The sequence below is a fragment of the Anomaloglossus baeobatrachus genome, chromosome 2, assembly GCF_048569485.1.
Source record: "Anomaloglossus baeobatrachus isolate aAnoBae1 chromosome 2, aAnoBae1.hap1, whole genome shotgun sequence".
NCBI lineage: Eukaryota > Metazoa > Chordata > Amphibia > Anura > Aromobatidae > Anomaloglossus > Anomaloglossus baeobatrachus.
In genome coordinates, this window is record NC_134354.1 from 357,283,020 (window position 1) to 357,355,108 (window position 72,089).

The 72,089-nt window shown below is 44.8% G+C and overlaps 7 non-coding genes across 7 annotated transcripts; all 7 read right to left on the minus strand.

Annotated features, from left to right (window-relative positions):
• Window positions 1-25,131: 25,131 nt before the first annotated feature.
• TRNAV-UAC (transfer RNA valine (anticodon UAC)) lies at window positions 25,132-25,204 on the minus strand. Its single transcript has one exon. It is a non-coding gene; the product is annotated as a tRNA-Val (tRNA).
• A 3,279-nt stretch (window positions 25,205-28,483) lies between these two features.
• TRNAV-UAC (transfer RNA valine (anticodon UAC)) lies at window positions 28,484-28,556 on the minus strand. The gene has a single exon. It is a non-coding gene; the product is annotated as a tRNA-Val (tRNA).
• Window positions 28,557-29,720: 1,164 nt separating this feature from the next.
• On the minus strand, window positions 29,721-29,793 carry TRNAV-UAC (transfer RNA valine (anticodon UAC)). The gene has a single exon. It is a non-coding gene; the product is annotated as a tRNA-Val (tRNA).
• Window positions 29,794-33,229: 3,436 nt separating this feature from the next.
• On the minus strand, window positions 33,230-33,302 carry TRNAV-UAC (transfer RNA valine (anticodon UAC)). Its single transcript has one exon. It is a non-coding gene; the product is annotated as a tRNA-Val (tRNA).
• A 2,397-nt stretch (window positions 33,303-35,699) lies between these two features.
• Window positions 35,700-35,772, minus strand: TRNAV-AAC (transfer RNA valine (anticodon AAC)). Its single transcript has one exon. It is a non-coding gene; the product is annotated as a tRNA-Val (tRNA).
• Window positions 35,773-36,932: 1,160 nt separating this feature from the next.
• TRNAV-AAC (transfer RNA valine (anticodon AAC)) lies at window positions 36,933-37,005 on the minus strand. The gene has a single exon. It is a non-coding gene; the product is annotated as a tRNA-Val (tRNA).
• A 32,963-nt stretch (window positions 37,006-69,968) lies between these two features.
• On the minus strand, window positions 69,969-70,041 carry TRNAV-CAC (transfer RNA valine (anticodon CAC)). Its single transcript has one exon. It is a non-coding gene; the product is annotated as a tRNA-Val (tRNA).
• Window positions 70,042-72,089: the final 2,048 nt, after the last annotated feature.

The window sequence follows — 72,089 nt, forward strand, 5'->3', positions numbered from 1 at the left end:
CACATCCCTGTACCCAGACGGTGACTTCGGCAGATGTTCCACCATCTCTGCAGCTCCGCCAGTCTCCAGTCCCTGGCTCCGCTTGGTGATCCGTTCCATCGCTCAGCAGGTTCCGGATCCCACCTGACCTTACCACCTGGTCTCGGACTCTGAGCCTCGTCACCCGAACTACCGTCCAGAACTCCATCCACCATTCCTGCTCCCCTACGGACTGTCGGACTACCACCTGTGCTTCGGCTGCCGTGCACCCAGACCCTCTGGCAGGGTGACCTGCCTGACTGCCATCTCTAGGGAAACCGGTGTACGGTCCAGAGGGTCCACCACCCGGATGTAACAGATATACCCCTTGTCCCCTGCTGAAACACGGGCCATGTCCGCCTATATCACCGAGAGCCTGGCTAAGGGGTTCATTCGGAGATCTTCGTCCCCTGCCGGAGCAGGTTTTTTCTTTGTCAAGAAGAAGGAGGGTGATCTGCGCCCTTGCATTGACTATCGGGGATTAAACCAGATCACCGTAAAAAAACAAATACCCTCTGCCACTCATCCCCGAACTATTCGATCGGCTCCGAGGAGCTCGTGTATTCACCAAGTTGGACCTCCGTGGGGCTTATAACCTGGTTCGCATTCGCTCTGGAGACGAATGGAAGACCGCATTCAACACTCGGGATGAGCACTACGAGTATTGTGTCATGCCCTTTGGTCTGTGTAATGCTCCAGCAGTCTTCCAAGAATTGGTGAACGACGTGTTCAGAGATCTCCTCTATGTCTGTGTCGTGGTATATCTGGATGACATCCTGGTCTTCTCTCCGGACCTACAGACCCACAGAGAGAACGTGCAGCTAGTACTCCAAAGGCTTAGAGAGAACCGTCTGTACGCCAAGTACGAGAAGTGCATCTTTGAAAAGTCGTCCCTTCCCTTCCTGGGTTATGTCATCTCGGACACTGGTCTGCAGATGGACCCACAAAAAGTGTCTTCCATCCTCAACTGGCCTCCTCCATCCGGACTGAAGGCTATCCAACGCTTCCTTGGCTTTGCAAACTATTATCGTCAATTCATCCCGCACTTCTCTGCCCTGACTGCGCCTCTCTCTGCCTTGACTAAGAAGGGAGCTAATCCTAAGGACTGGCCACCGGTGGCCGATGTCGCGTTCTGCTCTTTGAAACAGGCGTTTGCTTCTTCCCAAGTTCTCCATCGCCCTGAATTGAACCGACAGTTCACCTTAGAGGTGGATGCCTCCTCCTCAGGGGCCGGAGCAGTGTTGATGCAGAAATCCTGCTCCGGAAAGATGGTTACATGCGGATTCTTCTCCAAGAGCTTCTCGGCACCCGAACGCAACTACACCATCGGTGATCGGGAGCTACTGGCCGTCAAGCTGGCCTTGGAGGAATGGCGCTACCTCTTGGAGGGAGCTGTATACCCTGTGATCATCTACACGGACCACAAGAATCTGGAGTACCTGCGGTCAGCCCAAAGACTGAACCCACGACAAGCCCGCTGGTCCTTGTTTTTCGCTCGTTTTGATTTCCAACTCCATTTTCGGCCCGCGGACAAGAACTTGCGGGCAGACGCCTTGTCTAGGTCTTTCGTGCCCGTAGAGCTGGAGGAGGAGACGCTCCAGTCCATCATCAGCCCCAGTAAAGTCATTTTGTTGGCTCCTGTCGCTCTGACTCAGATACCCCCTGGGAAAACCTATGTCTCAGATACTGACAGACAGAGAGTCCTGCAATGGGGCCATGCCTCAAAGATCGCTGGTCACGCTGGTCAGAAGAAGACTTGGAACACGATTGTCCGCCACTATTGGTGGCCGTCTCTCCGTAAAGACGTCGCAACCTTCGTCTCAGCCTGTTCGTCCTGTGCCCGGAACAAGACACCCAAGCACCTACCATATGGACGTCTTCTGCCTCTGCCCATCCCTTCCGTTCCGTGGCAACATATTGCAATGGACTTCATTACGGACTTACCCTCATCCTCCGGACACACAGTCATATGGGTTGTGGTGGACCGTTTCTCAAAAATGGCTCACTTCATTCCCATGGCCGGGCTGCCCTCTGCCCAGGAACTAGCTGACTCCTTCATACAACACATATTCCGATTGCATGGCTTTCCCGCACACATTGTGTCCGACAGAGGAACTCAGTTTACCTCGCACTTCTGGAAGGCTCTCTGTAAACATCTGGGAGTATCCTTGGACTTTTCTTCGGCTTACCATCCTCAGTCGAATGGCCAAGTGCAACGGGTCAATCAGATCCTGACCTCCTTCCTGCGCCACTACGTTAATGCCCATCACGATGACTGGTCCACGCTTCTTCCTTGGGCTGAGTTCTCCCACAACCACCACATCAGCGAGTCCACTTCCTGCTCTCCCTTCCAAGTCGTTTACGGACTTCAGCCTTCTGTCCCATTGCCAGTATCCTCTTCTTCCGATGTCCCCGCAGCAGATGCACTGGCCCAGGACTTCTCAGCCATATGGAGCTCTGTCAAGAATTCCCTAGAGCGTGCTTCTTTGCGGATGAAGAGACATGCGGACAAACGGCGCCTGGATCCCCCGTGTTTCTCCCCTGGTGATCTGGTCTGGCTTGCCTCCAAATATGTCCGATTGAAGTTGCCATCGTACAAGTTGGGTCCTCGTTACATCGGGCCGTTTAAAGTCATCAGCAAGATTAATGCAGTCTCCTACAAGCTGCAGCTCCCGGCCACGATGCGGATACCCAACTCCTTCCATGTCTCCTTGCTCAAGCCTGTCGTCCTTGGTCCCTTCTCCGCTGCTGCCAGTCCTGCTGCTCCTCTTATCGCTGACGATGACATCTATGCGGTAAGGGATATCGTGGCCATGAAGACCGTACGAGGTCGGCAGTATTTCTTGGTGGACTGGGCGGGTTATGGTCCCGAGGATAGGTCCTGGGAGCCCCGGGAGAATGTGGGTACTACTCTGATTCGTGCCTTTCTGTCCCGGTTGCGGGGAGGGGGGCCTGGGGGGGGTACTGTCACGGTCCCCGGGTCCCGACGTCGTTCCTCACTCACCGCTCCGGTCCCCGGGCCTCCTGCCTCCCATCACACGTCCTCCTCGGCACCGCTCCCTGCTCTCGCCTCCGGCACCCGGGCGTCGCGCATGCGCATTAGGGCGCGCGCGGTCACTGACCTCCTCTTTAAGGCCCAGCACTCCCTAAACAGGATATTGCATCAGCCAGGGTCAGGTATATTAGGAGCTTCCTGCCTGGAGGGCGTCACCTGTTCTACGTGTTTAGCAAGCTAGGGTTCAGGTCCCCGTATTGCTTTGCCTTGTGCTTTGCCCTGTATTAACCCTGTCTGTCTCGCAGAGCCTGCCCTGCCACGCCAGCCGCTCCGAACCAAGTCCATCCCTGGACCCTGACGGTGACTTCGGCGGATGTTCCACCACCTCTGCAGCTCCGCCAGTCTCCAGTCCCTGGCTCCGTTCGGTGACCCGTCCCATCGCTCAGCAGGTTCCGGATCCCGCCTGACCCTACAACCCGGCCTCGGACCCTGAGCTTCGTCACCCGGACTACCGTCCAGAACTCCGTGTGCTCAGCGACATCCACCTTTCCTGCTCCTCTACGGACTGTCTGGCTACCAATAGTGCTTCGGCTGCCGTGCATCAGGACCCTCTGGCGGGGTGACCGGCCTGGCTGCCTCCTCAGAGGGAATCGGTGTACGGTCCAGTGTTTCCACCACCCGGACGTAACATGTACCTAGTGGCATCCTAAACGTGGCTATTGGACTTTTGTCTAGTCCCACTAGTGCAAAGATATTTGCAGCACCTCTGCCTGCATTGCACACTCAAACTCATTGTTACTAAGCCATTATACTAGCAAACACTCAGTGAACCTAGTGGCATCCTAAACGTGGCTTTTGGACTTTTGTCTAGTCCCACTAATGCAAAGATATTTGCAGCACGTCTGCCTGCATTGCACACTCAAACTCATTATAACTAAGCCATTATACTAGCAAACACTCAGTGTACCTAGTGGCATCCTAAACGTGGCTATTGGACTTTTGTATAGTCCCACTAGTGCAAAGATATTTGCAGCACGTCTGCCTGCATTGCACACTCAAACTCATTGTTACTAAGCCATTATACTAGCAAACACTCAGTGAACCTAGTGGCATCCTAAACGTGGCTATTGGACTTTTGTCTAGTCCCACTAGTGCAAAGATATTTGCAGCACGTCTGCCTGCATTGCACACTCAAACTCATTATAACTAAGCCATTATACTAGCAAACACTCAGTGTACCTATTGGCATCCTAAACGTGGCTATTGGACTTTTGTATAGTCCCACTAGTGCAAAGATATTTGCAGCACCTCTGCCTGCATTGCACACTCCAACTCATTATAACTAAGCCATTATACTAGCAAACACTCAGTGTACCTAGTGGCATCCTAAACGTGGCTATTGGACTTTGCTATAGTCTCACTAGTGCAAAGATATTTGCAGCATGTCTGCCTGCATTGCACACTCAAACTCATTGTTACTAAGCCATTATACTAGCAAACACTCAGTGAACCTAGTGGCATCCTAAACGTGGCTATTTAACTTTTGTCTAGTCCCACTAGTGCAAAGATATTTGCAGCCCGTCTGCCTGCATTGCACACTCAAACTCATTGTTACTAAGCCATTATACTAGCAAACACTCAGTGAACCTAGTGGCATCCTAAACGTGGCTATTGGACTTTTGTCTAGTCCCAATAGTGCAAAGATATTTGCAGCACGTCTGCCTGCATTGCACACTCAAACTCATTATAACTAAACCATTATACTAGCAAACACTCAGTGTACCTAGTGGGATCCTAAACGTGGCTATTGGAATTTTGTATAGTCCCACTAGTGCAAAGATATTTGCAGCACGTCGGCCTGCATTGCACACTCAAACTCATTGTTACTAAGCCATTATACTAGCAAACACTTAGTGAACCTAGTGGCATCCTAAACGTGGCTATTGGACTTTTGTCTAGTCCCACTAGTGCAAAGATATTTGCAGCACGTCTGGCTGCATTGCACACTCAAACTCATTATAACTAAGCCATTATACTAGCAAACACTCAGTGTACCTAGTGGCATCCTAAACATGGCTATTGGACTTTGCTATAGTCCCACTAGTGCAAAGATATATGCAGCACCTCTGCCTGCATTGCACACTCCAACTCATTATAACTAAGCCATTATACTAGCAAACACTCAGTGTACTTAGTGGCATCCTAAACGTGGCGATTGGACTTTGCTAAAGTCCCACTAGTGCAAAGATATTTGCAGCACGTCTGCCTGCATTGCACACTCAAACTCATTGTTAATAAGCCATTATACTAGCAAACACTCAGTGTACCTAGTGGCATACAAGAAGTGGCTGTTGTACTCCATTAGTGCCCACTGGTGCAAATCTATGTGCAGCACCTCTGCATGACACCCTCCTGCTCTGTTTTTAATAAGCTATAATGATAGCAAAAAATACTGCCATTTAGTGGCATCATAGAACTGGCTGTTGTATTCTATTAGTGCCCCACTGGTGCCAAGCTATTTCTAGCACCTCTGCAAGACACCCTCCTGCTCTGTTTTTAATAAGCTATAATGATAGCAAAAAATACTGCCATTTAGTGGCATCATAGAACTGGCTGTTGTATTCCATTAGTGCCCCACTGGTGCCAAGCTATTTCTAGCACCTCTGCATGACACCCTCCTGCTCTGTTTTTAATAAGCTATAATGATAGCAAAAAATACTGCCATTTAGTGGCATCATAGAACTGGCTGTTGTATTCCATTAGTGCCCCACTGGTGCCAAGCTATTTCTAGCACCTCTGCATGCCACCCTCCTGCTCTGTTTTTAATAAGCTATAATGATAGCAAAAAATACTGCCATTTAGTGGCATCATAGAACTGGCTGTTGTATTCCATTAGTGCCCCACTGGTGCCAAGCTATTTCTAGCACCTCTGCATGACACCCTCCTGCTCTGTTTTTAATAAGCTATAATGATAGCAAAAAATACTGCCATTTAGTGGCATCATAGAACTGGCTGTTGTATTCCATTAGTGCCCCACTGGTGCCAAGCTATTTCTAGCACCTCTGCATGACACCCTCCTGCACATTTAGCTATGCTAATTTGATAGCAAACTCAGGGAATTCCATGCTGCATTTGATCATTAGGAGGGATAGAAAGTGAGGCTTCTTTTACTGTCCTGGTACCCACAGAACACGGCCACTGTACCCATCTGTCCACTTTTGCCACGCTATTTAATTTGCACAAAGAGCTGACTCTTTTTCTGCCTTCCTAAAATTGTCTGGAATACTAAGTTAGTGTTCCTTTGCTGCCAAGCAAGGTACAACACATGTGCATTCTACACTCCTTTCCATTTCTGGAATGCAATTATTAACTGCAGGTAGTCCAGGCAATCTGTGACGAAGGTGCAGGCATGGATATAATGTAGCCTGCATCCAATGATGGTTCTCTCGATGTCTGACAGCTCAACAATACCTTCTGTTTCCACTTCCAAAACAAGTGATGACCTGCCAATCACACTCCCTGTTGCGGGTTAAGGAGTGGAAGTTCAGTGTGAAAAACCATGTGTGACTGCTGTCCCCACAGTCACAGAGGATGAAGAGCATGCAGATGCACTTGATGGGGCAGGCGGTGGTTGCACAGGCACGCTAGGCCGCATTCTAGCACAGTGAAATTCACATTGCGACTTATGCTTCATTTTAAGTCGTGTACAGGGTGGGCTCCCCAGTATGCAGCAAAACCAGGCAAAAGGAAAAGGACTCTAGGCAGTTGGGTTGATAAATGATTGTTTAACTTTGCCAAAACAAACAATAAACCATGCATACAATTAAAATAATTGAACAATCTATTCTGTTGCCTACTACCTGCTAATCCCTCTGTGTAGCAGTAATTGTGTGTTTGTGCGTGTGTGTGTGTGTGTGTGTGTGTGCGAACACGACTTACCAGTGGCGCATCACAAGAGCTTCCAAGTTATCTACCTAAACATAGACAAAACACATGACCCCCCCTGAATACCCTTGTTAGCTGAAGCCTCACAGATAATGCAGATGATAACAGTGTGAATGCAAACCACACAGCTCTGCAACACAGTCATGGAAATCTTGAAAAGCAACAGTCAATGCAAACATGTGTTGCTGTCCCTCTATGATTTAAACTGTACGTGACAATTTGACAGTGCAGAGGCAGCAAGTCTTATTGTCTATATAGTCGGCCTACCCAGAACAGATATGTGTTTTGCTAATAAAACAAAGTGTTGCGTGCCCGCATTATTGTCTGGGCACAGCCTACTGTACCCGGGTACTGTGATGTCCAGTTGCCAGAAATACAGACTTTACGCTCCTCTCACGGTAAACAGTAAAGACAGCACCGTAAGAATGTTGGTGTGTGGCACAGGATGCTGCTCACTGACGTTACAGTGCTCATCATCAAAGTACAACACAACTCCCCTCACAATTGAACGAAGTGTTTCTGCGGTGGCTCCTTGCTGTAACACACACCTTTAGCTTTTCCTTCTGTTCATAGACAGCATCTCCAAGTCCACCCCCGAAGAGCAATTTTCTATTGCTATAGTGACCAAAGGCAGATCTAAAAAAACAGCAGCCCCTTGTGTGTAGTCTGCAACAATGCATGCAATGAACGGCAAATAAGCATATTGCGTTGACAGTTGCTAAAGCTGAGCAATACACCTTCACGCTGTCAATTCATATCCATGTGATACTTCATGGAGGAAGTACTCAAAAGTGTGAGTTTTTGCCTTCTACTTACAGATTGTTGACAAATCTTACAGATTACATGACTTTGGTGATCCTTTGCGATGTCCAAAAATTCACAGGCTAGGAAAGGCTTATAGCCCATGCGACCTGCATAGCCAACACGACATCTGCTCAGAGTCAAAGTTGTGGTCCAGGATTCAGTTGTTGACGTGCTTCCAGTACTTTGTCTCTGGCCAGGAAGACGCAACGTAACCTCGTCGTCAGTAGCATCCTCCTCCACCTCCTCTGCTGACCTCATCGACTGGCTGACTTTGGTTTGACAGTAAGTGTTGTCTCCAACCTCATCAATAACCCTGTGTGTTTTCATTCCCCTCGTCCTGAGTCCGCTACCGCAACACGTTAGATTATCTGCTACACACGCAAGCTTCAAACTGAATCTGAAAACTCATCTGTTCAGAAATGACTATAACCTTCAATGACACCACCACCATACGTACTTGACGCTCAACCTAAACAACTCCTACTGTCTCCTCCCAAAAATCCTTTAGAATGTAATCCCGCAAGGGCAGGGCCCTCTTCCCTCTGTACCAGTCTGTCTATAGTTACTTGTATATGTATTCTGTATGTAACCCCCTTCTCATGTACAGCACCATGGAATCAATGGTGCTCTATAAATCAATAATAATAAAAATAATAATAACTTCCTTGTCTGTACTCATTGCAGCTTTGGAGCAGACCTCTGATTCCCAGGCTATAGTGCGACTGAACAGCTATGCAAACTCAACCATCTCTGTCACCCCATACTCAGCAGGGCTGGTGGAAACTTGAGAGCTGTTAGGAAGCAAGTGCGATTGGATTGACACCACAGAGGAATGGAGTATTTGGGATCTTGAAATTGGGGTGGAGGAGAGGCCACTTTATGGAGCAATTCAGATCCATTGAAGCAGCTGCTGATTTGGCCTCATCTACATTTGTTAGCGATGGTCGTGTCCATGAAAAAAGGGATCATATCAGATTATCCATGGGAAGAAGTACACCTGTTCTTTTTGATGTTATTTGTTTTTACAAAACGGTGACGCCTTAAACGCAAGCAGCCTGCTGCGGTTTCAGTTGCGCCCAGGCATCAGCTGCCATTTAGGCCTGTGCCTCGGGTTGTCCAGCTGGCTGCTTTCTCCTCCACGTCTAAGTGTGGACAGGCAGCTAGTGCGCATGCGTGTGCCGATTTACCCCAGCCGCAGCCTAACTCCAGTGTTTCGCCTAGTGAGTATGCTCAGCCTGACTGTGCCATTCCTGAGGCTAAGTCTTCATTTCGGGCTACAGCGCATGCTCCCACACTTAGTGCGAAAAGCCTCTTTGCACAGGTACTTGCACTCCGTGCCGGGTCTAAGTCCTGTGTTGTGCATAGACACCATGCTAAAGCTGATAGTCTTTTTTCAGAGACTGTATTTCATGCAACTGACCATGGTCAGGCACTTACTGCATCAGAAACTAGGTCCGGTAATAAACTCTTTGGCCCTGCCCCTGATGTAGGGGGCCCATTTAGACCACAGGGCATCAGGTGTCCTGACGATGTGGCCAGGCCACTCCCAAATGGCTTGCAGAGGCCCGCCCCTATGACTTGTCACCTCATTATTGATGGTCAGACGATGACTGGTGAGGTGTTTGGGTCATGACAGCCATGAGGTCATCATTGAAGTTGCGGTTCCAAATAGGATGCTAGTTATGCCACTCATGACGTATCACTCTGCTTTTGTCTCCAGGAGGTGCATTGTGGTCCACCCTGGTTTGGGGCGGACCCAGGTTATAGAAGGGGCTGGAGACAACAAGGAGGTGCGCAGTCTTCTATTATGCTCCGAAAGAGCACACCTCCATGTGTTGAACCCATTGTGGCTTTAGGCCAGAGGTAGGCAGGGATAGGGCGTCGATGCAGGCCGCCACCACAGTTGGTAACGCAGAACGGTTAAGACCAGCTCCTGTCCTACAAGTCCTGCTTGTGCAGCCCAGTGGCATTAACAGGCCTGCTGCTGCTGATGCGCCTGCTGTTCACAGGTGTGGCCCCAATGCACACGGTCAGCGTACTGAATGGCCCCTGTGATGTTAACAGGGAGTTCCTGGGCTGGGTGGGCGTGTGGACCCTGTGACGCTAACAGGGCTCCCAGTCTCAAGATCCGAGTGGCGTCTAACTTGGTTCAGGCTACTATTAGTTTCATAGCCACACAGATCTGTATCCTCCACCGAACCTTCCAGTTGCCAACCTCTCCTTTTCCATCTGGGAGCACGGTGGACACTGACTGCTGATGGGGATATATACCTTTCTCTTTCTTTTCTTATTAATTTTCGTTATATAGCGGTAACATAGTATATACCACCTTATCCAAATCTGCCAGTCCCACCGTAACAGATGGTGTTTCTTTATCAAATGTTACTTTTGTTTAACCACCAAACCCACGGACCAAAACTTTTTTCCCCTTTCCAACACACCTGTTCCCCTTTTCACCCACATCTGTCCTTTTTCAACTCATTTTGTATATGACCAAAAGTGCAACTCTGCAGGGACACCGTACTCAATGGCATCTCAGCACAACAGCCAGCCCTCGGTCCCTCAGATGTGGACAAGTAAAAGACCATTTCCTCCAATCCATGACAAACCGTTGAGATTCACTCTGTGCAGCACTGGTGTTTAGTGGAAAAGCAGATCGAAGATTGCGTAACACCTTCTGAAGATACTCCTGTACACGTGCGTCCCTTTATATGGCAGGAATTATTTCGCCAAATTTTGTCTTGTACCGGGGATATAACAGTGTGGCAACCCAGTAGTTAGCATTACTTCGAATTCGTACAATCCGAGGGTCATGTTGTAGGTAGTGCAGCAAGAAGACGCTCATGTGTCTTGTGCATCCAGGAGGACCAAGTCCTTGGTGTGTTGGTGGCAGAGAGGTGAAAATCGTGCCTCCTTCCTCTGCCCTCTCCCCCCAACCTCGCACAACCGAAATGTGAGCAAGCTCTCACTCATCTGCTGAGTCTTCCATGCCCATCGCAAGTTCGTCCTCCATTTCTTCATGGCTCCTGCACCTTCCTCAACAATTTTTGCTGATACTATGCGCCCTTGTTAATCCCTATCCCCCACCATAACTGCTGCCTAGGTGCCGCTTACCGTATGGACCTTGTAGATCTTATTATCCCTTCTGCATATGACTCCTCCTGTACTTCCTCACCTTCCTCTTGGACCAATACCTGACTCCGAATAATGCTTACAGTGTGCTCCATCATGTAGATGACCAGAATTGTCACGCTGAGAATGGCATTGCCAGTGCTAAACATGTCCGTCGACATTTGGAAATTGTGTAGAAGGGTGCATAGGTCCTTGATCTGACACCACTCCAGCAGCGTGATCTGCACCACCTCTGGATCAAGTTAGCCCAGGGTATACGTCATACCGTATTTCAGCAGGGCTCTGCGGTGCTGCCACACACGCTGCAACATGTGCAGATTCTAATTCCTGCGTGTCGGAACATCGCATTTCCGGCGTTTAACCGCCAGACCCTAAGACTTCCGGAGCGATGAAAGTTGTTGAGCTGCTGGGTGCGAAGGATGAAAGTGAGCACATAGCAGCGTGCCCGCTGCACAAGGCCATGTAGGCCAGGATGGTATTTTAAAAATTGCTGGACAACCAGGTTCAACACGTGAGCCATACAAGACACGTGTGTCACATTGCCCTGAAGAAGGGTCGCAGACTGGTTTGCATCATTGTCGCACCCGACCTTCCCTGACTGCTGGTTGACTGTAGACAACCATTGATGAAACTCGGTCTCACTCTCCAGAGCTAACCATCCACAATTCCTCAGCGGTGTCTCACATTTTCCCTACATTTCAAAGTAAACATTTGACCGCCTGATGGCCTTGAGCTCTGTTGCCAGCATAGTAAGGAGGTGTGTGGGATTCCTTGGGCGCAGTTACAAGGAAGGGTGGCCTGACCACACAGGGTTTGGGCCGAGGTGGAGGACCCACACGAGGTTGAGGAGGCAGAAGCAGTGGAGGAACTTGTACATACAGAGGAAGAATTGACACACAAGTCGTGGGGACGGCAAGACTTGTACAGCAAACCCTTCTCCATCTCTCACCATAGTTACCCAGTGCCCAGTCAGCAACATGTAACTCCCCTGTCCATGCTTACTGGTCCAAGTATCTGTGTTGAAATGCACCCTGTCACACACAGAGTTTCTCAAGGAATCGGTGAGGTTGTGTGCGACCTCCTGTGGTAGCGCGGGCACGCCTTTCTTGGAGAAGGAGTGACGACTGGCCATCGGCTCTTGGGGCACTGCAATGGGCATAAGGTCTCGAAAATCCTCGGTCTCAAAAGGGTGTAAAGGCAGCCTTTCTGTTGCCAACAAGTTGCAGATGATGAAACTCAACCTCTTAGGCATGTCATGCCCTTCGAAAATCATGTAAAACATAGCGAGGGGACTCCAACCACAGTCTCCCTCGTTGCCACTAATTGGGCCACACACACCCCACTTGACTGGCATCAGTTGACCCCCCCTTTTGAAAAAGAAAAAGATGCTTTGCATGAAGCACTCTCAAAAATACGCGTGCCTTTCCCGTCCCCTGGCTGACCCAGGGGAAGAAAAGTCCTCTGAGAGCCATGACTTGTTCATCTTGGTTCTTTTAGAAACACAGCGAGGGGACTCCAACCACAGTCTCTCTCGTTGCCACTAATTGGGCCACACACACCCCACTTGACTGGCATCAGTTGACCCCCATATTGAAAAAGAAAAAGATGCTTTGCATGAAGCACTCTCAAAAATACGCGTGCCTTTCCCGTCCCCTGGCTGACCCAGGGGAAGAAAAGTCCTCTAGAGCCATGACTTGTTCATCTTGGTTCTTTTAGAAACACAGCGAGGGGACTCCAACCACAGTCTCCCTCGTTGTTACTAATTGGGCCACACACACCCCACTTGACTGGCATCAGTTTACCCCCCCCTTTTGAAAAAGAAAAAGATGCTTTGCATGAAGCACTCTCAAAAATACGCGTGCCTTTCCCGTCCCCTGGCTGACCCAGGGGAAGAAAAGTCCTCTGAGAGCCATGACTTGTTCATCTTGGTTCTTTTAGAAACACAGCGAGGGGACTCCAACCACAGTCTCCCTCGTTGCCACTAATTGGGCCACACACACACCCCACTTGACTGGCATCAGTTGACCCCCCTTTTGAAAAAGATGCTTTGCATGAAGCACTCTCAAAGATACGCGTGCCTTTCGCCTCCCCTGGCAGACCCAGGGGAAGAAAAGTCCTCTGAGAGCCATGTCCACATTGTCAGTGGACAGACACGTGTGCTTATCTGCCAGCAGACCCCCAGCAGCACTGAAGACAGGTTCCGAGAGAACGCTGGCTGCAGGACACGACAAGATCCCCAAGGCGTACGTGGCGAGCTCAGGCAATTTATCCAGATTGGAAGCCTAAAATGAGCAGGGCTCAAGTTGCACAATAATGGCATCGATGTTTCCTTGCATATACTCATATATCTGTGTGTCCTCCTCTTTTTCCTTGTCCTGCTCTTTTGTTTTCGCATGAGTATATGTCCTTGTCACTTTCCCATGTGTTTGTGTTGTGTTGTGAGTTGTTTGTCACCTTTTGGACACCTTTGAGGGTGTTTTCTAGGTGTTTTTATGTGTTTGTGAATGCCTGCCATTGTTTCCTTTTTGGTTCGAGTTCGGTTCGCCGAACGTTCGACGAACCGAACTCGAACGGGACCTCCATTCGGCGAACCGACCTCGAGCCGAACCGACCTCGAGCCGAACCGGGTCCGGGACTGTTGTATTCCATTAGTGCCCCACTGGTGCCAAGCTATTTCTAGCACCTCTGCATGACACCCTCCTGCTCTGTTTTTAATAAGCTATAATGATAGCAAAAAATACTGCCATTTAGTGGCATCATAGAACTGGCTGTTGTATTCTATTAGTGCCCCACTGGTGCCAAGCTATTTCTAGCACCTCTGCATGACACCCTCCTGCTCTGTTTTTAATAAGCTATAATGATAGCAAAATATACTGCCATTTAGTGGCATCATAGAACTGGCTGTTGTATTCCATTAGTGCCCCACTGGTGCCAAGCTATTTCTAGCACCTCTTCATGACACCCTCCTGCTCTGTTTTTAATAAGCTATAATGATAGCAAAAAATACTGCCATTTAGTGGCATCATAGAACTGGCTGTTGTATTCCATTAGTGCCCCACTGGTGCCAAGCTATTTCTAGCACCTCTGCATGACACCCTCCTGCACATTTAGCTATGCTAATTTTATAGCAAACTCAGGGAATTCCTTGCTGCATTTGATCATTAGGAGAGATAGAAAGTGAGGCTTCTTTTACTGTCCTGGTACCCACAGAACACGGCCACTGTACCCATCTGTCCACTTTTGCCATGCTATTTAATTTGCACAAAGAGCTGACTCTTTTTCTGCCTTCCTAAAATTGTCTGGATTACTAAGTTAGTGTTCCTTTGCTGCCAAGCAATGTACAACACATGTGCATTCTACACTCCTTTCCATTTCTGGAATGCAATTATTAACTGCAGGTAGTCCAGGCAATCTGTGACGAAGGTGCAGGCATGGATATAATGTAGCCTGCATCCAATGATGGTTCTCTCGATGTCTGACAGCTCAACAATATCTTCTGTTTCCACTTCCAAAACAAGTGATGACCTGCCAATCACACTCCCTGTTGCGGGTTAAGGAGTGGAAGTTCAGTGTGAAAAACCATGTGTGACTGCTGTCCCCACAGTCACAGAGGATGAAGAGCATGCAGATGCACTTGATGGGGCAGGCGGTGGTTGCACAGGCACGCTAGGCCGCATTGTAGCACAGTGAAATTCACATTGCGACTTATGCTACATTTTAAGTCATGTACAGGGTGGGCTCCACAGTATGCAGCAAAACCAGGCAAAAGGAAAAGGACTCTAGGCAGTTGGGTTGATAAATGTTTGTTTAACTTTACCAAAACAAACAATAAGAACCATGCATACAATTAAAATAATTGAACAATCTATTCTTTTGCCTACTACCTGCTAATCCCTCTGTGTAGCAGTAATTGTGTGTTTGTGCGTGTGTGTGTGTGTGTGCGAACACGACTTACCAGTGGCGCATCACAAGAGCTTCCAAGTTATCTACCTAAACATAGACAAAACACATGACCCCCCCTGAATACCCTTGTTAGCTGAAGCCTCACAGATAATGCAGATGATAACAGTGTGAATGCAAACCACACAGCTCTGCAACACAGTCATGGAAATCTTGAAAAGCAACAGTCAATGCAAACATGTGTTGCTGTCCCTCTATGATTTAAACTGTACGTGACAATTTGACAGTGCAGAGGCAGCAAGTCTTATTGTCTATATAGTCGGCCCACCCAGAACAGATATGTGTTTTGCTAATAAAACAAAGTGATGCGTGCCCGCATTATTGTCTGGGCACAGCCTACCGTACCCGGGTACTGTGATGTCCAGTTGCCAGAAATACAGACTTTACGCTCCTCTCACGGTAAACAGTATACAGAAAAAACAGCTGTGGAAAAACAAGCGCAATAGGGTCTTACCCCAATATGTAACGGGTGGGGAAGGGGGAGTAAACCTACTCACCAATTGTAGTTGTGAGAAGCCACAACTACTATAATCGCATATATCAACCGATCCAGGGCTGCAGCCACCAATATGGTAGATAACAGAAAGCACAAGAGAGAGGTGTTCAATGCCGCGCCAATAGATCACTTCAGAAGATGTTCAGATCAGTGTCACTTTATTGTCATTCAGGTCGACGCGTTTCTGGAGCATCTGCCCCCTTCATCAGGACCACCAGAAATAGAAATAACATCCAATCCGAATGGATGTTATTTCTATTTCTGGTGGTCCTGATGAAGGGGGCAGATGCTCCAGAAACGCGTCGACCTGAATGACAATAAAGTGACACTGATCTGAACATCTTCTGAAGTGATCTATTGGCGCGGCATTGAACACCTCTCTCTTGTGCTTTCTGGTAAACAGTATAGACAGCACCATAAGAATGTTGGTCTGTGGCACAGGATGCTGCTCACTGACGTTACAGTGCTCATCATCAAAGTACAACACAACTCCCCTCACAATTGAACGAAGTGTTTCTGCGGTGGCTCCTTGCTGTAACACACACCTTTAGCTTTTCCTTCTGTTCATAGACAGCATCTCCAAGTCCACCCCCGAAGAGCAATTTTCTATTGCTATAGTGACCAAAGGCAGATCCAAAAAAACAGCAGCCCCTTGTGTGTAGTCTGCAACAATGCATGCAATGAACGGCAAATAAGCATATTGCGTTGACAGTTGCTAAAGCTGAGCAATACACCTTCACGCTGTCAATTCATATCCATGTGATACTTCATGGAGGAAGTACTCAAAAGTGAGAGTTTTTGCCTTCTACTTACAGATTGTTGACAAATCTTACAGATTACATGACTTTGGTGATCCCTTGCGATGTCCAAAAATTCACAGGCTAGGAAAGGCTTAAAGCCCATGCGACCTGCATAGCCAACACGACATCTGCTCAGAGTCAAAGTTGTGGTCCAGGATTCAGTTGTTGACGTGCTTCCAGTACTTTGTCTCTGGCCAGGAAGACGCAACGTAACCTCGTCGTCAGTAGCATCCTCCTCCACCTCCTCTGCTGACCTCATCGACTGGCTGACTTTGGTTTGACAGTAAGTGTTGTCTCCAACCTCATCAATAACCCTGTGTGTTTTCATTCCCCTCGTCCTGAGTCCTCCGAGACAACCTCTTCCTGCCCTGACCGAATAGTAAAGTTGTCCTTCCAATCAGGTATCTGTGCTCCTCATCATGTTCCCCATTGTCTCCACCAGGAGGATTTAATTTTTGGAAATGAGGGTGTAGATTAGTCACAGCACCTTCTTCATCGGGGCCTGGATCCCAGTCACAAAGCTTCAGGCTATCTGCGCAGATCATTTCCCCTGTCTCATGGAACTCGCTACCTCAACACATTAGATTATATGCTACACACGCAAGCTTCAAACTGAATCTGAAAACTCATCTGTTCAGAAATGACTATAACCTTCAATGACACCACCACCATACGTACTTGACGCTCAACCTAAACAACTCCTACTGTCTCCTCCCAAAAATCCTTTAGAATGTAATCCCGCAAGGGCAGGGCCCTCTTCCCTCTGTACCAGTCTGTCTATAGTTACTTGTATATGTATTCTGTATGTAACCCCCTTCTCATGTACAGCACCATGGAATCAATGGTGCTCTATAAATCAATAATAATAAAAATAATAATAACTTCCTTGTCTGTACTCATTGCAGCTTTGGAGCAGACCTCTGATTCCCAGGCTATAGTGCGACTGAACAGCTATGCAAACTCAACCATCTCTGTCACCCCATACTCAGCAGGGCTGGTGGAAACTTGAGAGCTGTTAGGAAGCAAGTGCGATTGGATTGACACCACAGAGGAATGGAGTATTTGGGATCTTGAAATTGGGGTGGAGGAGAGGCCACTTTATGGAGCAATTCAGATCCATTGAAGCAGCTGCTGATTTGGCCTCATCTACATTTGTTAGCGATGGTCGTGTCCATGAAAAAAGGGATCATATCAGATTATCCATGGGAAGAAGTACACCTGTTCTTTTTGATGTTATTTGTTTTTACAAAACGGTGACGCCTTAAACGCAAGCAGCTTGCTGCGGTTTCAGTTGCGCCCAGGCATCAGCTGCCATTTAGGCCTGTGCCTCGGGTTGTCCAGCTGGCTGCCTTCTCCTCCACGTCTAAGTGTGGAGAGGCAGCTAGTGCGCATGCGTGTGCCGATTTACCCCAGCCGCAGCCTAACTCCAGTGTTTCGCCTAGTGAGTATGCTCAGCCTGACTGTGCCATTCCTGAGGCTAAGTCTTCATTTCGGGCTACAGCGCATGCTCCCACACTTAGTGCAAAAAGCCTCTTTGCACAGGTACTTGCACTCCGTGCCGGGTCTAAGTCCTGTGTTGTGCATAGACACCATGCTAAAGCTGATAGTCTTTTTTCAGAGACTGTATTTCATGCAACTTACCATGGTCAGGCACTTACTGCATCAGAAACTAGGTCCGGAAATGAACTTCTTGGCCCTGCCCCTGATGTGGGGGGCCCATTTAGACCACAGGGCATCAGGTGTCCTGACGATGTGGCCAGGCCACTCCCAAATGGCTTGCAGAGGCCCGCCCCTATGACTTGTCACCTCATTATTGATGGTCAGACGATGACTGGTGAGGTGTTTGGGTCATGACAGCCATGAGGTCATCATTGAAGTTGCGGTTCCAAATAGGACGCTAGTTATGCCACTCATGATGTATCACTCTGCTTTTGTCTCCAGGAGGTGCATTGTGGTCCACCCTGGTTTGGGGTGGACCCAGGTTATAGAAGGGGCTGGAGACAACAAGGAGGTGCGCAGTCTTCTATTATGCTCCGAAAGAGCACACCTCCATGTGTTCAACCCATTGCGGCTTTAGGCCAGAGGTAGGCAGGGATAGGGCGTCGATGCAGGCCGCCACCACAGTTGGTAACGCAGAACGGTTAAGACCAGCTCCTGTCCTACAAGTCCTGCTTGTGCAGCCCAGTGGCATTAACAGGCCTGCTGCTGCTGATGCGCCTGCTGTTCACAGGTGTGGCCCCAATGCACACGGTCAGCGCACTGAATGGCCCCTGTGATGTTAACAGGGAGTTCCTGGGCTGGGTGGGCGTGTGGACCCTGTGACGCTAACAGGGCTCCCAGTCTCAAGATCCGAGTGGCGTCTAACTTGGTTCAGGCTACTATTAGTTTCATAGCCACACAGCTCTGTATCCTCCACCGAACCTTCCAGTTGCCAACCTCTCCTTTTCCATCTGGGAGCACGGTGGACACTGACTGCTGATGGGGATATATACTTTTCTCTTTCTTTTCTTATTAATTTTCGTCATATAGCGGTAACATAGTATATACCACCTTATCCAAATCTGCCAGTCCCACTATAACAGATGGTGTTTCTTCATCAAATGTTACTTTTGCTTAACCACCAAACCCACGGACCAAAAATTTTTTCCCCTTTCCAACACACCTGTTCCCCTTTTCACCCGCATCTGTCCTTTTTCAACTCATTTTGTATATGACCAAAAGTGCAACTCTGCAGGGACACCGTACTCAATGGCATCTCAGCACAACAGCCAGCCCTCGGTCCCTCAGATGTGGACAAGTAAAAGACCATTTCCTCCTATCCATGACAAACCGTTGAGATTCACTCTGTGCAGCACTGGTGTTTAGTGGAAAAGCAGATCGAAGATTGCGTAACACCTTCTGAAGATACTCCTGTACACGTGCGTCCCTTTATATGGCAGGAATTATTTCGCCAAATTTTGTCTTGTACCGGGGATCTAACAGTGTGGCAACCCAGTAGTTAGCATTACTTCGAATTCGTACAATCCGAGGGTCATGTTGTAGGTAGTGCAGCAAGAAGACGCTCATGTGTCTTGTGCATCCAGGAGGACCAAGTCCTTGGTGTGTTGGTGGCAGAGAGGTGAGAATCGTGCCTCCTTCCTCTGCCCTCTCCCCCCAACCTCGCACAACCGAAATGTGAGCAAGCTCTCACTCATCTGCTGAGTCTTCCATGCCCATCGCAAGTTCGTCCTCCATTTCTTCATGGCTCCTGCACCTTCCTCAACAATTTTTGCTGATACTATGCGCCCTTGTTAATCCCTATCCCCCACCATAACTGCTGCCTAGGTGCCGCTTACCGTATGGACCTTGTAGATCTTATTATCCCTTCTGCATATGACTCCTCCTGTCCTTCCTCACCTTCCTCTTGGACCAATACCTGACTCCGTATAATGCTTACAGTGTGCTCCATCATGTAGATGACCAGAATTGTCACGCTGAGAATGGCATTGCCAGTGCTAAACATCTTCGTCGACATTTGGAAATTGTGTAGAAGGGTGCATAGGTCCTTTATCTGACACCACTCCAGCAGCGTGATCTGCACCACCTCTGGATCAAGTTAGCCCAGGGTATACGTCATACCGTATTTCAGCAGGGCTCTGCGGTGCTGCCACACACGCTGCAACATGTGCAGATTCCAATTCCTGCGTGTCGGAACATCGCATTTCCGGCGTTTAACCGCCAGACCCTAAGACTTCCGGAGCGATGAAAGTTGTTGAGCTGCTGGGTGCGAAGGATGAAAGTGAGCACATAGCAGCGTGCCCGCTGCACAAGGCCATGTAGGCCGGGATGGTATTTTAAAAATTGCTGGACAACCAGGTTCAACACGTGAGCCATACAAGGCACGTGTGTCACATTGCCCTGAAGAAGGGTCGCAGACTGGTTTGCATCATTGTCGCACCCGACCTTTCCTGACTGCTGGTTGACTGTAGACAACCATTGATGAAACTCGGTCTCACTCTCCAGAGCTAACCATCCACAATTCCTCAGCGGTGTCTCACATTTCCCCTACATTTCAAAGTAAACATTTGACCGCCTGATGGCCTTGAGCTCTGCTGCCAGCATAGTAAGGAGGTGTGTGGGATTCCTTGGGCGCAGTTACAAGGAAGGGTGGCCTGACCACACAGGGTTTGGGCCGAGGTGGAGGACCCACACGAGGTTGAGGAGGCAGAAGCAGTGGAGGAACTTGTACATACAGAGGAAGGATTGACACACAAGTCGTGGGGACGGCAAGACTTGTACAGCAAACCCTTCTCCATCTCTCACCATAGTTACCCAGTGCCCAGTCAGCAACATGTAACTCCCCTGTCCATGCTTACTGGTCCAAGTATCTGTGTTGAAATGCACCCTGTCACACACAGAGTTTCTCAAGGAATCGGTGAGGTTGTGTGCGACCTCCTGTGGTAGCGCGGGCATGCCTTTCTTGGAGAAGGAGTGACGACTGGCCATCGGCTCTTGGGGCACTGCAATGGGCATAAGGTCTCGAAAATCCTCGGTCTCAAAAGGGTGTAAAGGCAGCCTTTCTGTTGCCAACAAGTTGCAGATGATGAAACTCAACCTCTTAGGCATGTCATGCCCTTCGAAAATCATGTAAAACATAGCGAGGGGACTCCAACCACAGTCTCCCTTGTTGCCACTAATTGGGCCACACACACCCCACTTGACTGGCATCAGTTGACCCCCCCTTTTGAAAAAGAAAAAGATGCTTTGCATGAAGCACTCTCAAAAATACGCGTGCCTTTCCCGTCCCCTGGCTGACCCAGGGGAAGAAAAGTCCTCTGAGAGCCATGACTTGTTCATCTTGGTGCTTTTAGAAACACAGCGAGGAGACTCCAACCACAGTCTCTCTCGTTGCCACTAATTGGGCCACACACACCCCACTTGACTGGCATCAGTTGACCCCCATATTGAAAAAGAAAAAGATGCTTTGCATGAAGCACTCTCAAAAATACGCGTGCCTTTCCCGTCCCCTGGCTGACCCAGGGGAAGAAAAGTCCTCTGAGAGCCATGACTTGTTCATCTTGGTTCTTTTAGAAACACAGCGAGGGGACTCCAACCACAGTCTCCCTCGGTGCCACTAATTGGGCCACACACACCCCACTTGACTGGCATCAGTTGACCCCCCTTTTGAAAAAGAAAAAGATGCTTTGCATGAAGCACTCTCAAAAATACGCGTGTCTTTCGCCTCCCCTGGCAGACCCAGGGGAAGAAAAGTCCTCTGAGAGCCATGTCCACATTGTCAGTGGACAGACACGTGTGCTTATCTGCCAGCAGACCCCCAGCAGCACTGAAGACAGATTCCGAGAGAACGCTGGCTGCAGGACACGACAAGATCCCCAAGGCGTACGTGGCGAGCTCAAGCAATTTATCCAGATTGGAAGCCTAAAATGAGCAGGGCTCAAGTTGCACAATAATGGCATCGATGTTTCCTTGCATATACTCATATATCTGTGTGTCCTCCTCTTTTTCCTTGTTCTGCTCTTTTGTTTTCGCATGAGTATATGTCCTTGTCACTTTCCCATGTGTTTGTGTTGTGAGTTATTTGTCACCTTTTGGACACCTTTGAGGGTGTTTTCTAGGTGTTTTTATGTGTTTTTGAACGCCTGCCATTGTTTCCTATGCGGTTCGTCGAACCGAACTCGAACGGGACCTGCATTCGCCGAACCGACCTCGAGCCGAACTGGGACCAGTTCGCTCATCTCTACCCAGGACCTTCTGCGGGTTAAGCAGACATGATGACCACTACACTATGAAACCTGACGAAAAGTTACTGTGTATTGGCTAGCAGAGCAGAATTGTGACTGACGGGGCCTTTTTATTGCTGAAGGAAAGTATTTTTGGTTAATGAAACATTTACAATTTTTATTACATATTTTACCAGTTTTATTCCTACAAAGGGATTTTGCTAAAATGGAAGTTTACATTGAATGTGTTACTTTTTTCTCCATAGTTTGGTCTTTTGCTTTTATTTTTATGGGAACTATATATTTTGAAACAAACAGGATTTTTATAATATGGGATTATGTTTTCTGCTAAAATGGTCAATAAAAAAGAAACCCAAAATCGTAGTTCTCTTGGTGATGGAAGAAAAAATGTATTGTCATTTGGCAATGAAACCAAGAATTTCACATATTACAAGTCGATAGGAAATTACTTCAACACCAAAAATGGATTGGTTTAACTGGGGTTGAACCCAGGACCTTCAGCGTATGAAGCAAACGTGATGACCTCTACACTATGAAACCTTTGAAATCCTGCAAAGTAATGGTAATTAGAGACGAGTTTTCACCGCCAGGGGAAAAAAAACAAATTCGTAGCTCTGTTGGTGATAGAAGCCAAAACATCCCGTCATTCGGCAACAAAGCCAAGAACTTCATATATTGCAGGTTGATAGGGTTTTATTTCAACACCACGAACAGATAGGTTTTACTGGGGATTGAACCCAAGACCTTCTGCGTGTAAAGCAAACGTGATTTCCACTACACTATGAAACCTTTGAAAGGCTGCAAAGTAATGGCAATTAGAGACGAGTTTTGACCGCCAGGGAAAAAAATAACAAATTTGTAGCTCTGTTGGTGATGGAAGCCAAAACATCCCATCATTCGGCAACAAAGCCAAGAACTTCATATATTGTAGTTTTATTGGGTATTATTTCAACACCAAGAACAGATTGGTTTTACTGGGGATTGCACGCAGGACCTTCTGCATGTGAAGCAGACGTGATGACCACTACACTATGAAACCTTCGAAATCCTGCAAAGTAGAGGCAATTAGAGACGAGTTTTGACCGCCAGGGGAAAAAAAACAAATTCGTAGTTCTGTTGGTGATGGAAGCTAAAACATCCCGTTATTCGGCAACAAAGCCAAGAACTTTATATATTGCAGGTTGATAGGATATAATTTCAACACCAAGAACACATGGGTTTCATTGGGGATTGAACCCAAGACCTTCTGCGTGTAAAGCAGACGTGATGACCACTACTCTATGAAACCTGATGGAAAGTTACTGTGTATTGGCTAGCAGAGCAGAATTGTGACTGACGGGGCCTTTTTATTGCTGAAGGAAAGTATTTTTGGTTAATGAAACATTTACAATTTTTATTACATATTTTACCAGTTTTATTCCTACAAGGGATTTTGCTTAACCCTTTCACGACCGGCCGATTTTTCGCTTTCCGTTTTTTTTTTTCGCCATTCTTTTTCTGAGAGACGTAACTTTTTTATTTTTTAGTCAATATGGTCATGTGAGGGCTCATTTTTTGCGGAACGAGCTGTACTTTTAAATGAAACCATCAGTTTTACCATATTGTGTACTAGAAAATGGCAAAAAAATTCCAAATGCTGAAAAATTGCAAAAAAAGTGCGATAGCACTATGGTTTTTGAGATATTTTATTCACTGTGTTCACTATATGGTAAAACTGATGTGTGGGTGTGATGCCTCAGGTCAGTGCGAGTTCGTAGACACCAAACATGTATAGGTTTACTTTTATATAAGGGGTTAAAAAAAAATCGGAAGTTTGTCCGAAAAAAGTGGCGCACGTTTTACGCCATATTCCGTGACCCGTAGCGTTCTCATTTTTCGGGATCTTAGGCTCAATGACGGCTTATTTTTTGCGTCTCGAGCTGACGTTTTTAACGGTACCATTTTTGCGCAGATGCTACGTTTTGATCGCCTCTTATTGCATTTTGCGCAAAAGTTGTGGCGACAAAAAAACGTCGTTTTGGCGTTTGGAATTTTTTTGCCGCTACGCCGTTTACTGATCAGATTAATTGATTTTATATTTTGATAGATCGGGCGTTTTTGAACGCGGCGATACCAAATGTGTGTATATTTTTTATTTTTTTAACCCTTTAATTTTCAATGGGGCGAATGGGGGGTGATTTGAACTTTTAGGTTTTTTTGTTTTTTTTTTATTTTTTAAAACTTATTTTTTTACTTTTTTTTTTTATTTTACTAGTCCCCCTAGGGGGCTATTGCGATCAGCATTCCGATCGCTCTGCAGTATCTGCTGATCACAGCTGGAAGGCTGTAAACAGCAGATACGCTGTCTTTCTCTTTTGCTGTGCCCCGGGCACAGCGAAAGTGAAACCAATTCATGTGTAGTACAGGAGTCATCACATGACCCTGTACTACCATGACAACTATCGGGAGTCACGTGATCGCGTCACGTGACTTCCGGTTTCGGCGGTAAGTAAAAACTTTACCGCGATTGCGCTTATAATGGCGCTGTCATGTATTGACAGCGCCATATAAGGGGTTAATCGGCACGAGCAGATAACGATTCTGCTCGTGCCTAGCAGGCACACATCTCAGCTGTGAAAATCAGCTGAGATGTGTGCCGATCGCGGCATGCTGCCGCCGGAGGACCGCGGGCAGTAAGATTATGTCATTTAGGACGTAATTTTACGGCCCGCGGTCGTTAAGGGGTTAAATTGAAGTTTATATTGAATGTGTTACTTTTTTCTCTATAGTTTAGTCTTTTGCTTTTGTATTTATGGGAACTATATATTTTGAAACAAACAGGATTTTAATAATATGGGATTATGTTTTCTGCTAAAATGGTCAATAAAAAAGAAACCCAAAATCGTAGTTCTCTTTGTGATGGAAGCCAAAATGTATTGTCATTTGGCAACGAAACCAAGAATTTCACATATTACAAGTCGATAGAAAATTACTTCAACACCAAAAACAGATTGGTTTCACTGGGGATTGAACCCAGAACCTTCCGCGTGTGAAGCAGACATGATGACCACTACACTATGAAACCTTTGAAATCCTGCAAAGTAATGGCAATTAGAGACGAGTTTTGACCGCCAGGGGAAAAAAAACAAATTCGTAGCTCTGTTGGTGATGGAAGCTAAAACATCCCGTTATTCGGCAACAAAGGCAAGAACTTTATATATTGCAGGTTGATAGGGTATTATTTCAACACCAAGAACACATGGGTTTCACTGGGGATTGAACCCAGGACCTTCTGCGTGTAAAGCAGACGTGATTTCCACTACACTATGAAACCTTTGAAAGCCTGCAAAGTAATGGCAATTAGAGACGAGTTTTGACCGCCAGGGAAAAAAAAAAAACAAATTCGTAGCTCTGTTGGTGATGGAAGCCAAAACATCCCATCATTCGGCAACAAAGCCAAAAACTTCATATATTGTAATTTAATTGGGTATTATTTCAACACCAAGAACAGATTGGTTTTACTGGAGATTGAACGCAGGACCTTTAGCGTGATAAGCAGACGTGATGACCACTACTCTATGAAACCAGATGGAAAGTTACTGTGTATTGGCTAGCAGAGCAGAATTGTAACTGACGGGGCGTTTTTATTGCTGAAGGAAAGTATTTTTGGTTAATGAAACATTTACAATTTTTATCACATATTTTACCAGTTTTATTCCTACAAAGGGATTTTGCTTAAATGGAAGTTTACATTGAATGTGTTACTTTTTTCTACATAGTTTAGTCGTTTGCTTTTGTATTTAAAGGAACTATATATTTTGAAACAAACAGGATTTTTATAATATGGGATTATGTTTTCTGCTAAAATGGTCAATAAAAAAGAATCCCAAAATCGTAGTTCTCTTGGTGATGGAAGCCAAAATATATTATCAGTTGGCAACAAAGCCAAGAAATTCATATATTACAGGTTGATAGCAAATTACTTTAACAGCTAAAACGGCTTGTTTTTACTGGGGATTGAACCCAAGACCTGCTGCGTTTGAAGTAGACATGATGACCACTCCACTATGAAACCTGTGAAATCATGCAAAGTAATGGCAATTAGAGACGAGTTTTGACCGCCAGGGGAAAAAAAAAATAATTTGTAGTTCTGTTTGTGATGGAAGCCAAAACATCCCGTCATTCGGCAACAAAGCCGAGAACTTCAAATATTGTAGTTGGATAGCGTATTTTTTCAACACTAAGAACAGATTGGGTTCACTGGGGATTGAACTCAGGACCTTCTGCATGTTAAGCAGACGTGTGACCACTACACTATGAAACCTGATGAAAAGTTACTGTGTATTGGCTAGCAGAGCAGAATTGTGACTGACGGGGCCTTTTTATTGCTGAAGGAAAGTATTTTTAGTTAATGAAACATTTACAATTATTATTACATATTTTACCAGTTTTATTCCTACAAAGGGATTTTGCTTAAATTGAAGTTTATATTGAATAAGTTACTTTTTTCTCCATAGTTTGGTCTTTTGCTCTTGTATTTATGGGAACTATATAATTTGAAACAAATAGGATTTTTATAATATGGGATTATGTTTTCTGCTAAAATGGTCAATAAAAAAGAAACCCAAAATCGTAGTTCTCTTTGTGAAGGAAGCCAAAATGTATTGTCATTTGGCAACGAAACCAAGAATTTCACATATTACAAGTCGATAGGAAATTACTTCAACACCAAAAACAGATTGGTTTCACTGGGGATTGAACCCAGGACCTTCTGCGTGTGAAGAAGACTTGATGACCACTACTCTATGAAACCTTTGAAAGCCTGCAAAGTAATGGCAATTAGAGACGAGTTTTGACCGCCAGGGGAAAAAAAACAAATTCGTAGCTCTGTTGGTGATGGAAGCTAAAACATCCCGTTATTCGGCAATAAAGCCAAGAACTTTATATACTACAGGTTGATAGGGGATTATTTCAACACCAAGAACACATGGGTTTCACTGGGGATTGAACCCAGGACCTTCGGCGTGTAAAGCAGACGTGCTTTCCACTACACTATGAAACCTTAGAAAGCCTGCAAAGTAATGGCAATTAGAGACGAGTTTTGACTGCCAGGGAAAAAAAAAACAAATTCGTAGCTCTGTTGGGGATGGAAGCCAAAACATCCCATCATTCGGCAACAAAGCCAAGAACTTCATATATTGTAGTTTAATTGAGTATCATTTCAACACCAAGAACAGTTGGGTTTTACAGGGGATTGAACAGAGGACCTTCTGCGTGTTAAGCAGACGTGATGACCACTACTCTATGAAACCTGATGGAAAGTTACTGTGTATTGGCTAGCAGAGCAGAATTGTGACTGACGGGGCCTTTTTATTGCTGAAGGAAAGTATTTTTGGTTAATGAAACATTTACAATTTTTTATTACATATTTTACCAGTTTTATTCCTACAAAGGGATTTTGATTAAAAGGAAGTTTACATTGAATGTGTTACTTTTTTCCACATAGATTAGTTGTTTGCTTTTGTATTTAAAGGAACTATATATTTTGAAACAAACAGGATTTTTATAATATGGGATTATGTTTTCTGCTAAAATGGTCAATAAAAAAGAAACCCAAAATCGTAGTTCTCTTGGTGAGGGAAGCCAAAATATATTATCAGTTGGCAACAAAACAAAAAATTTCATATAATACAGGTTGATAGCAAATTACTTCAACAGCGAAAACGGCTTGTTTTTACTGGGGATTGAACCCAGGACCTTCTGCGTGTGAAGTAGACGTGATGACCACTCCACTATGAAACCTATGAAATCCTGCAAAGTAATGGCATTTAGAGACGAGTTTTGACCGCCAGGGGAAAAAAAATAAAATAATTTGTAGTTCTGTTTGTGATGGAAGCCAAAACATACCATCATTCGGCAACAATGCCGAGAACTTCATATAGTGTAGTTGGATAGCATATTATTTCAACACTAAGAACAGATTGGTTTCACTGGGGATTGAACCCAGGACCTTCTGGGTGTTAAGCAGACGTGATGACCACTACACTATGAAACCTGACGAAAAGTTACTGTGTATTGGCTAATAGAGCAGAATTGTGACTGACGAGGCCTTTTTATTGCTGAAGGAAAGTATTTTTGGTTAATGAAACATTTACAATTATTATTACATATTTTACCAGTTTTATTCCTACAAAGGGATTTTGCTTAAATTGAAGTTTATATTGAATGTGTTACTTTTTTCTCCATAGTTTGGTCTTTTGCTTTTGTATTTATGGGAACTATATATTTTGAAACAAATAGGATTTTTATAATATGGGATTATGTTTTTAACCAAAAAAGTATTTTTGGTTAATGAAACATTTACAATTATTATTACATATTTTACCAGTTTTATTCCTACAAAGGGATTTAGCTTAAATCCACTACACTATGAAACCTTTGAAATCCTGCAAAGTAATGGCAATTAGAGACGAGTTTTGACCGCCAGGGGAAAAAAAACAAATTCGTAGCTCTGTTGGTGATGGAAGCTAAAACATCCCGTTATTCGGCATTAAAGCCAAGAACTTTATATACTGCAGGTTGATAGGGGATTATTTCAACACCAAGAACACATGGGTTTCACTGGGGATTGAACCCAGGACCTTCTGCGTGTAAAGCAGACGTGATTTCCACTACACTATGAAACCTTTGAAAGCCTGCAAAGTAATGGCAATTAGAGACGAGTTTTGACCGCCAGGGAAAAAAAAACAAAATCGTAGCTCTGTTGGGGATGGAAGCCAAAACATCCCATCATTCGGCAACAAAGCCAAGAACTTTATATATTGTAGTTTTATTGAGTATTATTTCAACACCAAGAACAGATTGGTTTTACTGGGGATTGAACGCAGGACCTTCTGCGTGTGAAGTAGCCGTGATGACGACTCCACTATGAAACCTGTGAAATCCTGCAAAGTAATGGCATTTAGAGACGAGTTTTGACCGCCAGGGGAAAAAAATAAATAATTTGTAGTTCTGTTTGTGATGGAAGCCAAACCATCCCGTCATTCGGCAACAAAGCCGAGAACTTCAAATATTGTAGTTGGATAGCGTATTTTTTCAACACTAAGAACAGATTTGTTTCACTGGGGATTGAACTCAGGACCTTCTGCGTGTTAAGCAGACGTGTGACCACTACACTATGAAACCTGACAAAAAGTTACTGTGTATTGGCTAGCAGAGCAGAATTGTGACTGACGGGGCCGTTTTATTGCTGAAGGAAAGTATTTTTAGTTAATGAAACATTTACAATTATTATTACATATTTTACCAGTTTTATTGCTACAAAGGGATTTTGCTTAAATTGAAGTTTATATTGAATGTGTTACTTTTTTCTCCATAGTTTGGTCTTTTGCTTTTGTATTTATGGGAACTATATAATTTGAAACAAGTAGGATTTTTATAATATGGGATTATGTTTTCTGCTAAAATGGTCAATAAAAAAGAAACCCAAAATCGTAGTTCTCTTTGTGAAGGAAGCCAAAATGTATTGTCATTTGGCAATGAAACCAAGAATTTCACATATTACAAGTCGATAGGAAATTACTTCAACACCAAAAACAGATTGGTTTCACTGGGGATTGAACCCAGGACCTTCTGCGTGTGAAGCAGACGTGATGACCACTCCACTATGAAACCTTTGAAATCCTGCAAAGTAATGGCAATTAGAGACGAGTTTTGACCGCCAGGGGAAAAAAAACAAATTCGTAGCTCTGTTGGTGATGGAAGCTAAAACATCCCGTTATTCGGCAACAAAGCCAAGAACTTTATATACTGCAGGTTGATAGGGGATTATTTCAACACCAAGAACACATGGGTTTCACTGGGGCTTGAACCCAGGACCTTCTGCGTGTAAAGCAGACGTGATTTCCACTACACTATGAAACCTTAGAAAGGCTGCAAAGTAATGGCAATTAGAGATGAGTTTTGACTGCCAGGGAAAAAAAAACCAATTTCGTAGCTCTGTTGGGGATGGAAGCCAAAACATCCCATCATTCGGCAACAAAGCCAAGAACTTCATATATTGTAGTTTAATTGAGTATCATTTCAACACCAAGAACAGTTTGGTTTTCCTGGGGATTGAACGGAGGACCTTCTGCGTGTTAAGCAGACGTGATGACCACTACCCTATGAAACCTGATGGAAAGTTACTGTGTATTGGCTAGCAGAGCAGAATTGTGACTGACGGGGCCTTTTTATTGCTGAAGGAAAGTATTTTTGGTTAATGAAACATTTACAATTTTTATTACATATTTTACCAGTTTTATTCCTACAAAGGGATTTTGCTTAAGGCCCCCTTCACACGTCCGTGATACACGTGCGTGTTTGGTCCGTTTCCGTATATACCGGAGACACGGCCAAACGTGCACCAATGTTAATCTATGATTGTGGTCACACGTCCGTTATTTCATTATGTCCGTGTGTGCGTGTCCGTGATCCGTATGTCTTTGCGTTTGGCACGGATGCATGTTTGTTATCTGCACGGAGCACGCACACGTGGACACAATGAAAGTCTATGGGTATGTGCACACACGTTAGTAAACACGTATGCATATACCTATAGTCCGTGTCCGTTTGGTGTTTTTATTTCTAGTGATGTCGGCTATTCTTTCTATTTCTGTGTATGTCGGTCAATCTCCCTGAGTCCGTCGGTCAGTCTCTCTGTCTCTCTGTCGGTCTGTCTGTCTGTCCCTCTCTCACAGTCTGTCGGTCAGTTTCCCCCCCTCTCTCATACTTACCGTTCCCCGATCTTCGGCGCAGCGCTGCACGGCATTCACACTGCTGCGGCGGCTTTTACTATTTTGAAAAAGCCGGCCGCCCATTAAACAATCTCCTATTCCCTGCTTTCCCCGCCCACCGGCGCCTATGATTGGTTACAGTGAGACACGCCCCCACGCTGAGTGACAGGTGTCACACTGCACCCAATCACAGCAGCCGGTGGGCGTGTCTATACTGTGCAGTAAAATAAATAAATAAATAATTAAAAAAAAAATGGCGTGCGGTCCCCCACAATTTTAATGCCAGCCAGATAAAGCCATACGGCTGAAGGCTGGTATTCTCAGGATGGGGAGCTCCACGTTATGGGGAGCCCCCCACCCTAACAATATCAGTCAGCAGCCGCCCAGAATTGCCGCATACATTAGATGCGACAGTTCTGGGGCTGTACCCGGCTCTTCCCGATTTGCCCTGGTGCCGTTGGCAAATCGGGGTAATAAGGAGTTATTGGCAGCCCATAGCTGCCAATAAGTCCTAGATTAATCATGTCAGGCGTCTATGAGACACCCTCCATGATTAATCTGTAAATTACAGTAAAAAAACACACACACCCGAAAAAATCCTTTATTTGAAATAAAAAACACACACAAATTCCCTCATTACCAATTTATTAACCCCGACAAACCCTCCATGTCCGGCGTACTCCACAGTCCTCCAGCGTCGCGTCCAGCTCTGCTGCATGGAGGTGACAGGAGCAGCAGAAGACACCGCCGCTCCGGTCACCTCCACACAGCAAATGAGATGAGTAGCGCGATCAGCTGCTGTCAGTCAGGTAACTCGCGGCCACCGCTGGATCCAGCGGTGGCCGAGGGTAACCTCAGTGACAGCAGCTGATCGCGCTACTCATCTCATTAGCTGCGTGGAGGTGACCGGAGCGGCGGTGTCTTCTGCTGCTCCTGTCACTTCCATGCAGCAGAGCTGGACGCGACGCTGGAGGACTGTGGAGTACGCCGGACATGGAGGGTTTGTCGGGGTTAATAAATTGGTAATGAGGGAATTTGTGTGTGTTTTTTATTTCAAATAAAGGATTTTTTCGGGTGTGTGTGTTTTTTTACTGTAACTTACAGATTAATCATGGAGGGTGTCTCATAGACGCCTGACATGATTAATCTAGGATTTAGTGGCAGCTATGGGCTGCCAATAACTCCTTATTACCCCGATTTGCCAACGGCACCAGGGCAAATCGGGAAGAGCCGGGTACAGTCCCAGAACTGTCGCATATAATGTATGCGGCAATTCTGGGCGGCTGCTGACTGATATTGTTAGGGTGGGGGGCTCCCCATAACGTGGAGCTCCCCATCCTGAGAATACCAGCCTTCAGCCGTATGGCTTTATCTGGCTGGCATTAAAATTGGGGGGAACCGCACGCCGTTTTTTTTTAATTATTTATTTATTTATTTTACTGCACAGTATAGACACGCCCACCGGCTGCTGTGATTGGGTGCAGTGTGACACCTGTCACTCAGCGTGGGGGCGTGTCTCACTGTAACCAATCATAGGCGCCGGTGGGCGGGGAAAGCAGGGAATACGAGATTGTTTAATGAGCGGCCGGCTTTTTCAAAATAGTAAAAGCCGCCGCAGCCGTGTGAATGCCGTGCAGCGCCGGTGATCGGGGATCGGTGAGTATGAGAGAGGGGGGGACACTTCAGTCAATCGGGGGATTAGCGGTCAACGGTGAATCCTTCACAGGTGACCGCTAATCAGTACTCGACACAGACAGAGCCGCGGTATGAGGATGAAGTCGGGTGAAGTTCACCCGAGTTCATTCTCATCGCGCAACTCTGTCTGCTGTCAGCCGACATTTATAAACGACATTGTGCATCACACACACGGACATTACACACGGACATTACACGTACACATACACGTTAATTCCACACGCACACACGGACGTTCTGCACACAAACACGGCTAGCATACGCAATTCACACAGGTGCCACACGGACCATGAAAACGGACACAAAAACGGGACACGGACCCGAAAAACGGCCCGTAACACACGTGCGTGTTTTTCACGGACGTGTGAAGGGGGCCTAAAAGGAAGTTTACATTGAATGTGTTACTTTTTTCCACATAGTTTAGTTGTTTGCTTTTGTATTTAAAGGAACTATATATTTTGAAACAAACAGGATTTTTATAATATGGGATTATGTTTTCTGCTAAAATGGTCAATAAAAAAGAAACCCAAAATCGTAGTTCTCTTTGTGATGGAAGCCAAAATGTATTGTCATTTGGCAACGAAACCAAGAATTTCACATATTACAAGTCGATAGGAAATTACTTCAACACCAAAAACAGATTGGTTTCACTGGGGATTGAACCCAAGACCTTCTGCGTGTGAAGCAGACGTGATGACCACTACACTAAGAAGCCTTTGCAATCCTGCAATGTAATGGCAATTAGAGACGAGTTTTGACCATCAGGGGAAAAAAACAAATTCGTAGCTCTGTTGGTGATGGAAGCTAAAACATCCCGTTATTCGGCAACAAAGCCAACAACTTTATATACTGCAGGTTGATAGGGGATTATTTCAACACCAAGAACACATGGGTTTCACTGGGGATTGAACCCAGGTCCTTCTGCGTGTAAAGCAGACGTGATTTCCACTACACTATGAAACCTTTGAAAGCCTGCAAAGTAATGGCAATTAGAGACGAGTTTTGACAGCCAGGGAAAAAAAAAACAAATTCGTAGCTCTGTTGGGGATGGAAGCCAAAACATCCCATCATTCGGCAACAAAGCCAAGAACTTCATATATTGTAGTTTAATTGAGTATTATTTCAACACCAAGAACAGATTGGTTTTACTGGGGATTGAACGCAGGACCTTCTGCGTGTTAAGCAGACGTGATGACCACTACTCTATGAAACCTGATGGAAAGTTACTGTGTATTGGCTAGCAGAGCAGAATTGTGACTGACGGGGCCTTTTTATTGCTGAAGGAAAGTATTTTTGGTTAATGAAACATTTACAATTTTTATTACATATTTTACCAGTTTTATTCCTACAAAGGGATTTTGCTTAAAAGGAAGTTTACATTGAACGTGTTACTTTTTTCCACATAGTTTAGTTGTTTGCTTTTGTATTTAAAGGAACTATATATTTGGAAACAAACAGGATTTTTATAATATGGGATTATGTTTTCTGCTAAAATGGTCAATAAAAAAGAAACCCAAAATCGTAGTTCTCTTGGTGAGGGAAGCCAAAATATATTATCAGTTGGCAACAAAACCAAGAATTTCATATATTACAGGTTGATAGCAAATTACTTCAACAGCGAAAACAGCTTGTTTTTACTGGGTATTGAACCCAGGACCTTCTGCGTGTGAAGCAGACGTGATGACCACTCCCCTATGAAACCTGTGAAATCCTGCAAAGTAATGGCATTTAGAGACGAGTTTTGACCGCCAGGGGAAAAAAAAAATTAAATTTGTAGTTCTGTTTGTGATGGAAGCCAAAACATACCGTCATTCGGCAGCAATGCCGAGAACTTCATATATTGTAGTTGGATAGCGTATTATTTCAACACTAAGTACAGATTGGTTTCACTGGGGATTGAACCCAGGACTTTCTGCGTGTTAAGCAGACGTGATGACCACTACACTTTGAAACCTGACGAAAAGGTACTTTGTATTCGCTAGCAGAGCAGAATTGTGACTGACGGGGCCTTTTTATTGCTGAAGGAAAGTATTTTTGGTTAATGAAACATTTACAATTATTATTACATATTTTACCAGTTTTATTCCTACAAAAGGATTTTGCTTAAACTGAAGTTTATATTGAATACGTTACTTTTTTCTCCATAGTTTGGTCTTTTGCTTTTGTATTTATGGGAACTATATATTTTGAAACAAATAGGATTTTTATAATATGGGATTATGTTTTCTGCTAAAATGGTCAATAAAAAAGAAACCCAAAATCGTAGTTCTCTTTGTGATGGAAGCCAAAATGTATTGTCATTTGGCAACGAAACCAAGAATTTCACATATTACAAGTCGATAGGAAATTACTTCAACACCAAAAACAGATTGGTTTCACTGGGGATTGAACCCAGGATCTTCTGCGTGTGAAGCAGACGTGATGACCACTACACTATGAAACCTTTGAAAGCCTGCAAAGTAATGGCAATTAGAGTCGAGTTTTGACCGCCAGGGGAAATAAAACAAATTCGTACCTCTGTTGGGGATGGAAGCCAAAACATCCCATCATTCGGCAACAAAGCCAAGAACTTCATATATTGTAGTTTAATTGAGTATTATTTCAACACCAAGAACAGATTGGTTTTACTGGGGATTGAATGCAGGACCTTCTGCGTGTTAAGCAGACGTGATGACCACTACTCTATGAAACCTGATGAAAAGTTACTGTGTATTGGCTAGCAGAGCAGAATTGTGACTGACGGGGCCTTTTTATTGCTGAAGGAAAGTATTTTTTGTTAATGAAACATTTACAATTTTTATTACATATTTTACCAGTTTTATTCTTACAAAGGGATTTTGCTTAAAAGGAAGTTTACATTGAATGTGTTACTTTTTTCCACATAGTTTAGTTGTTTGCTTTTGTATTTAAAGGAACTATTTATTTTGAAACAAACAGGATTTTTATAATATGGGATTATGTTTTCTGCTAAAATGGTCAATAAAAAAGAAACCCAAAATCGTAGTTCTCTTGGTGATAAAAGCCAAAATATATTATCAGTTGGCAACAAAACAAAGAATTTCATATGTTACAGGTTGATAGCTAATTACTTCAACAGCGAAAACGGCTTGCTTTTACTGGGGATTGAACCCAGGACCTTCTGCGTGTGAAGTAGACGTGATGACGACTCCACTATGAAACCTGTGAAATCCTGCAAAGTAATGGCATTTAGAGACGAGTTTTGACCGTTAGGGAAAAAAAAAAAAATAATTTGTAGTTCTGTTTGTGATGGAAGCCAAAACATTCCGTCATACGGCAACAAAGCTGAGAACTTCATATATTGTAGTTGCATAGCGTATTATTTCAACACTAAGAACAGATTGGTTTCACTGGGGATTGAACCCAGGACCTTCTGCGTGTTAAGCAGACATGATGACCACTACACTATGAAACCTGCCGAAAAGTTACTGTGTATTGGCTAGTAGAGCAGAATTGTGACTCACGGGGCCTTTTTATTGCTGAAGGAAAGTATTTTTGGTTAATGAAACATTTACAATTATTATTACATATTTTACCAGTTTTATTCCTACAAAGGGATTTTGCCTAAATTGAAGTTTATATTGAATGTGTTACTTTTTTCTCCATAGTTTGGTCTTTTGCTTTTGTATTTATGGGAATTATATATTTTGAAACAAATAGGATTTTTATAATATAGGATTATGTTTTTGTGCTAAAATGGTCAATAAAAAAGAAACCCAAAATCGTAGTTCTCTTTGTGATGGAAGCCAAAATGTATTGTCATTTGGCAACGAAATTAAGAATTTCACATATTACAAGTCGATAGGAAATTACTTCAACACCAAAAACAGATTGGTTTCACTGGGGATTGAGCGCAGGACCTTCTGCGTGTTAAGCAGACATGATGACCACTACTCTATGAAACCTGATGGAAAGTTACTGTGTATTGGCCAGCAGAGCAGAATTGTGACTGACGGGGCCTTTTTATTGCTGAAGGAAAGTATTTTTGGTTAATGAAACATTTACAATTTTTATTACATATTTTACCAATTTTATTCCTACAAAGGGATTTTGCTTAAAAGGAAGTTTACATTGAATGTGTTACTTTTTTCCACATAGTTTAGTTGTTTGCGTTTGTATTTAAAGGAACTATATATTTTGAAACAAACAGGATTTTTATAATATGGGATTATGTTTTCTGCTAAAATGGTCAATAAAAAAGAAACCCAAAATCGTAGTTCTCTTGGTGATGGAAGCCAAAATATATTATCAGTTGGCAACAAAACAAAGAATTTCATATGTTACAGGTTGATAGCAAATTACTTCAACAGCGAAAACGGCTTGTTTTTACTGGGGATTGAACCCAGGACCTTCTGCGTGTGAAGTAGACGTGATGATGACTCCACTATGAAACCTGTGAAATCCGGCAAAGTAATGGCATTTAGAGACGAGTTTTGACCGCCAGGGGAAAAAAAAAAAAAATAATTTGTAGATCTGTTTGTGATGGAAGCCAAAACATCCCGTCATTCGGCAACAAAGCCGAGAACTTCATATTTTGTAGTTGGATAGCGTATTATTTCAACACTAAGAACAGATTGGTTTCACTGGGGATTGAACCCAGGACCTTCTGCGTGTTAAGCAGACGTGATGACCACTACACTATGAAACCTGACAAAAAGTTACTGTGTATTGGCTAGCAGAGCAGAATTGTGACTGACGGGGCCTTTTTATTGCTGAAGGAAAGTATTGTTGGTTAATGAAACATTTACAATTAATATTACATATTTTACTAGTGATGAGCGAGTACTAAAAAGCTCGGGTGCTCGAGGCTCGGGCCGAGCATCACAAGATACTCGTGTACTCGGCCCGAGCACCGAGCCCAATGTTATCCTATGGGAGACCCGAGTATTTTTGTGAAATGACCCCCGGCAGCATGTAGAAACCCTAAAAATGGCACAAAAGTCTCAGAAGAGTGCTCAAATGACATGGCAACAGCATGGGGAAGACCCCTTGAAGCATTTATCACTCAAAAATCACAGCTGTGAACAATTTTGTCCGCGTTTTACGCCATTTTTACGGACTCACCAGAAAACCTTCCAAAATGACCCCAAAATGATTTTTCATGGCAGAAATGTTAAGGGCACATACCCAATAGTGAGATAGAGCTGGTGTATGTTACTTTTTGAGATTAATACATGAAAGATTTTACGTAAAACATTGTGTGGCACTCCGATGTCCCTGAGAAGAGACGTACATGAAGGCCTCTTGAGTCTAATGTGCCCATTTTGAGGAAGTGAGTCTTTGTAGTATTTTCCTTTGCCAGGGCAGTCCAAAATTGTGAGGTTCACCAATGCCCCTGCATACACATGTGCATGAGGGCCTGTAAACCTGAAGTGCCCATTGTAAGGAAGTGGGTCTATTGTAGTATAGCCCTTTGGCAGGGCAGCCAAAAATTGGGAGGCTCCACGTTGTCCCTGGATAGAGACGTGCATGAGGGCCTGTAAACATGAAGTGCCCATTGTAAGGAAGTGGGTCTATTGTAGTATAGCCCTTAGGCAGGGCAGCCAAAAATTGGGAGGCTCCACGTTGTCCCTGGATAGAGACGTGCATGAGGGCCTGTAAACATGAAGTGCCCATTGTAAGGAAGTGGGTCTATTGTAGTATAGCCCTTAGGCAGGGCAGCCAAAAATTGGGAGGCTCCACGTTGTCCCTGGATAGAGACGTGCATGAGGGCCTGTAAACATGAAGTGCCCATTGAAAGGAAGTGGGTCTATTGTAGTATAGCCCTTTGGCAGGGCAGCCAAAAATTGGGAGGCTCCACGTTGTCCCTGGATAGAGACCTGTTAGGTTCTTAGTGCCTCCGTGCTTGCATTTAAAAACCGCACGTGTGTGCCTGTTGGTGGCAGCTTTCCGCTGCACTTGTGTGCGTTTTGCAAAAACTTGGATATAACGCACAAGTCTAATGAATACACATCAGCACAGCATTGCAAAATGCGCAAGGGCATTGTCAACGAACAAGGAAGTGGACGTGATGGTGGTGAAGGCAGAGACCGAGGTCGTGTGCAAGCTCTAATTTCGCCACAACAAAGGGCCACATCTACTCGCTCGCACGTCCTGTCCCAAATCCTTGGGGACTGCAGCAGTACACCGCTCTTGAACCAAGACCAGTGTCAACAGGTTGTTAGTTGGATAGTGGATAATGCTTCCAGTCAGATTGGCACCACCACAAACACTCTGTCTTCCACACGGTCAAGTGTCAGTAGCCGTGATACTGCACCGCACATTTTAGAACCTGATCCTCCTTCCTACCACCAGGCCGAGTACACGTCCACGGACATTACTGATCCCACACTTGGACACTCGGAAGAGCTGTTCATTCACGTTTCCATTCACACATTCTGGCCTCTCGCCAGCTCCTGTTGAAGTGGGCCATGACTAGATTGTATGTACAGATGCCCAAATATTTGAGCAGCCACGTTCTCACGAAGTTGGCAACGTGTCTCAACAAGGGGTGGACGATGATGAGACACAATTGTCAGGAAGTCAGGAGGAGCAGGGTGCGGAAGAGGAAGACGACGTGGTGGATGATCCAGTAACTGACCCAACCTGGCAGGAGGATATGCAGAGCGAGGACAGCAGTGCACAGGGGGAGGGAGGCGTAGCATCCCAACAGGCAGTAAGAAGCAGGGTGGTGGCCCCAGGCAGACATCAGGCAATTGTTCCCCGGAACAACACGACACAAGGTGCCTGTACAAATGTTAGGTCTTCCCGAGTCTGGCAGTTTTTTAAGTTGGCTCCAGATAATTCTAAAAAGGCCATTTGCAACACCTGCCGTGCCAGCATCAGCAGGGGTACCAAAGCTAGCAGCCTGACCACCACCAGAATGATCAGGCACATGTCAGCCAAGCACCCGACTTTGTGGGATGTACAACAGAGTCGAGGAGCAGTGCTTGCTGATGTCACTGCTACATCTTCGCTTGTTGTGCATGCGAGCCAATCCCCTGTCCATGCTGCCCGCGAACAAGCCTCCTCCGGCCCTGCACCTGCAGTTGCCCACGCAGAAATAACACCATCATTAAGCACGTCCTTGTCCCAGCGCAGCGTTCAGTTATCCATTCAGCAAACCTTTGAACGCAGGCGCAAATACACTGCCAACGCCCCACATGCCACACTTCTAAATGCTAACATTTCGCGACTGCTTGCGCTGGAAATGTTGCCTTTTAGGCTGGTTGAGACAGAAGCATTCCGCGACCTGATGGTGGCAGCTGTCCCACGTTACTCGGTCCCCAGCCGCCACTATTTCTCCCGGTGTGCCGTCCCCGCATTGCATAACCACGTGTCACAAAACATCACACGTGCCCTGAACAACGCTGTTTCACCCAAAGTCCACCTAACCACAGGCACGTGGACAAGTGCATATGGGCAAGGCCGCTACATCTCGTTGACGTCACACTGGGTTAATATTGTGGAAGCTGGGACCCAGTCTGAGCGAGGGACGGAACACGTCCTTCACACACCAAGTTTTGCAGGCCCTACCTCAGTCAGGGTTTCACCCACACTCTACAGCTCCGGAATGTCATGCTCCTCAGCCTCCTCCTCCTCCTGCGCATCCTCATCCACTTTACCCTCCACACCAGTCCCAAGCTGGAATTGTCGCGGGCGGAGGAGGGGACGCTGCGCTCTCCCACTGCTCGGGTCCGGCTGCCGCTGCTCTACGGCTGCTGCTGCTCGGTGGCTCAAGCGATGGCCGGATCCTGGAGGCTCGAGCGGCTCTCCTCGCCCGTGAGTGAAAAGAAGTGGTTTGGGTTTTGGGGATATTGTCCGTGACGCCACCCACGGTTGTGGTGATTGTGTGGACACCACCGCTGCTCTGGACGGGGATCCCGGGAGCCTGTGACAGGGAGCAGCTTTGTTGTTATTTCTCCCCTCCGTGGGTAGGGGGGTTGGTTGTCCCGGGGCCCGGTGATGGGGTAGAGATGGATGACAGGCGGGTAGCGGGCCCTGATGAGGTGCAGGGTCGCAGGGGCAGCGCTGTGCCGCACGGCACGGATGTACTCACTCAGCCCAATGATGATGACACAGTTCACGGTAAAACAAGTGGCTGGATGGACGGGTCCCTCGGACGGCTGCGGTTGTTCCTCCCTGCAGGTTAGTGATGACTGTCTCTCCCTAAGTTCAGTGTTGGTAGTGATGGTTTCCCACCGGTAACCCGTTCCCCGACCTGGATATGGGCCGGAGGAGTCCCTTTTGCCCACAGGCGCTGGCCCTGGGAGACGGTTGCCCTTGGCAGTGGCGGTGTCTCCCCTTCTAGGTTGGACGGTTGCCTTCTATCATGACTTGGCTGTTTGGAAACCCTGAGGTCCCCTTCACTAACGGATTTGGCAAATTCACGGCGACACCAAGCCTTGCCGGGATCCGAAAGGCCCCTGCCAATGGTGCTGTCTTCTCTTTGTATACCGGTCCGGTACGGCCGGGTCACCACTAGAGATGAGCGAACCGGTCCCGGTTCGGCTCGAGTTCGGTTCGCCGAACGGAGGTCCCGTTCGAGTTCGGTTCGTCGAACGTTCGACGAACCGTACTCGAACTGCATAGGAAACAATGGCAGGCAATCACAAACACAGAAAAACACCTAGAAAACACCCTCAAAGGTGTCCAAAAGGTGACAAACAACTCACAACACAACACAAACACATGGGAAAGTGACAAGGACATGTACTCATGCGAAAACAAAACAGCTGGACAAGGAAAAAGAGGAGGACACACAGATATAGGCATGGCACGCCCTTCTAAAGTCATGTAAAACACCGCAAGGTGACTTAAAGCGGAGTCTCCCTTTTTTCCAAAAATTGGGCCCCACACACACCCACCCCTTCAGTGGCAGCAGTTGTGCCCCAGTTGTACACTTCACAGCTAGATTTGCATCAAGCACATTCAAAAATACGCTATTCTTAACCGTCCCCAGCATGACACCGGGATAGGTAGCAAAGTCTTTCCTGATCCCAGCTCTGTTCATCTTGGCTTCTTTTAAAAACACATCAAGCAAGGGTTACTCCTAGCGGAGTCTCCCTTTTTTCCAAAAATTGGGCCCCACACACACCCACCCCTTCAGTGGCAGCAGTTGTGCCCCAGTTGTACACTTCACAGCTAGATTTGCATCAAGCACATTCAAAAATACGCTATTCTTAACCGTCCCCAGCATGACACTGGGATAGGTAGCAAAGTCTTTCCTGATCCCAGCTCTGTTCATCTTGGCTTCTTTTAAAAACACATCAAGCAAGGGTTACTCCAAGCGGAGTCTCCCTTTTTTCCAAAAATTGGGCCCCACACACACCCACCCCTTCAGTGGCAGCAGTTGTGCCCCAGTTGTACACTTCACAGCTAGATTTGCATCAAGCACATTCAAAAATACGCCATAATTAACCGTCCTCAGGATGACACCAGGGTAGGTAGCAAAGTCTTTGCTGAACCATGACTTGTTCATCTTGGCTTCTTTTAAAAACAATGTAAGCAAGGGTTACTCCAAGCGGAGTCTCCCTTTTTTCCAAAAATTGGGCCCCACACACACCCACCCCTTCAGTGGCAGCAGTTGTGCCCCAGTTGTACACTTCACAGCTAGATTTGCATCAAGCACATTCAAAAATACGCTATTCTTAACCGTCCCCAGGATGACACCGGGATAGGTAGCAAAGTCTTTCCTGATCCCAGCTCTGTTCATCTTGGCTTCTTTTAAAAACACATCAAGCAAGGGTTACTCCAAGCGGAGTCTCCCTTTTTTCCAAAAATTGGGCCCCACACACACCCACCCCTTCAGTGGCAGCAGTTGTGCCCCAGTTGTACACTTCACAGCTAGATTTGCATCAAGCACATTCAAAAATACGCTATTCTTAACCGTCCCCAGCATGACACCGGGATAGGTAGCAAAGTCTTTCCTGATCCCAGCTCTGTTCATCTTGGCTTCTTTTAAAAACACATCAAGCAAGGGTTACTCCAAGCGGAGTCTCCCTTTTTTCCAAAAATTGTGCCCCACACACACCCACCCATTCAGTGGCAGCACTTGTGCCCTAGTTGTACACTTCACAGCTAGATTTGCATCAAGCACATTCAAAAATACGCCATTCTTATCCATCCCCAGGATGACACCGGGGTAGGTAGCAAAGTCTTTCCTGATCCCAGCTCTGTTCATCTTGGCTTCTTTTAAAAACACATCAAGCAAGGGTTACTCCAAGCGGAGTCTCCCTTTTTTCCAAAAATTGGGCCCCACAAACACCCACCCCTTCAGTGGCAGCAGTTGTGCCCCAGTTGTACACTTCACAGCTAGATTTGCATCAAGCACATTCAAAAATACGCCATAATTAACCGTCCCCAGGATGACACCAGGGTAGGTAGCAAAGTCTTTGCTGAACCATGACTTGTTCATCTTGGCTTCTTTTAAAAACAATGTAAGCAAGGGTTACTCCAAGCGGAGTCTCCCTTTTTTCCAAAAATTGGGCCCCACACACACCCACCCCTTCAGTGGCAGCAGTTGTGCCCCAGTTGTACACTTCACAGCTAGATTTGCATCAAGCACATTCAAAAATACGCTATTCTTAACCGTCCCCAGCATGACACCGGGATAGGTAGCAAAGTCTTTCCTGATCCCAGCTCTGTTCATCTTGGCTTCTTTTAAAAACACATCAAGCAAGGGTTACTCCAAGCGGAGTCTCCCTTTTTTCCAAAAATTGGGCCCCACACACACCCACCCCTTCAGTGGAAGCAGTTGTGCCCCAGTTGTACACTTCACAGCTAGATTTGCATCAAGCACATTCAAAAATACGCTATTCTTAACCGTCCCCAGCATGACACCGGGATAGGTAGCAAAGTCTTTCCTGATCCCAGCTCTGTTCATCTTGGCTTCTTTTAAAAACACATCAAGCAAGGGTTACTCCAAGCGGAGTCTCCCTTTTTTCCAAAAATTGGACCCCACACACACCCACCCCTTCAGTGGCAGCAGTTGTGCCCTAGTTGCAAACAGGATGTTTTGATTTGCATCAAGCACATTCCAAATCCACAAGCATTTACTCTCCCCAGGATGACACAGGGGTAGTAAATTCCTTCTGGATCCATGACTTGTTCATTTTGATGAACGTCAGTCTGTCCACATTGTCACTGGACAGACGCGTGCGCTTATCTGTCAGCACACACCCAGCAGCACTGAAGACACGTTCAGAGACAACGCTGGCAGCTGGACACGACAAAATCTCCAAGGCGTAACTGGAGAGCTCTGGCCATTTTTCTAGATTTGAAGCCCAAAAGGAGCAAGGCTCCATTTGCAAAGTCATGGCATCGATGTTCATTTGGAGATACTCCTGTATCATCCTCTCCAGCCGTTGACTATGTGTCAGACTTGTTGTCTCTGGTGGCCTTGCAAAGGAGGGTCTAAAAAAATTATGAAAAGATTCCATAAAATTGCTGTTACCAGCACCAGATACGGTCCTACTGGTACGGGTAGACTGTTGAAGATGACGAGACCGTCCCATGTTTGTCAAGTTACAATTGGGAGAATCACTCCCTGAACCTGCACGGTTGTTTGGTGGAAAAGCCGATCTAAGATCGTGTAACAGCTTCTGCTGATACTCCTGCATACTTGCGTCCCTTTCTATGGCTGGAATTATGTCACAAAATTTGGACTTGTACCGGGGATCTAATAGTGTGGCAAGCCAGTAGTCATCATCACTTCTAATTTTGACAATACGAGGGTCATGTTGGAGGTAGTGCAACAAGAAGGCACTCATGTGTCTTGCGCAGCCATGCGGACCAAGTCCACACTGTGTTTGTGGCATAGAGGTGCTAACCGTTCTTTCTTCCTCTGACATCTCCCCCCAACCTCTTTCAACTGAAATTTGACCAAGGTCTCCCTCATCCGCTGAGTCTTCCATGTCCATGGACACTTCGTCCTCCATTTCTTCATGTCCTCCTGCACCTTCCTCAACCTCTCGCCTGCTACCATGCGCCCTTGTTGATCCCTGTCCCCCATGGTCCCATGCCTGGCGCCTTGGTGATGATGAACGTCTGGACCTTGGTGATGTTGTTGTGTCTTGCGCATGTGAATCCTCCTGTAGTTCCTCCCCTTCCTGTTGTCCCACCCCCTGACTCCGAATAGTGTTTAGCGTCTGCTCCAGCATGTAAATGACTGGAATCGTCATGCTGATAATGGCATTGTCAGCGCTAAACATATTCATCGCCATGTCGAAACTGTGCAGAAGGGTGCATAGGTCCTTGATCTGAGACCACTCCATCAGGGTGATCTGACCCACCTCTGCATCTCGTTGGCCCAGGCTATACGTCATGACGTATTGCACCAGGGCACGGCGGTGCTGCCACAGTCGCTGTAACATGTGGAGAGTTGAATTCCAGCGTGTCGCCACATCGCATTTCAGCCGATGAACCGGCAGGCCGAAAGACTTCTGGAGCGATGCAAGTCGCTCAGCTGCGGCGCTTGAACGGCGGAAGTGAGCAGACAGTTTTCGTGCCCTGTTCAGAAGGCCATCTAGGCCGGGATACTGTATTAAAAATTGCTGGACGACAAGGTTCAACACGTGAGCCATACAAGGCACGTGTGTCACCTTGCCCAGGTGAAGGGCCGCACCCAGGTTTGCAGCATTGTCGCACACGGCCTTACCAGGCTTCAGGTTGAGTGGAGACAACCATTTATTAAACTCGGACCGCAGAGCTGACCACAACTCCTCAGCTGTGTGACTCTTATTACCAAGACATGTCAAGCTAAAGACCGCCTGATGCCGTTGCGCTCTGCTGCCAGTATAGTAATGATGGGTGCGTGATTCCTTCTGCGCAGTGAGAACGCTGGTGGCCTGACCAGGCAGGCATGGGGCGGAGGTGGAGGACCCAGATGAGGTGGAGGATGCAGAAGCAGTGGCGGAACTTGGACAGACAGAGGATTGACACACAAGTCGTGGGGACGGCAAGACTTGTGCAGCAGACCCTTCACCATCTATCACCATAGTTACCCAGTGCCCAGTCAGCGACATGTAACGTCCCTATCCATGCTTACTGGTCCAAGTATCGGTGGTGAAATGCACCCGTTGACACACAGAGTTTCTCAAGGAAGCGGTGATGTTGTGTGCGACATGCTGGTGTAGCGCGGGCACACCTTTCTTAGAGAAGTAGTGGCGACTAGGCATCTGGTACTGGGGCACAGCGACAGACATAAGGTCTCTAAAATCCTGTGTGTCCACTAGGCGGAAAGGCAGCATTTCGGTAGCCAACAGCTTACAGAGGGATAGAGTCAACCTCTTAGCTTTGTCATGGGTCGCAGGAAGTGGCCTTTTATTTGACCACATCTGAGGGACAGAGATCTGGCTGCTGTGTGTAGACGGTGTTGAGTAGGGTGTCCCTGGAAAAATGCAGGTTTGTGAGGAAAGTGCAGGCGGAGACATGATGTTGCCTTCATCCAACGTTGGTGCAATTGATGTCTGAGAGAGCTGTACACACTCACTTGTTTCCCCTTCCAAACCAACTGATGACCTACCAAGCAAACTGCCTGTTGCGGTTACAGTGGTGGAAGTTGTGGGTGGAAAAACAGGTGTGACAGCTGTCCCCACAGTCCTAGAAGATGACGAGCGCGTGGATGCCATGGAAGGGGCAGGCGGTGGATGGTTCGCTCCGCTAGGCCGCATTGCAGCACGGTGAGCTTCCCACCGGGCCAAATGATATTTATTCATGTGACGATTCATGCAAGAAGTTGTCAAACAGCTGAGGTTTTGACCTCTACTAAGAGAACCCTGACAAATTTTACAGATCACATAATTTGGCCGATCTTTTTCTATGTCAAAAAAGGACCAGGCTAGGCAAGGCTTAGAGGCCATGCGACCTGTTGATCCACCCCGAATAATGCTCAGAGGCAGAGTGGTGGCTGAGGATGCAGTTGTAGACGTGCTACCAGTACTCCGACTGTGTCCAGGAAGGCGCAAGGTAACTTCGTCATCAGTTGCATCCTCCTCCACCACCTCTGTTGACCTCCTCGAGTGCCTGACTGTGGGTTGACAGTAGGTGGGATCTAGAACTTCATCATCAATTGTTGTGTTTGCACTCCCCTCCCCCTCAGACCGAGCCTCTTCTTGCCCTGACCGAATATTTAAGTTGTCATCCCAATCGGGTATCTGAGTCTCATCTTCATCAGTATGTTCCTCATTGTCTATAACCACAGGTGTTACAGTTTGTGACAAAGGGTCAACATTATGCTCAGAAACTTGGTCCTCACGGCCTGAATCAGAGTCACAAAGGTTCTGGGCATCACTGCAGACCATTTCCTGTTCTGTACTCACTGTAGCTTGGGAGCAGACCTCTGATTCCCAGGCTATAGTGTGACTGAACAGCTCTGCAGACTCAGCCATCTCAGTTCCACCATACTGTGCAGGGCTGATGGAGACTTCAGAGCTGGGAGAAAGCAAGTTTGATTGGGATGACAACTCAGAGGACTGGTGTTTTTTGGATGCGGTACTTGAAGTGGCTGAGAGGGCACTTGTTGGACCACTTGAGATCCATTCAAGCATTTTCCTTTTTTGTCCATCATCTACCTTTGTTCCTCTTGTTCGTGTCCGTAAAAAAGGGAGCACATCGGATTGTCCACGGTAAGTAGTAGACATCTTACTTTTGCTGGTAGATGGTCTATCTTCAGCAGATGATAATGAAGCTTTGCCACCTTCCCCACGGACAAAACCTTTTTTGCCTTTTCCACCACGCCTCTTCCCCTTTCCACCAGCATCTGACATTTTGCCACTCATGTTGATTGCGATAAGATTGTGCACTGAAAATGTGGTAGTAAAAATTGAGAGGTGGTGTAGATTGCAGTGGTGGTCTAGCTTTATTAACAGCAGAATAATAAAGAATAAATATGCCTGACAATGCAACTACAGCCCTTAAACTGGCAGCAAAAATACTAGTATAATGGCTTAGTTATAATGAGTTGGAGTGTGCAATGCAGGTAGAGGTGCTGCAAATGTCTTTGCACTAGTGTGACTATAGCAAAGTCCAATAGCCACGTATAGGATGCCACTAGGTACACTGAGTGTTTGCTAGTATAATGGCTTAGTTATAATGAGTTGGAGTGTGCAATGCAGGCAGACGCGCTCTGCAAATGTCTTTGCACTAGTGTGACTATAGCAAAGTCCAATAGCCACGTATAGAATGCCACTAGGTACACTGAGTGTTTGCTAGTATAATGGCTTAGTTATAATGAGTTGCAGTGTGCAATGCAGGCAGACGCGCTCTGCAAATGTCTTTGCACTAGTGTGACTATAGCAAAGTCCAATAGCCACGTATAGAATGCCACTAGGTACACTGAGTGTTTGCTAGTATAATGGCTTAGTTATCATGAGTTGGAGTGTGCAATGCAGGTAGAGGTGCTGCAAATGTCTTTGCACTAGTGTGACTATAGCAAAGTCCAATAGCCACGTATAGGATGCCACTAGGTACACTGAGTGTTTGCTAGTATAATGGCTTAGTTATCATGAGTTGGAGTGTGCAATGCAGGCAGACGCGCTCTGCAAATGTCTTTGCACTAGTGTGACTATAGCAAAGTCCAATAGCCACGTATAGAATGCCACTAGGTACACTGAGTGTTTGCTAGTATAATGGCTTAGTTATAATGAGTTGGAGTGTGCAATGCAGGCAGACGCGCTCTGCAAATGTCTTTGCACTAGTGTGACTATAGCAAAGTCCAATAGCCACGTATAGAATGCCACTAGGTACACTGAGTGTTTGCTAGTATAATGGCTTAGTTATAATGAGTTGGAGTGTGCAATGCAGGCAGACGCGCTCTGCAAATGTCTTTGCACTAGTGTGACTATAGCAAAGTCCAATAGCCACGTATAGAATGCCACTAGGTACACTGAGTGTTTGCTAGTATATTGGCTTAGTTATCATGAGTTGGAGTGTGCAATGCAGGTAGAGGTGCTGCAAATGTCTTTGCACTAGTGTGACTATAGCAAAGTCCAATAGCCACGTATAGGATGCCACTAGGTACACTGAGTGTTTGCTAGTATAATGGCTTAGTTATCATGAGTTGGAGTGTGCAATGCAGGTAGAGGTCCTGCAAATGTCTTTGCACTAGTGTGACTATAGCAAAGTCCAATAGCCACGTATAGGATGCCACTAGGTACACTGAGTGTTTGCTAGTATAATGGCTTAGTTATAATGAGTTGGAGTGTGCAATGCAGGCAGACGCGCTCTGCAAATGTCTTTGCACTAGTGTGACTATAGCAAAGTCCAATAGCCACGTATAGGATGCCACTAGGTACACTGAGTGTTTGCTAGTATAATGGCTTAGTTATCATGAGTTGGAGTGTGCAATGCAGGCAGACGCGCTCTGCAAATGTCTTTGCACTAGTGTGACTATAGCAAAGTCCAATAGCCACGTATAGGATGCCACTAGGTACACTGAGTGTTTGCTAGTATAATGGCTTAGTTATAATGAGTTGGAGTGTGCAATGCAGGCAGACGCGCTCTGCAAATGTCTTTGCACTAGTGTGACTATAGCAAAGTCCAATAGCCACGTATACAATGCCACTAGGTACACTGAGTGTTTGCTAGTATAATGGCTTAGTTATAATGAGTTGCAGTGTGCAATGCAGGCAGACGCGCTCTGCAAATGTCTTTGCACTAGTGTGACTATAGCAAAGTCCAATAGCCACGTATAGAATGCCACTAGGTACACTGAGTGTTTGCTAGTATAATGGCTTAGTTATCATGAGTTGGAGTGTGCAATGCAGGTAGAGGTGCTGCAAATGTCTTTGCACTAGTGTGACTATAGCAAAGTCCAATAGCCACGTATAGGATGCCACTAGGTACACTGAGTGTTTGCTAGTATAATGGCTTAGTTATCATGAGTTGGAGTGTGCAATGCAGGCAGACGCGCTCTGCAAATGTCTTTGCACTAGTGTGACTATAGCAAAGTCCAATAGCCACGTATAGAATGCCACTAGGTACACTGAGTGTTTGCTAGTATAATGGCTTAGTTATAATGAGTTGGAGTGTGCAATGCAGGCAGACGCGCTCTGCAAATGTCTTTGCACTAGTGTGACTATAGCAAAGTCCAATAGCCACGTATAGAATGCCACTAGGTACACTGAGTGTTTGCTAGTATAATGGCTTAGTTATAATGAGTTGGAGTGTGCAATGCAGGCAGACGCGCTCTGCAAATGTCTTTGCACTAGTGTGACTATAGCAAAGTCCAATAGCCACGTATAGAATGCCACTAGGTACACTGAGTGTTTGCTAGTATATTGGCTTAGTTATCATGAGTTGGAGTGTGCAATGCAGGTAGAGGTGCTGCAAATGTCTTTGCACTAGTGTGACTATAGCAAAGTCCAATAGCCACGTATAGGATGCCACTAGGTACACTGAGTGTTTGCTAGTATAATGGCTTAGTTATCATGAGTTGGAGTGTGCAATGCAGGTAGAGGTCCTGCAAATGTCTTTGCACTAGTGTGACTATAGCAAAGTCCAATAGCCACGTATAGGATGCCACTAGGTACACTGAGTGTTTGCTAGTATAATGGCTTAGTTATAATGAGTTGGAGTGTGCAATGCAGGCAGACGCGCTCTGCAAATGTCTTTGCACTAGTGTGACTATAGCAAAGTCCAATAGCCACGTATAGGATGCCACTAGGTACACTGAGTGTTTGCTAGTATAATGGCTTAGTTATCATGAGTTGGAGTGTGCAATGCAGGCAGACGCGCTCTGCAAATGTCTTTGCACTAGTGTGACTATAGCAAAGTCCAATAGCCACGTATAGGATGCCACTAGGTACACTGAGTGTTTGCTAGTATAATGGCTTAGTTATAATGAGTTGGAGTGTGCAATGCAGGCAGACGCGCTCTGCAAATGTCTTTGCACTAGTGTGACTATAGCAAAGTCCAATAGCCACGTATACAATGCCACTAGGTACACTGAGTGTTTGCTAGTATAATGGCTTAGTTATCATGAGTTGGAGTGTGCAATGCAGGTAGAGGTGCTGCAAATGTCTTTGCACTAGTGTGACTATAGCAAAGTCCAATAGCCACGTATAGGATGCCACTAGGTACACTGACTGTTTGCTAGTATAATGGCTTAGTTATAATGAGTTGGAGTGTGCAATGCAGGCAGACGCGCTCTGCAAATGTCTTTGCACTAGTGTGACTATAGCAAAGTCCAATAGCCACGTATAGGATGCCACTAGGTACACTGAGTGTTTGCTAGTATAATGGCTTAGTTATAATGAGTTGGAGTGTGCAATGCAGGCAGACGCGCTCTGGAAATGTCTTTGCACTAGTGTGACTATAGCAAAGTCCAATAGCCACGTATAGGAAGCCACTAGGTACACTGAGTGTTTGCTAGTATAATGGCTTAGTTATCATGAGTTGGAGTGTGCAATGCAGGTAGAGGTCCTGCAAATGTCTTTGCACTAGTGTGACTATAGCAAAGTCCAATAGCCACGTATAGGATGCCACTAGGTACACTGAGTGTTTGCTAGTATAATGGCTTAGTTATAATGAGTTGGAGTGTGCAATGCAGGCAGACGCGCTCTGCAAATGTCTTTGCACTAGTGTGACTATAGCAAAGTCCAATAGCCACGTATAGAATGCCACTAGGTACACTGAGTGTTTGCTAGTATAATGGCTTAGTTATAATGAGTTGGAGTGTGCAATGCAGGCAGACGCGCTCTGCAAATGTCTTTGCACTAGTGTGACTATAGCAAAGTCCAATAGCCACGTATAGAATGCCACTAGGTACACTGAGTGTTTGCTAGTATAATGGCTTAGTTATCATGAGTTGGAGTGTGCAATGCAGGTAGAGGTGCTGCAAATGTCTTTGCACTAGTGTGACTATAGCAAAGTCCAATAGCCACGTATAGGATGCCACTAGGTACAGTGAGTGTTTGCTAGTATAATGGCTTAGTTATCATGAGTTGGAGTGTGCAATGCAGGTAGAGGTCCTGCAAATGTCTTTGCACTAGTGTGACTATAGCAAAGTCCAATAGCCACGTATAGGATGCCACTAGGTACACTGAGTGTTTGCTAGTATAATGGCTTAGTTATAATGAGTTGGAGTGTGCAATGCAGGCAGACGCGCTCTGCAAATGTCTTTGCACTAGTGTGACTATAGCAAAGTCCAATAGCCACGTATAGAATGCCACTAGGTATACTGAGTGTTTGCTAGTATAATGGCTTAGTTATCATGAGTTGGAGTGTGCAATGCAGGTAGAGGTGCTGCAAATGTCTTTGCACTAGTGTGACTATAGCAAAGTCCAATAGCCACGTATAGGATGCCACTAGGTACACTGAGTGTTTGCTAGTATAATGGCTTAGTTATCATGAGTTGGAGTGTGCAATGCAGGTAGAGGTGCTGCAAATGTCTTTGCACTAGTGTGACTATAGCAAAGTCCAATAGCCACGTATAGGATGCCACTAGGTACACTGAGTGTTTGCTAGTATAATGGCTTAGTTATAATGAGTTGGAGTGTGCAATGCAGGCAGACGCGCTCTGCAAATGTCTTTGCACTAGTGTGACTATAGCAAAGTCCAATATCCACGTATAGAATGCCACTAGGTACACTGAGTGTTTGCTAGTATAATGGCTTAGTTATTATGAGTTGGAGTGTGCAATGCAGGCAGACGCGCTCTGCAAATGTCTTTGCACTAGTGTGACTATAGCAAAGTCCAATAGCCACGTATAGAATGCCACTAGGTACACTGAGTGTTTGCTAGTATAATGGCTTAGTTATCATGAGTTGGAGTGTGCAATGCAGGCAGACGCGCTCTGCAAATGTCTTTGCACTAGTGTGACTATAGCAAAGTCCAATAGCCACGTATAGAATGCCACTAGGTACACTGAGTGTTTGCTAGTATAATGGCTTAGTTATAATGAGTTGGAGTGTGCAATGCAGGCAGACGCGCTCTAGAAATGTCTTTGCACTAGTGTGACTATAGCAAAGTCCAATAGCCACGTATAGAATGCCACTAGGTACACTGAGTGTTTGCTAGTATAATGGCTTAGTTATAATGAGTTGGAGTGTGCAATGCAGGCAGACGCGCTCTGCAAATGTCTTTGCACTAGTGTGACTATAGCAAAGTCTAATAGCCACGTATAGAATGCCACTAGGTACACTGAGTGTTTGCTAGTATAATGGCTTAGTTATCATGAGTTGGAGTGTGCAATGCAGGCAGACGCGCTCTGCAAATGTCTTTGCACTAGTGTGACTATAGCAAAGTCCAATAGCCACGTATAGAATGCCACTAGGTACACTGAGTGTTTGCTAGTATAATGGCTTAGTTATAATGAGTTGGAGTGTGCAATGCAGGCAGACGCGCTCTGCAAATGTCTTTGCACTAGTGTGACTATAGCAAAGTCCAATAGCCACGTATAGAATGCCACTAGGTACACTGAGTGTTTGCTAGTATAATGGCTTAGTTATCATGAGTTGGAGTGTGCAATGCAGGTAGAGGTGCTGCAAATGTCTTTGCACTAGTGTGACTATAGCAAAGTCCAATAGCCACATATAGGATGCCACTAGGTACACTGAGTGTTTGCTAGTATAATGGCTTAGTTATAATGAGTTGGAGTGTGCAATGCAGGCAGACGCGCTCTGCAAATGTCTTTGCACTAGTGTGACTATAGCAAAGTCCAATAGCCACGTATAGAATGCCACTAGGTACACTGAGTGTTTGCTAGTATAATGGCTTAGTTATCATGAGTTGGAGTGTGCAATGCAGGTAGAGGTGCTGCAAATGTCTTTGCACTAGTGTGACTATAGCAAAGTCCAATAGCCACGTATAGGATGCCACTAGGTACACTGAGTGTTTGCTAGTATAATGGCTTAGTTATCATGAGTTGGAGTGTGCAATGCAGGTAGAGGTGCTGCAAATGTCTTTGCACTAGTGTAACTATAGCAAAGTCCAATAGCCACGTATAGGATGCCACTAGGTACACTGAGTGTTTGCTAGTATAATGGCTTAGTTATAATGAGTTGGAGTGTGCAATGCAGGCAGACGCGCTCTGCAAATGTCTTTGCACTAGTGTGACTATAGCAAAGTCCAATAGCCACGTATAGAATGCCACTAGGTACACTGAGTGTTTGCTAGTATAATGGCTTAGTTATCATGAGTTGGAGTGTGCAATGCAGGTAGAGGTGCTGCAAATGTCTTTGCACTAGTGTGACTATAGCCAAGTCCAATAGCCACGTATAGGATGCCACTAGGTACACTGAGTGTTTGCTAGTATAATGGCTTAGTTATCATGAGTTGGAGTGTGCAATGCAGGTAGAGGTCCTGCAAATGTCTTTGCACTAGTGTGACTATAGCAAAGTCCAATAGCCACGTATAGGATGCCACTAGGTACACTGAGTGTTTGCTAGTATAATGGCTTAGTTATAATGAGTTGGAGTGTGCAATGCAGGCAGACGCGCTCTGCAAATGTCTTTGCACTAGTGTGACTATAGCAAAGTCCAATAGCCACGTATAGAATGCCACTAGGTACACTGAGTGTTTGCTAGTATAATGGCTTAGTTATAATGAGTTGGAGTGTGCAATGCAGGAAGACGCGCTCTGCAAATGTCTTTGCACTAGTGTTACTATAGCAAAGTCCAATAGCCACGTATAGAATGCCACTAGGTACACTGAGTGTTTGCTAGTATAATGGCTTAGTTATCATGAGTTGGAGTGTGCAATGCAGGTAGAGGTGCTGCAAATGTCTTTGCACTAGTGTGACTATAGCAAAGTCCAATAGCCACGTATAGGATGCCACTAGGTACACTGAGTGTTTGCTAGTATAATGGCTTAGTTATAATGAGTTGGAGTGTGCAATGCAGGCAGACGTGCTCTGCAAATGTCTTTGCACTAGTGGGACTATAGCAAAGTCCAATAGCCACGTATAGGATGCCACTAGGTACACTGAGTGTTTGCTAGAATAATGGCTTAGTTATGAGTTGGAGTGTGCAGAGGACAGGAGGGTACAGTGCCAGGATTTTGGGGCTCTGGATAGAGGAATGGAAGCCTGCCTTTCTATCCCTCCTAATAGGCAAATGCAGTGAGGAAATCCCTGACCTTGGCTACACAGACGCTGGCGCTGTTTTCAGGACCTGTCACCTTAACTCTGACCCTGCCGGTTTGAGCCCTTAAAAGGACTGCTAGAAAGTGCTCTCCCTAAGCTGTCCAGCGCTGTGTATGGAGCGCATACAGCTGTATCAGCGATAGGACTAAGGAAGGAGCTGCGACAGTGATGTCTGACACCAAAGACGCAGAAGAGATAATGGCGTCCTGGAGGAAAATGTCCGGTTTTATAATGCAGGGACATGTGACATGGACATCCTATCACACATGCCGTTGCTTCTCTGGCTAAAAGTCCACTTAGCTGTGTGTGTGTCTGGGATTGGCTGACATGCTGGCCCGCCCCACAAGACGCGCGCGCTTAGGGAAGGAAGACAAGAAAAAAAAAAAAAAAAAGGCGATCGCCATTATAGAAACAGCTGTGATCTGAAGGCGCTGTTCACGCACACTATACATTGAAATGGCATAATAGTGTTATTCACAGAGTGACTTTCACTATTACAGCAGAAACCAAGCTAGGATTTAGCTGTTTTTTTGCTGCTAGAACCGTTCTCGAACGTTTCTAGAACTATCGAGCTTTTGCAAAAAGCTTGAGTTCTAGTTCGATCTAGAACATGCCCCAAAATCACTCGAGCCTAGAACTGGAGAACCACAAACCACAAACCGCGCTCAACTCTAGTCACCACCCGTCCACGGTCCTTACGGCAGACTCCAATCGGCCTCCACTGCAGACGGTCACCACATCCTGCCAACCTTGCTGTCCTGTCCGGGCCACACACCCGGACCAACTTCAGGCTCTTTGCTGTCACTTTTCTCCTCTCTACTACTTTCCTCCTTCCACTTCCTTAGCTTAACTCTCACTGCCTGTGTTTTCCCTCCTCCTTGGTGGGTGGAGACCAACCGCCTGGCTCCACCACCTGGTGTGGACAACAGCCCCTGGGGAAGGCAACAAGGATTTTGTGTTTTGACTATGATATGCCTGCAGGGAGTGTGGGGTGTGTAAGTGTTGTGCTCTGTGGCCTCTGGCTTGTCCAGGGCGACACAGAAGCACTGCAGCACTGCCTCGGCGAAGCGGCAACAGGCTGTGCTGAAGCTAATCTGCATAGGTGACAAACCCCACAATGCAGAAGAGGTGTGGACAGCTCTGAAACAGCAGGCAGATCACTGGCTCACACCTCTGAACCTAAAGCCAGGAAAGGTTGTGTGTGACAATGGCCGGAACCTGGTGGCGGCTTTGAGGCGAGGCCAGCTGACACATGTTCCATGCGTGTCCCATGTGCTCAACCTCGTGGTTCAGCGTTTTCTAAAGTCATAACCAGAGCTGTCTGATCTGCTGGTAAAAGTTCGCCGCCTGTCTGTACTTTTTCGAAAGTCACCTACTGCTTCAGCCGGCCTTGCCGGCTTTCAGCGCCATTTGCATCTTCCGGCTCACAGACTGGTGTGTGATGTCCCCACGCGTTGGAATTCAACTCTGCACATGTTGGTCATGATATGTGAGCAGAAGAGGGCAGTTGTTGAGTACCTGCAACACCTAAGCCATCGGGAAATGGGTCAAACTCCACACATAACACCTGAGGAGTGGAGATGGTTGTCCGACCTATGTACCATCTTCCAAAAGTTTGAGGACTCCACCAAGATGGTGAGCGACGATGACGACATTATTAGCATCACCATACCGCTTGTCTGCCTTCTAAAATGGTCTCTGCTCAAAAAACAACCATGATGCATTTCAGGCGGAGCGCGATGAGTTTGAGCAAGAAAAAGTAGTGGGTGTGGGTGATAACACACAGCCCAGCCTCGTCTCATCACAACGTGCAGTGGAGGACTATGACGAGGAGGAGGATGAAGACATGGAGCAACTCTCTGGCCAAATTGAGGATATGACATGCAGTCATATCCTCGGTTCAGCGTGGCTGGCCAGAGGACAGGGTAGATGAGGAGGAGGAGGAGGAGGAGGAGGAGGACAGCATGTTCAGTCATCGTGTTGGTCAGGATACTGAAGTGATGGCTGTTAAGAGTCTGGCACACATGTCTGACTTTATGGTAAGCTGCCTGTCTCGTGACCCTCGCGTTAAGAACATCTTTGCCGACAATCATTACTGGTTGGTAACACTGTTAGACCCACGCTACAAGGAGAACTTTATGTCTCTTATTCCCGAGGCGAAGAGGTCAGGCAAAATGCAGCAGTTCCAGAAGGCCATAGTCACGGAAGTAGGCAAAGCATTCCCCTCACAAAACGCTAGCGGCATAGGTCAGGAATCAGTGGACAGCCAAGGCGTACAGCCGAGAGGGGCACAAGTCCAATCCGCCAGAGGTAGGGGAACAGTCTTTAAGATGTGGGACAGTTTTCTCAGGCCCTCACATACCACAGCCCCTGAGGTGCGGGGTAGTGCCACAAAAAATCCTAAGTTTGCCCAGATGCTCAAGGAGTACCTTGCAGATCAAACAACTGTACTCCGACATTCCTCTGTGCCTTACAATTAATGGGTATCCAAGCTGGACACGTGGCATGAATTGGCTCTCTACGCCTTGGAAGTCCTGGCCTGCCCTGCCGCTAGCGTTTTGTCAGAGCGTGTTTTTAGTGCCGCAGGTGGAATCATTACAGATAAACGCACCTGCCTGTCAACTGTAAATGCTGACAGGCTGACTCTGATCAAGATGAAAAAGGGTTGGATTGGGCCAGACTTCACCACACCACCAGCAAATGAGAGCGGAATTTAAAGTTTGCCATGTACCTACACTCACCCATGGGTACACACTTCTGGACTTTGGCTAATCGCTGGACTGCTCCTCCTTCTCCTCATGCGCCATCATGATGACCGTTACAATAGTTAGGCCGTTGTTTCTGGTATACCCCCAGTGGTAAATTTTTTCGACCATTCTTTCAGAATGGACATTACAACGACAGGAGACCCGCTCCTTTGCAATGGGAACAATGTTTTGAGGCCCTTATGCACATCTCTATCCAGGGACAATGTGGAGCCTGACGCTGCCACCGACAGGCACACACGTGCGGTTTTTAAATGCAAGCATGGACGCAATAAGAACCTAACAGGTTTTTAGGAGCGACAATTACTGAGAAGTCTGACACTATCAGCCACTGCTGACTGACGTGTATTATACACTAGACTTGTGCGTTATATAATAGTTTGTGCAAAACGTGCACCTGTACGCTGCCACCGACAGGCACACACGTGCGGTTTTTAAATGCAAGCATGGACGAAATAAGAACCTAACAGGTTTTTAGGAGCGACAATTACTGAGAAGTCTGACACTATCAGCCACTGCTGACTGACGTGTATTATACACTAGACTTGTGCGTTATATAATAGTTTGTGCAAAACGTGCACCTGTACGCTGCCACCGACAGGCACACACGTGCGGTTTTTAAATGCAAGCATGGACGCAATAAGAACCTAACAGGTTTTTAGGAGCGACAATTACTGAGAAGTCTGACACTATCAGCCACTGCTGACTGACGTGTATTATACACTAGACTTGTGCGTTATATAATAGTTTGTGCAAAACGTGCACCTGTACGCTGCCACCGACAGGCACACACGTGCGGTTTTTAAATGCAAGCATGGACGCAATAAGAACCTAACAGGTTTTTAGGAGCGACAATTACTGAGAAGTCTGACACTATCAGCCACTGCTGACTGACGTTTATTATACACTAGACTTGTGCGTTATATAATAGTTTGTGCAAAACGTGCACCTGTACGCGGCCACCGACAGGCACACACGTGCGGTTTTTAAATGCAAGCATGGACGCAATAAGAACCTAACAGGTTTTTAGGAGCGACAATTACTGAGAAGTCTGACACTATCAGCCACTGCTGACTGACGTGTATTATACACTAGACTTGTGCGTTATATAATAGTTTGTGCAAAACGTGCACCTGTACGCTGCCACCGACAGGCACACACGTGCGGTTTTTAAATGCAAGCATGGACGCAATAAGAACCTAACAGGTTTTTAGGAGCGACAATTACTGAGAAGTCTGACACTATCAGCCACTGCTGACTGACGTGTATTATACACTAGACTTGTGCGTTATATAATAGTTTGTGCAAAACGTGCACCTGTACGCTGCCACCGACAGGCACACACGTGCGGTTTTTAAATGCAAGCATGGACGAAATAAGAACCTAACAGGTTTTTAGGAGCGACAATTACTGAGAAGTCTGACACTATCAGCCACTGCTGACTGACGTGTATTATACACTAGACTTGTGCGTTATATAATAGTTTGTGCAAAACGTGCACCTGTACGCTGCCACCGACAGGCACACACGTGCGGTTTTTAAATGCAAGCATGGACGCAATAAGAACCTAACAGGTTTTTAGGAGCGACAATTACTGAGAAGTCTGACACTATCAGCCACTGCTGACTGACGTGTATTATACACTAGACTTGTGCGTTATATAATAGTTTGTGCAAAACGTGCACCTGTACGCTGCCACCGACAGGCACACACGTGCGGTTTTTAAATGCAAGCATGGACGCAATAAGAACCTAACAGGTTTTTAGGAGCGACAATTACTGAGAAGTCTGACACTATCAGCCACTGCTGACTGACGTTTATTATACACTAGACTTGTGCGTTATATAATAGTTTGTGCAAAACGTGCACCTGTACGCGGCCACCGACAGGCACACACGTGCGGTTTTTAAATGCAAGCATGGACGCAATAAGAACCTAACAGGTTTTTAGGAGCGACAATTACTGAGAAGTCTGACACTATCAGCCACTGCTGACTGACGTGTATTATACACTAGACTTGTGCGTTATATAATAGTTTGTGCAAAACGTGCACCTGTACGCTGCCACCGACAGGCACACACGTGCGGTTTTTAAATGCAAGCATGGACGCAATAAGAACCTAACAGGTTTTTAGGAGCGACAATTACTGAGAAGTCTGACACTATCAGCCACTGCTGACTGACGTGTATTATTCACTAGACTTGTGCGTTATATAATAGTTTGTGCAAAACGTGCACCTGTACGCTGCCACCGACAGGCACACACGTGCGGTTTTTAAATGCAAGCACGGATGCAATAAGAACCTAACAGGTTTTTAGGAGAAAAAAATACTGAGAAGTCTGACACTATCTGGACTGTTTTAGACTGTGTACACCAGCCCCAGATATGATGAAGGCTGGTATACGGTCACCGATAGGAATGGCTATATACCCTGCCTGCCTGCCTGCCTGCCTGTATACTGCTACAATAGTCCTGACAAGGACTCTTCTGGTCACTAGCCTGTATTCCGACCTGGCTATACCCTGCCTGTATATAGCAACAATAGTCCTGAGAAAGACTCTGCTACTGTACTCTGACCTGGATATACCCTGCCTGCCTGTATACAACTAGAATAGTCCTGAGAAGGACTTCTGGTCACACTGTTTGCAGCCCTGCTCCGGAACTAACTATAAAGGGCCGCAAACCTTTCCCTGAAGCAGCGACACTCTCCCTGCACTGACTGTCTGGATAGCTGTGAGCAGAGCACAGCGCGCCGGCCGGTATAAAGGCTCGGTCACGCTGTGCGGGCCGGCCAATCACTGCAATTCCACAACTAACAGGGCTGTGGCATTGCAGTGGTCTGCCAGCCAATCCCTGCATGAGGGCTGGCTCTCAAAAGAGTGCCAACATGCAGGGATGAAGACCACGAGTACAGCACGAGTATCGCGAGATTACTCGGTCCCCGCCGAGTAGCTCGAGTACAGTGATACTCGTGCGAGTACCGAGTAGTAACAAGCATGCTCGCTCATCACTAAAGTTTACATTGAATGTGTTACTTTTTTCTACATAGTTTAGTCGTTTGCTTTTGTATTTAAAGGAACTATATATTTTGAAACAAACAGGATTTTTATAATATGGGATTATGTTTTCTGCTAAAATGGTCAATAAAAAAGAAACCCAAAATCGTAGTTCTCTTGGTGATGGAAGCCAAAATATATTATCAGTTGGCAACAAAACCAAGAATTTCAAATATTACAGGTTGATAGCAAATTACTTCAACAGCGAAAACGGCTCATTTTTACTGGGGATTGAACCCAGGACCTTCTGCGTGTGAAGTAGACGTGATGACCACTCCACTATGAAAGCTGTGAAATCTTGCAAAGTAATGGCATTTAGAGACGAGTTTTGACCGCCAGGGGAAAAAAGAAAAATAATTTGTAGTTCTGTTTGTGATGGAAGCCAAAACATCCCGTCATTCGGCAACAAAGCCGAGAACATCATATGTTGTAGTTGGATAGCGTATTATTTCAACACTAAGAACAGATTGGTTTCAATGGGGATTGAACCCAGGACCTTCTGCGTGTTAAGCAGATGTGATGACCACTACACTATGAAACCTGATGAAAATTTACTGTGTATTGGCTAGCAGAGCAGAATTGTGACTGACGGGGCCTTTTTATTGCTGAAGGAAAGTATTTTTGGTTAATGAAACATTTACAATTTTTATTACATATTTTACCAGTTTTATTCCTACAAAGGGATTTTGCTTAAATTGAAGTTTATATTCAATGTGTTACTTTTTTCTCCATAGTTTTGTCTTTTGCTTTTGTATTTATGGGAACTATATATTTTGAAACAAACAGGATTTTTATAATATGGGATTATGTTTTCTGCTAAAATGGTCAATAAAAAAGAAACCCAAAATCGTAGTTCTCTTGGTGATGGAAGCCAAAATGTATTGTCATTTGGCAACGAAACCAAGAATTTCATATATTACAAGTCGATAGGAAAATACTTCAACACCAAAAATGGATTGGTTTCACTGGGGTTGAATCCAGGACCTTCTGCGTATTAAGCAGACGTGATGACCTCTACACTATAAAACCTTTGAAATCCTGCAAAGTAATGGCAATTAGAGATGAGTTTTCACCGCCAGGGGAAAAAAAAACAAATTCGTAGCTCTGTTGGTGATGGAAGCCAAAACATCCCATCATTCGGCGACAAAGCCGAGAACTTCATATATTGCGGGTTGATAGGGTTATATTTCAACACCATGAACAGATAGGTTTTCCTGGGGATTCAACATAGGACCTTCTGCGTGTTAAGCAGACGTGATGAGCACTACACTATTAAACATGATGGAAAGTTACTGTGTATTGGCTAGCAGAGCAGAATTGTGGCTGATGGGGCCTTTTTATTGCTGAAGGAAAGTATTTTTGGTTAATGAAACATTTACAATTTTTCTTATATATTTTAACAGTTTTATTCCTACAAAGGGATTTTGCTTAAATTGAAGTTTACATTGAATGTGTTACTTTTTTCTACATAGTTTAGTCGTTTGCTTTTGTATTTAGGGGAACTATATATTTTAAAACAAATAGGATTTTTATAATATGGGATTATGTTTTCTGCTAAAATGGTCAATAAAAAAGAAACCCAAAATAGAAGTTCTCTTTGTGATGGAAGCCAAAATGTATTGTCATTTTTTCAACGAAACCAAGAATTTCACATATTACAAGTCAATAGGAAATTACATCAACACCAAAAACAGATTGGTTTCACTGGTGATTGAACCCAGGACCTTCAGCGTGTGAAGCAGACGTGATGACCACTACACTATGAAACCTTTGAAATCCTGCAAAGTAATGGCAATTACAGACGAGTTTTGACCGCCAGGGGAAAAAAAACAAATTCGTAGCTCTGTTGGTGATGGAAGCTAAAACATCCCATTATTCGGCAACAAAGCCAAGAACTTTATATATTGCAGGTTGATATGGAATTATTACAACACCATGAACACATGGGTTTCACTGGGGATTGAACCCAGGACCTGCTGCGTGTGAAGCAGACGTTATGACCACTACACTATGAAACCTTTGAAATCCTGCAAAGTAATGGCAATTAGAGACGAGTTTTGACCGCCAGGGAAAAAAGAAACAAATTCGTAGCTCTGTTGGTGATGGAAGCTAAAACATCCCGTTATTCGGCAACAAAGCCAAGAACTTCATATATTGTAGTTTAATTGGGTATTATTTCAACACCAAGAACAGATTGGTTTTACTGGGGATTGAACGCAGGACCTTCTGCGTGTTAAGCAGACATGAAGACCACTACACTATGAAACCTTTGAAATCCTGCAAGGTAATGGCAATTAGAGACGAGTTTTGACCACCAGGGAAAAAAAAAACAAATTCGTAGCTCTGTTGGTGATGGAAGCCAAAACGTCCCATCATTCGGCAACAAAGCCAAGAACTTCATATATTGTAGTTTAATTGGGTATTATTTCAACACCAAGAACAGATTGGATTTACTGGGGATTGAACGCAGGACCTTCTGCGTGTTAAGCAGACGTGATGACCACTACACTATGAAACCTTTGAAATCCTGCAAGGTAATGGCAATTAGAGACGAGTTTTGACCACCAGGGAAAAAAAAAACAAATTCGTAGCTCTGTTGGTGATGGAAGCCAAAACGTCCCATCATTCGGCAACAAAGCCAAGAACTTCATATATTGTAATTTAATTGGGTATTATTTCAACACCAAGAACAGATTGGATTTACTGGGGATTGAACGCAGGACCTTCTGCGTGTTAAGCAGACGTGATGACCACTACTCTATGAAACCTGATGGAAAGTTACTGTGTATTGGCTAGCAGAGCAGAATTGTGACTGACGGGGCCTTTTTATTGCTGAAGGAAAGTATTTTTGGTTAATGAAACATTTACAATTGTTATTACATATTTTACCAGTTTTATTCCTACAAAGGGATTTTGCTTAAATGGAAGTTTACATTGAATGTGTTACTTTTTTCTACATTTTTTAGTCGTTTGCTTTTGTATTTAAAGGAACTATATATTTTGAAACAAACAGGATTTTTATAATATGGGATTATGTTTTCTGCTAAAATGGTCAATAAATTAGAAACCCAAAATCGTAGTTCTCTTGGTGATGGAAGCCAAAATATATTAACAGTTAGCAACAAAACCAAGAATTTCATATATTACAGGTTGATAGCAAAATACTTCAACAGCAAAAACAGCTTGTTTTTACTGGGGATTGAACCCAGTACCTTCTGCGTGTTAAGCAGACGTGATGAGCACTACACTATTAAACATGATGGAAAGTTACTGTGTATTGGCTAGCAGAGCAGAATTGTGGCTGATGGGGCCTTTTTATTGCTGAAGGAAAGTATTTTTGGTTAATGAAACATTTACAATTTTTCTTATATATTTTAACAGTTTTATTCCTACAAAGGGATTTTGCTTAAATTGAAGTTTACATTGAATGTGTTACTTTTTTCTACATAGTTTAGTCGTTTGCTTTTGTATTTAGGGGAACTATATATTTTAAAACAAATAGGATTTTTATAATATGGGATTATGTTTTCTGCTAAAATGGTCAATAAAAAAGAAACCCAAAATAGAAGTTCTCTTTGTGATGGAAGCCAAAATGTATTGTCATTTTTTCAACGAAACCAAGAATTTCACATATTACAAGTCAATAGGAAATTACATCAACACCAAAAACAGATTGGTTTCACTGGTGATTGAACCCAGGACCTTCAGCGTGTGAAGCAGACGTGATGACCACTACACTATGAAACCTTTGAAATCCTGCAAAGTAATGGCAATTACAGACGAGTTTTGACCGCCAGGGGAAAAAAAACAAATTCGTAGCTCTGTTGGTGATGGAAGCTAAAACATCCCATTATTCGGCAACAAAGCCAAGAACTTTATATATTGCAGGTTGATATGGAATTATTACAACACCATGAACACATGGGTTTCACTGGGGATTGAACCCAGGACCTGCTGCGTGTGAAGCAGACGTTATGACCACTACACTATGAAACCTTTGAAATCCTGCAAAGTAATGGCAATTAGAGACGAGTTTTGACCGCCAGGGAAAAAAGAAACAAATTCGTAGCTCTGTTGGTGATGGAAGCTAAAACATCCCGTTATTCGGCAACAAAGCCAAGAACTTCATATATTGTAGTTTAATTGGGTATTATTTCAACACCAAGAACAGATTGGTTTTACTGGGGATTGAACGCAGGACCTTCTGCGTGTTAAGCAGACATGAAGACCACTACACTATGAAACCTTTGAAATCCTGCAAGGTAATGGCAATTAGAGACGAGTTTTGACCACCAGGGAAAAAAAAAACAAATTCGTAGCTCTGTTGGTGATGGAAGCCAAAACGTCCCATCATTCGGCAACAAAGCCAAGAACTTCATATATTGTAGTATAATTGGGTATTATTTCAACACCAAGAACAGATTGGATTTACTGGGGATTGAACGCAGGACCTTCTGCGTGTTAAGCAGACGTGATGACCACTACACTATGAAACCTTTGAAATCCTGCAAGGTAATGGCAATTAGAGACGAGTTTTGACCACCAGGGAAAAAAAAAACAAATTCGTAGCTCTGTTGGTGATGGAAGCCAAAACGTCCCATCATTCGGCAACAAAGCCAAGAACTTCATATATTGTAATTTAATTGGGTATTATTTCAACACCAAGAACAGATTGGATTTACTGGGGATTGAACGCAGGACCTTCTGCGTGTTAAGCAGACGTGATGACCACTACTCTATGAAACCTGATGGAAAGTTACTGTGTATTGGCTAGCAGAGCAGAATTGTGACTGACGGGGCCTTTTTATTGCTGAAGGAAAGTATTTTTGGTTAATGAAACATTTACAATTGTTATTACATATTTTACCAGTTTTATTCCTACAAAGGGATTTTGCTTAAATGGAAGTTTACATTGAATGTGTTACTTTTTTCTACATTTTTTAGTCGTTTGCTTTTGTATTTAAAGGAACTATATATTTTGAAACAAACAGGATTTTTATAATATGGGATTATGTTTTCTGCTAAAATGGTCAATAAATTAGAAACCCAAAATCGTAGTTCTCTTGGTGATGGAAGCCAAAATATATTAACAGTTAGCAACAAAACCAAGAATTTCATATATTACAGGTTGATAGCAAAATACTTCAACAGCAAAAACAGCTTGTTTTTACTGGGGATTGAACCCAGTACCTTCTGCGTGTTAAGCAGACGTGATGACCACTACACTAGGAAACCGGATAAAAAGTTGATGTGTATTGGCTAGCAGAGCAGAATTGTGACTGACGGGGCCTTTTTATTGCTGAAGGAAAGTATTTTTGATTAATGAAACATTTACAATTTGTATTACATATTTTACCAGTTTTATTCCTACAAAGGGATTTTGCTTAAATTGAAGTTTATATTGAATGTGTTACTTTTTTCTCCATAGTTTGGTCTTTTGCTTTTGTATTTATGGGAACTATATATTTTGAAACAAACAGGATTTTTATAATGCAAAAGAAACATGAGAGCAGATGTGGTTGAAATGCAAAAGAGAATGACAAATTTTATTACATCATAAAAAACAGTTTTTAGATGTAGCACAGAAAAATACATATAGGTGCAACAACAGAGGGCACCTTGGCACATAAAGAGTTAATCAGAATTAACAAGGCAAGTAGAATACATAAGACAACAAGTATACAGCACAGATGGCAAAAAATACAAAGTTACATGCCAGGTGATACCAGAGAACAATAGCTGGTGTGCAAGATAAGATAAAATTATACAGCACACTGGGTTTGTCAGTATATGCAAGCAATGATACATATCAGTGGCTAAATATATGCAAACACTGCTCACCAGCATGCCAGGTGATACCAGAGAACAATAGCTGGTGTGCAAGATAAGATAAAGTTATACAGCACACTGGGTTTGTCAGTATATGCAAGCAATGATACATATCAGTAGCTAAATATATGCAACACTGCTCACCAGCATGCCAGGTGATACCAGAGAACAATAGCTGGTGTGCAAGATAAGATAAAGTTATACAGCACACTGGGTTTGTCAGTATATGGAAACAATGATATATACCAGTGGCTAAAAAAATGTAAACACCGCTCACCAGCAATGATATAAAGTGCCAGATAAGTGCAGGAGCCAGAGACCAAAAGATCCCCCTCAGAAGCAAGATAACGCGCGTTTCAGGTCTTGTTAGTATAACCCTTCATCAGACCTAGGAGGGGTGGTGACTCATCTGTTCCCAGAAGCTTTAATAGACCATATGGTTCATCACATGGATCGGACAGGCCAGTCAGTGCAGGTTTAAGCTGGCACATGCGCGGTCATTGCTAATCCCACTAGCAGATGCGAGTGAAGTCAAGCCGAGGAGTGCAGGGGAGAGGGCTAAGGCAACGCCCCCCACGAGCAAAACTCCGCCCTTGAGACATCGCTAAGCATGCCAGGGAGAGAAGAAAGACCAGGCATGTGCACACCACACATACTGGAACATACAAAGATACAGATATACGGGCTCCCACACAAACAGCAGTATAGGAACGCCAAGGAAAGAGGGCAAAGAAATAATGAAATGGCAGGAATCACAAGAATAACAGTAGTTAGCCCTCGACCAAGCAGTATATAATCCCGGCTGTCATGGGGGAAGCCACCTTGTAATCATAGTCCAGATGCACGATGTATTCAGGTAGTCATATTAACAGAGGCAGTGATCCATAGGGAGCAGAAGATGGAAGCTGCAAAGAAAAGGGCACAAAATGGCATAAAACACTTGCAGCAATAAAATTAGAATATAAAAACAGAGGTAAAAAATTGCATAGGTGGTAAAAAACCATATCTAGCAAAAAAAGGGGGGGGGGGAGGACAGGGGTCTAAAGGAAGGGGGCAAAGCTAAGGGACTCATTCAGACCAGACGGAGCCATAGTACCCAGTAGGGTGATCCATTTGGTTTCTTTTTGGGCGAGGATCTTTTTAAGGTTCCCGCCCCTATTGCCGCCATGTACGACATCTATCCCTATGACACGCAATGATCTCGCATTACATCCGTGATGGTTCCGAAAATGCCTAGGAAGGGTCTTAAGAGTAGAAATATCGGTCACCGTCTTGGCAGCACCAATATCTCTCACATGTTCACGCACTCTCACCCGCAATTCCCTAGAAGTTAAACCTATGTATATCTTAGGGCAACTACATTTAGCATAATAGATAACATAGGAAGTTGCGCATGAGATGTAACACCTAATATCAAATGTCCGACTACCATCTGCGGTGGAAAAGGTCTTACTGCGAGAGACATTGGTGCACGCAAGACAGCGACCGCAGGGAAAACACCCACGAATAGGATTAGTAGAACCAAAGGGATGGGAAATCACAGGAACGTAATGACTATGTACGAGAAAATCTCATAGATTTTTGGAACGGCGTGCCGTCATTAGAGGATAATCAGGGACCAAATCCCTTGGGGTAGGATCAGATTTTAGTATCGGCCAGTGTTTGTTTAATATGGCACGCATGTTATGCCATTCATGGTTGCACGCAGATATGAATCGAGCCTCTCCTGCCCCCGTATTCGCCTGACTAGATGGCTGCAGAAGCTCCATTTGATTAGTATTCTTTGCCCTATTGTACCCCTTCTTTATGACACGACGGCTATATCCCCTATTAACCAATCTCGATGTTAGATCATTGGCCTGGGACTGAAAATTATCAGATGTAGAGCATATCCGCCTCATTCTGAGAAATTGCCCAACCGGGATGGCTTGGATGGTACTAACAGGATGAGAAGATGAGGCATGTAAAAGGGAGTTGACCGAGGTAGGCTTCCTAAAGACATTCGTCTGTAGTTGCCGACCACGGTCAACTCCAATCATAATATCCAAAAAATCAATAGACTGTAAATCATATCTAAAAGTGAGCTTAAGGTTCAATGAATTATGGTTTAAAACACCCATAAAGTCCGAGAGCTGCTCCACGGTACCCTGCCACAAAACAAAAACATCATCAATATATCTTAACCAGCACTGCGCATGGGTAGCGGCCGGCACGCCCTCGTCGCCAAAAATGCCCCATCTCCCAATGGCCGAGGAACATATTAGCGTACGAAGGCGCACAGGCCGCGCCCATCGCAGTGCCTCTGGTCTGTAAATTAAAACCGGTCTTTGAAATTGAAGAAATTGTGTGTCAGGATAAAGTGGAGCAGCTCCACGATCAGCTCACACAAATGGCCATCACGGTTGGTATTGCTCAGAAAGAAGCGGACTGCCTCCAGACCATCATCATGGTTAATATTGGTATAAAGTGACTCTATGTCCGACGTGACAAGAAGGGTATCAGAATCCACAAAAATCCCGTCGACCCTATTCAGGACGTCCGTCATATCCTTAACATAAGATGGCAATGTTTCCACAAGAGGTTTTAAATAATAGTCGATAAAGCGACAGACAGGGTCGCATAAGCCATCTATGCCGGATACGATAGGGCGCCCCGGAGGGTGTTTGGGATTCTTGTGGATCATGGGCAGGAGATAAAAGGTGGGGATTTTGGGAGATGCAACGAAGAGGCCATCAAAAACCTTCTTTGTTATAATTCCTTCATCCAAAGCCCCCTGCAAGATCCGGTATAGCAAATCTGAGAAGGGGAATGTATGTTTAATAGGATTTTTATAATATTGGATTATGTTTTCTGCTAAAATGGTCAATAAAAAAGAAACCCTAAATCGTAGTTCTCTTGGTGATGGAAGCCAAAATGTATTGTCATTTGGCAATGAAACCAAGAATTTCATATATTACAAGTCGATAGGAAAATACTTCAACACCAAAAATAGATTGGTTTCACTCGGGTTGAACCCAGGACCTTCTGCGTATGAAGCAGACGTGATGACCTCTACACTATGAAGCCTTTGAAATCCTGCAAAGTAATGTCAATTAGAGACGAGTTTTCACCGCCAGGGGAAAAAAAACAAATTCGTAGCTCTGTTGGTGATGGAAGCCAAAACATCCTGTCATTCGGCAACAAAGCCAAGAACTTCATATATGGCAGGTTGATAGCACTACACTATGAAACCTGATGGAAAGTTACTGTGTATTGGCTAGCAGAGCAGAATTGTGACTGACGGGGCATTTTTATTGCTGAAGGAAAGTATTTTTGGTTAATGAAACATTTATAATTTTTATTATATATTTTACCAGTTTTATTCCTACAAAGGGATTTTGCTTAAATTGAAGTTTACATTGAATGTGTTACTTTTTTCTACATAGTTTAGTCGTTTGCTTTTGTATTTAAAGAAACTATATATTTTGAAACAAACAGGATTTTTATAATATGGGATTATGTTTTCTGCTAAAATGGTCAATAAAAAAGAAACCCAAAATCGTAGTTCTCTTGGTGATGGAAGCCAAAATATATTATCAGTTGGCAACAAAACCAAGAATTTCATATATTACAGGTTGATAGCAAATTACTTCAACAGCGAAAACGGCTTGTTTTTACTGGGGATTGAACCCAGGACCTTCTGCGTGTGAAGTAGACGTGATGACCACTCCACTATGAAACCTGTGAAATCCTGCAAAGTAATGGCATTTAGAGACGAGTTTTGACCGCCAGGGAAAAAAAAAAAAAATTTGTAGTTCTGTTTGTGATGGAAGCCAAAACATCCCGTCATTCGGCAACAAAGCCGAGAACTTCATATATTGTAGGTGGATAGCGGATCATTTCAACACTAAGAACAGATTGGTTTCACTGGGGATTGAACCCAGGTCCTTCTGCATGTGAAGCAGACGTGATGACCACTACACTATGAAACCTTTGAAATCCTGTAAAGTAATGGCAATTAGAGACAAGTTTTGACCGCCAGGGGAAAAAAAAACAAATTTGTAGCTCTGTTGGTGATGGAAGCTAAAAGATCCCATCATTGGGCAACAAAACAAAGAACATCATATACTGCAGGTTGATAGGGTTTTATTTCAACACCATGAACAGATAGGTTTTACTGGGGATTCAACCTAGGACCTTCTGCGTGTTAATCAGACGTGATGAGCACTACACTATGAAACCTGATGGACAGTTACTGTGTATTGGCTAGCAGAGCAGAATTGTGACTGACGGGGCCTTTTTATTGCTGAAGGAAAGTATTTTTGGTTAATGAAACATTTACAATTATTATTACATATTTTACCAGTTTTATTCCTATAAAGGGATTTTGCTTAAATTGAAGTTTACATTTAATGTGTTATTTTTTCTACATAGTTTAGTCGTTTGCTTTTGTATTTATGGGAACTATATATTTTAAAACAAATAGGATTTTTATAATATGGGATTATGTTTTCTGCTAAAATGGTCAATAAAAAAGAAACCCAAAATCGTAGTTCTCTTTGTGATGGAAGCCAAAATGTATTGTCATTTGGCAACGAAACCAAGAATTTCAAATATTACAAGTCGATAGGAAATTACTTCAACACCAAAACAGATTGGTTTCATTGGGGATTGAACCCAGGACCTTCTGCGTGTGAAGCAGACGTGATGAAAACTACACTATGAAACCTTTGAAATCCTGCAAAGTAATGGCAATTAGAGACGACTTTTGACCGCCAGGGGAAAAAAAACAAATTCGTAGCTCTGTTGGTGATGGAAGCTAAAACATCCCGTTATTCGGCAACAAAGCCAAGAACTTTATAGATTGCAGGTTGATAGGATATTATTTCAACACCAAGAACACATTTGTTTCACTAGGGATTGAACCCAGGGACTTCTGCGTGTAAAGCAGACATGATTTCCACTACACTATGAAACCTTTGAAAGCCTGCAAAGTAATGGCAATTAGAGACGAGTTTTGACCGCCAGGGAAAAAAACCCCCAAATTTGTAGCTTTGTTGGTGATGGAAGACAAAACATCCCATCATTCGGCAACAAAGCCAAGAACTTCATATAGTGTAGTTTAATTGGGTATTATCTCAACACCAAGAACAGATTGGTTTTACTGGGGATTGAACCCAGGACCTTCTGCGTGTGAAGCAGACGTGATAAAAACTACACTATGAAACCTTTGAAATCCTGCAAAGTAATGGCAATTAGAGACGAGTTTTGACCGCCAGGGGAAAAAAGAAACAAATCCGTAGCTCTGTTGGTGATGGAAGCCAAAACATCCCATCATTCGGCAACAAAGCCAAGAACTTCATATATTGTAGTTTAATTGGGTATTATTTCAACACCAAGAACAGATTGGTTTTACTGGGGATTGAACGCAGGACCTTCTGCGTGTTAAGCAGACGTGATGACCCCTACTCTATGAAACCTAATGGAAAGTTACTGTGTATTGGCTAGCAGAGCAGAATTGTGACTGACGGGGCCTTTTTATTGCTGAAGGAAAGTATTTTTGGTTAATGAAACATTTACAATTTTTATTACATATTTTACCAGTTTTATTCCTACAAAGGGATTTTGCTTAAAAGGAAGTTTACATTGAATGTGTTACTTTTTTCCACATAGTTTAGTTGTTTGCTTTTGTATTTAAATGAACTATATATTTTGAAACAAACAGGATTTTTATAATATGGGATTATGTTTTCTGCTAAAATGGTCAATAAAAAAGAAACCCAAAATCGTAGTTCTCTTGGTGATGGAAGCCAAAATATATTATCAGTTGGCAACAAAACAAAGAATTTCATATGTTACAGGTTGATAGCAAATTACTTCAACAGCGAAAATGGCTTGTTTTGACTGGGGATTGAACCCAGGACCTTCTGCGTGTGAAGTAGACGTGATGACGAATCCACTATGAAACCTGTGAAATCCTGCTAAGTAATGGCATTTAGAGACGAGTTTTGACCGCCAGGGGAAAAAAAAAATAATTTGT